The following is a 72,089-nucleotide window of genomic DNA, read 5'->3' as shown; positions in this document are numbered from 1 at the left end:
AGGTATTCCTGTTTGGACTTTTTGCTCACTTTGAATCCCGTGCTCCGGACGTCTGCTCCTTGCAAGGGATCTTTTTCTTTGTTGAGCGTAGGGCAAGTCCATACTTTGGTGCTCTCTCCTTGTCTATCCTTCAAGGTGTGGATCTTAGACATACCGAACTTTCCATCCACCTCTATCACCTCCGTGATCTTGTAGATTACCCCGATGGGTAAGTCCTCCCATTTCAGAGCTTCCTGACTCTGCTCTTCAACCTTTTCCTGGAAGAAATCTTCACTGATGAAGTCTTCTTCGATCGATACGAAAGCCATAATTCTTGTATTTACCCTATGCTCAATAGGGATGTCGTCCGTTTGCATTTGGCTGTCGGGGTTGGGGGTTTTATGCAGGATTTCTGCATGTGCGGTAGAATCGGCCTTTTCACACTACTTCTATAAAGGCATCATACATATACATCTAAACTTATTCAAGAGTCATCAAGGGAACCAAGGTTATAGCGGTAATCAAAAGTATGTAATCCAGGGACAAAGACCAGACATGGAAAACAGACATACACAACAAAGAACATAAAGGAACTAAAATCATACATACGAAGTAACAAAAGTAAATGAGCAACTCGGACTCCACTAAAAACTGGGAACATGGACCAGGTGCACCGGTGGGGTAAGCGTCCTCTGCTTTTCTAGAAACACCCGCCGAGTTGCTCATAAAAAGTCAAGTCCGGGGTAGACAAACAAGGAAAGGAAAACTATGACCCGTTGAATAAATCAGTTTTCATGGAGCTGATGGATACACCATAACGATCCACGAGTTCATGATGACGACCATAAAACTTCTGTAGTGATGATTTCAATCTTGTAGCAACATAACCCTATTCCAGAAGCCTATTTGTTAGAGTTCTAGCGCGATACAAAAAGTCTGCGTAGTTTCGGCAAGTTCTTGCATAACGTATGAGTTGTGATATGAACACTCCATACGCAGGAGCCGAAGGGATGTTGCCACAGATGAAAGGAAAGTTGACAATTCTGAATGAGAAGTCATCACGTTTGTCGTAAAGTTTTCCTTTACCATCGATTTCTAAGTGTTAGTCAAGATATGAGGCTGACTTCACAGTGTCTGTAGTATCCTTTATCTCAAGTTCTTTTGGGTAGATGCGATGTATCAAATCCCCGAAATTAGGATTGTTTAAAGATAATATGTCATCTATATAGCGGAAACTGAAATTAAAGGATCTAGCCAAACGATATTCTTTCTTTCTGATCAGATCAGCTATAAAGTCAGCCTCATAAGAGTGAAGGAAAAGTCAGCAAGTAAAGAAGCACAATTTGTTCCCATTGGAATGCCGACCGTTTGTTGAAAAACACGTCCACCACACTGGACAAATATGTTGCCGATTAAAAATTCCAGCATTTTGTAAACATCTTTCTCTGTATATTTGGAAGATGATTTGGAATTATTTCTTACAAAGTATGAGGAATCCCTACCAAGAACTATATATTTGTATCTAGGTACAAGAAGTACAAAGTACTGTAATAAAGAACTTCTGTTTTTTTTGCACATGTGCAAAGTTAAGTACTATAATGTGTGAATATGTTTATGATAAATGCGTACATGCTGTGACTTAGTCATAAATGTGTTGTTGTCTATAACCAAGTGCAAGTGTCTTCTTTAAAATTGCATCTTTAAGCTTCATTCCTCCTCATATTTTGTTCTATTATCAAAACATGAACATTTCACTTCCTGTTCATCAACAAACAACAGCATCTTTTGTTACATTGATATATATATATATATATATATATATATATATATATATGTATGTGTGTGTGTGTGTGTGTGTGTGTTCATTTACAGAAAGAATCCTAGGGGTATTATTGTTTGCATGATATGAAGAAATCGATATGTACGTTTATATTTTAGAGTGTCCATCAGGAATTCCAATTCATGATTGCATTATTGGACCCGGGAATCGACCGTGTCAAACTGGATATTATTGCGTTAGATCTCCTATTGGCGGTCCTGGTAGTTGTTGTCCAATTCGTAAGTCTATTTCTTATTGTATTACTTTAGTGTTTATCGGACAACTATCAGTTACTTCATAACAATATTGTATAAATATAAGTATTTGAAACGAATTCGTTTTTGATTTAAATCAAAGGGTCTGTTCAGTTCAATTATATCATCTTTGTCCCTTAGACGGCAATATTTTCACATTCTAACACGAATGTTTAATTTGCATATCCAAACTTATGAATTTTGTTAATGCATATATCACATAAAAGGCCGATAACATAGGAGACAAAAATAGTCTTAGCTTAAAGTATTTTGATATCCTGAACTAATTTTAATACACAAATCCGTCAGTGTTCATCTTAGTTCCCCAGTTACTATCATTCGAACACAATATTGAGCTACTTCTTTAATCCATACATTCACCTTCGAAACTCCAAAAATTGTCACGACATGGTTGCTTTAAATTTTACAATTTTAAAGTTTTATAAATGCATCGTCTAGAGATTAAAGCTGCATTAGCTGTCAAATTTCTTCAGTTTTGAATGTACTCAATTCTGCTGATTCAATGAAATAAGTTTGTAGTATTGCAATTGAGGCAATCAATGTCGATTATACCTACAGAGTATTGTGAAAATAACGTTTTTTTTTAATCAGAGAAGATTGATAGCTCTGATCTAATTATTTTTCGCCATTACTTACGAAAATGCCCACAGGACATACACGTGGGTTACAAATACTTTAACCTTGGTAAAACAATAAAGTAACGGATACACAGGTAAGCACGTGCTTTGTTTTCATTTCATTTCATCTATTTCTTGATTAGTTTTTTTTTCAAATGAATAATGACCATATTTGAGCCACATTATATCACAATACGTAAATTTCAAAAGGATCCTTGCGTTATTTTCGAACTTTTTTGTTATAAGTATTGCGTCCGCCGGTCTTCCTTGCTGTTGAATAAGCACTTTCGCTTTCAAATCAGATTTGTTACTAAAGAAGCGACCCTTACAGCACATGCGCGGATTAAGGTCACCAGAAGTCACATGCATACGAAGTTATCTAGGTCGAGTTTTTGTCTTGCAAGACAATAAATATATAGACATCTATCTCATGTATTTAATGCATTTTATGTGTAGATATCAAATGAAATTATACAGGAAAAGTACAAATTAGTAGAAATAATTCAAAGTTAAAGTATATTTCAACAGAAACAAATATTACGAATTTGACAGCTAATGCAGCTTTAATAATGAATAAATTGAAATCCTTTATCTTTGAGATTCTCTTCCAGCTTGTAAACACGGTTCCCCACATAAAACCTTGTCATGTGGAATGGTTGCAAGCTCTAATAAATGCCCGACAGGATATCATTGTTTGGGTGGACCGGCTGATGAATATTTTGGATGTTGCCCAAATGGTAGGCAAAACAATAAATATGCGTTCCATAATATGATACATATTTTGATAATCAAAATAAAAACGCTGTATAGAGGTACTTCCTGTGGTAAAACCAGGGTTTTGTCCACCTCTTCCTCAAATACAGTTGGTCATTGCCCTGAACTTTGTACTGGCGATGCTAGTTGTCCAGGAACACAGAAATGTTGCTCGAATGGGTGTGGTCATGTGTGTTCATTTCCAACTGGTGGAATTAAAACACCACGTAAGTTCTGATAACTAAAAAAGAAATTGTGTTTATTGCATTTAAAGATAAATGTCTGTTTTCCTTGTAACGTACTTACTTACCTTAAAACAATGTTTTATATGAATATGTTTTCATTTTATCAATATGTTTTCTCTTACATTCTCCTTAATTATTTATGAAGCATGATTTAATTGAATACATTTGTAGATTTAGTATAGTTGTACAACGTTCCAAGAATAATATAGAAATTTTAAGTGTTATTCATCATAAATGAACCTTTACAATTTCGTATCGATAGATATTTGCTAAAAGTTGTTTTTATTTCTTTGCTTTACAGCATGTCCCGTCGGGAACCCCCTTACAAAGACAGGAAGTTCAGGGTTGGTGTATTGCGGGAAAAGTCCAAATAATCAGAGTTGTCCTAAAGGATATTACTGTAATGGAGTTGTGTGTTGTCAGCGTAAGGATACCTGGCAAATAACGAGTCGTTTAAGCGCGTAGAATACACGTCTTACGTCTACTTAATAAAACAATTTCTCACTAATTGAAAATGAAGTGGCAAATGTGCATACGCACAGAAATCAAAGAAAATTAAAACAAACTAATATCAAAACATACAAAAGAGGAGTGTTTTGATCACGCCAAAGAACTTTAACCCCACCACATATTTTGCACCTGTCCCAAGTCATGAATTTCTGGTCTCTGTATGTCTTGTTTCGTTTTCCCTTTAATTTTATTCTTATGCTGCTGGACAACCCATGTTTAATGTTGTGTTGGGGCCAGCCTACCTTTTGTTGCGAAGGTTTCCTCATTGTTCATTGAAGACCTATTAATGGCTTTGAGATGACATTTGTCATTCTGTTGGGTTTCTTTTTTGTCTCTTTGACATATTTATTATATCCATTTTCGTTTTAACCAATAAGGATCAAACGTTATATATTAAAAAAAAAAACAAAGTCTAAAAATAAACTCTGGAAGGTGGGTAAGTTTCTACATCTTTCTTCCAGCCATCATCCGACTTTTATTGAAGGTCTACTCCGAAGAAGCGAAAGTATATAAGTGTTGGAGATCGCTTATAAGAGAAAAAAGACAATTTGTATTTATAGTGTTTACACATCAACTACGGACAGCAATAAATCCTTTAAAACAGCAGCTTTAAAGATTTTGCTTTCGTTTTATCAAACGTGATTTTACTATATGAACTTATTTATAGGATACCAAGGTTAACTAGTTAGTTAATTTGTAACGTCTGCATAGGAAACCAATCGTCATGATGGATGTCATCAATATAAGTAACAAAACTGACAGAAATTATTTGAGTACAAATTTGTACGTTTGCATAAAATCCATAAAATCATTTAGAATTGAGTCGTAAAAACAATAACATAATATACTAGATAGAACAAGAAACAAAATTTCCATAACCAAGGGACAAAGACTGCGAAAACAAACAAAAAACAACACAAATAATGTAAAACAGAGATTTTGAAGATTAAATGAGCAACCCGTACACCACTAAGGCACCGGATGAAGAACCTAATAAGCAATTTGCGCTTTTCCTGATATATATATATGCCAAGTTGTGGCTAAACCATCGCAATTTTTAATCAAAATGTATAGATTAATTTTGTTTTCAAATCAATGTAAATGATATTATATTTTATAGAGGTATGCAAGTTTGGTCCACCATTAAATGGAATATTTTGCGGTAGAGGTTCTGAACGTGAAGACTGCCCAAAAGGCTATTCGTGTAACATTGCACCTAATGATGCATATGCAATCTGCTGTCCATCTGGTAGGTATAGTTGACCTCCTCGATAATGACTTACCTAACATTTTGCAGTGAAACCCATCGAAAAATGTAATTTGAATCATTTTGTTCTTTTTTTAATATTCAGCCAAGAATGCAATCCTCATTGCTGAAACATTATCCTTAGTGTTTCGATTATTTCTAACTTTGAACATCGTTTTGAAGCCGTTTTTAATATTTTCATGGCATCAAAACAAGAATGGCTCGCTGAGTAGTAAAACACAAACAAAAACATACTCTTTTAGCTCAATCATGTTTTGTCTAGCTACTGTGTCAAAAATCAAGACATCTAAACATTCATAATTTTCCGTGATTCTGATTTTTTTTTAATCTCAAGGATACAGTATGGTGCTTATTTTGCCAAACAAGTGCACTTTATATTTCATGAGTGTAGGAAATCGTTCATCGCTAATTCAATACCCATATACTTTTTTTCTTTCTACTATTCGGTAGGGTTATAGTGACTTTGACACATTATCTCTCTCCTCTTGTGGTCATTATACCGACAAAACACTTATCACCATTTTGTGTCAATTGGTTTGCCAAAAAATGTAATTTATTTTTTCTTCTTTCAGGTTAAGTGGAATAGGTTGGTGCCAGTCTGAAAAAGGCTTAGTTATAGTAAAACACACTCAAATATTCAAGTGTTTTTTTTTAATTATTTGCAAAAAATGTAGATAGAAATGTACGCAATAACACAATTATGACACATGATTTCAATTAATGAATATGCATATAGAAAGGTCTGAAAAATTCCAATTTGCGATCATTAAAATTTCGACAAATTGAGGTATTCATTTTTCTACTGATATCGACATTCCAGTCGTTAGTAGAGAATCACCGCTCATCGAGAAAAAGTAATGAAGGGAACCCAGGTTATAGCGGTAATCAAAAGAATGTAATCCAGGGACAATGACCAGGCATGGAAAACAGACATACACAACAAAGAACATAAAGTAACTAAAATCATACCTACAAAGTGCAGAAAAACTCACCAAACAAACGATGCTTTTTCAGTCTGCATATGCTATACTTTCACATAAGAACAATCTTTTCTGCATTCAGATCTGCACTTTTTAGAAAATCATGCATTCATCTCCCACAAAAATAAACCAAAATCAAGCTAAGTCAAGAACAATAACTTTTCCAAAGTGCCAATTTCATGTACAATCTATATGATTTTTTTCTCAAAAGCGCAACAACGTAATGCAAAATTAAGACTGGTTATGTGACCAGTAAGTGTTTCTGAACAAGAAATAGGACTGAATTCAGTGGGTTTTTAACATGCATGAATCACCTTCTGTCAGATTTTAGAAAGACTGATACTTAATATGTAAGCATTTTTGCAGTAATTTTGAATCCCAACATTAATAGTAAAAACCAATACAGATTAATACAGAGTATGTGCCTCGGCGTTGCTTCGTAACTATACTGCTTAACTCGATCTAATACTCGTACCTAATACATTCAATGAATAGGCCTGCAGCAGCGCTAAGCTTGTCGTAAAAGGCGACTAAATAGTGCTCAGAAGCCTAGCCGGGGGCTAGGGTGCTCGGCCCACACAGCAACTGGGATGTGTGCCCCAGGTGTTGGAATGGGGTACCCCTGGCGTGTTACATGCTGGGGTTGTCAGGCTATAATACAGAAAACCTGACCGCAAACCATAGTGGCGTACCGTGTTGAGAAAGATGCCACGTTCCTCGCACGTTAAAGAACCCTACTGTGGTATTCTCTCGGAGTAGGAACCATAGGGCTCCGCCAAAGGAGGCTAAATTGCCCGACCCTACCCACCTCTCCATATTTCCAGTGGCAATCAAAATTTGTCGACCCCATTGTCCTTGTGTCCCATCCCTTCTTCATTTCATCATCATTCATGTTCATTTTATCTTCCATCTCATGTTCATCGTCTGAATATAGCTGAAATATTGCTGCTCGGACGTTAAACCCCAACAAACAAACAAACAAACAAAATCGTACCTAATACAGGCCTCTTTATAAAACAAATAACCATTTAATAACACTATAACATGAGTCACCATACAATGAAGAGAGATAGAATGCTTTGGTTAGAATTTTTTTTTATTTGTGAAACGGTACACGTTATTTCCGCGGCAGTAAGTTGATCCTTCTTAGATACAACTGTCATGATCAGTTTTGAGAATATCATAAAGTCTACATTCTCTATCTTTACAAAGAACAAAAGAAGTGTCTGTATCCTTAGAAACCATCATCTTTATATCTATTTTAGAATTGTTGCATCATTAGAATATCCATTCAATTTTACTTTAAAATATCGGTCTAAATTACAGCTTATAACGCAAACTAACACTATTATGTTCGAGTCCACACCTATTCATACATTTTCATGTAAAGAAACTACTTTTCCATGTTTTCTGTGTTTACCATTTTCCTATGACCAACCGCTTTTTTTATTCTACAGTGTCTTTTCTTTTCTTTTCTGATGAAATTGGTATAAATCAAATCACATCCGATAACAACAGATTGAATTTAATATTTAAAACATCGCTGTTAAAAGACTCTTTTAAATGCTGAATTGCTCTCAGAAATTACTTAAAGTTTTTATCATGAACACTTTTATATGAACATTTTTTCTTTAAAAAAAGCAAATAACATCGATTCGAATAAGCGCTAATGTATTTATAGCAAATTAATTTACTTATTTAAATGGTGTCATTAGAAATTTTTTTATAAGTTTATGAAGTAGACTGAAAAATAAATGAAACGTCTCATAATAATAAAAAAAAACAAAGTTACAAAACCTAGGGCGTATCTGCATTTATTACATATGGGTAGTAACAAAATTACCAAACTGATGAAAAGGAAAGTCCTTATAACATATGTCAATATCAAATCAAAAACCGAAAAGTTGGATAACAACCGCAAAGATCTTGATTTTGAATACATCACATCTACCCCCAAAATCTTATTATAAAGAAATTACAGATACTGTAAAGTCAGCATTATTTCTTGACATACACTTAGAGATCGATGGTAAAGGAAAACTATTGACCAAACTATTCGACAAACGTGATGACTTTTCATTCCATATTGTCAATTTTCTTTTCATTTGTGGTAACATTTCTTCAGCATCTGCGTATGAAGTTTTCATATCACAGCTCGTACGTTATGCCAGAGATGGCCGTTACTACGCAGAGTTTTTGTATCTCGCAAGAATTCATTAGAATTAGACTTCTGGAACAGGTTTATGTTGCAACAAGATTGAAGTCATCACTTCAGAAGTTTTATGGTTATAATTATAAGCTCGTGGATCCTTACGATGTATCCATCTACACCATGAAAACTGATTTTTTCAATGCGTCATAGTTTTCCTTTCCTCTTGTCTACTCCGAACTTGCGTTTTATGCCTGGTGTTCCTATAAAAACAAATGATGTTTACCCTACCGGTGCAGCTGGTCCATGTTTCAAGTTTTGGATGGAGAACGATCAGGTCATATACTTTTATTACTGTATATGTATTACTTTGATTATGTTATGTTTGTGTTGCGTGTGACTTTCATGTCACCACATGATAAATTGAAATATCGTTTGAAAGGAAACGAAAATCTTTTGCGGTTTCAAAAAATTATGTTGTAGTCATTTACAAATCCATATATTTTTTCTACCCCGGACATCCCTTTTTATGAGCAACTCGATGGGTGTTTCTAGAAAGGCCTGTATGATTTTAGTTACGTTATGTTCTTTGTTGTGTATGTCTGTTTTCCATGTCTGGTCTTTGTCCCTGGATTATATTCTTTTGATTACCGCTATGGCCTTGGTTCCCTTGATCACTCGTTCTAAGACATTGCAGAGGGCAAAGTGTGGTACACAGAAAAGCAGGTTTGCGATATGTTTGATTTCCTCATTGATTACATATTTGTCACAGTTTTTTTTCAAAAATGAGTTTGCATTCCAATGGCACTAACTGTGCTCCTCTCCTAGCCGATTTGTTTTTATGTTCATACAGGGCAGAATTTCTTCAGAACCTCGTAAAATGATATTTCAAAGATGCTAATTACAGATAGATATACAGATGATGTATTGTCAATCAACAACCCTTATTTTGATAAATGGTTATCCTCAATATATCCACTAGAGCTCGAGATAAAGAAGACTACAGAAACAGATTGTTCTGCATCTTTTTGGACCTACATCTCGAATTTTCCTTACTTTTGCAGCAATATCCTTTCATCTCTTCATATGGTGTTTGTATTTCACAATTGATTCGCTACGATAGAGCAAGTACTAATTACTTTGATTTCCTTGAACGCCATGAATATCTGCATAATAGACTCCTGAATCAGGCAATGAGGAAATCGTCTTAATAGGTGCATCTGGTCCATGCTCCTAGTTTTTAGTGGAGTTCGAGTTACTCATATTCTTTTGTATTAGTTTGATTATTTTATGATTTCTGTTATGTGTGTCTGTTTTCCATGTCTGGTCTTTGACTCTGGATTATATTCTTAGGATTTCCACTAGAATCTTTGTTCCCTTGATTACTCTTACAAAAAAAATTAATCAACCGACTTCAAATATTTGGTTTAGGTTGCAGTGTTAAAAAGCGGGTTGATATTTGGTATGCAGTTATATAATTTTTCATGAAAACTATGTTTCCAAGCTTTGTTCGACACACATTTCGATGAAAGTTCTTTATCGACGACTTTAGGCCTTTGCTTATTGCAAAACCTGATAACAAATTGTTTGACTTACAATTTATATTTTTAATTAGTGTGTTTAGTTAACCTTCCGTCTTAAATATTACAGATCATTTTACTTATTAATATAACAAAAATCTTTTCGAACAAAACGTTTACTTTTCTTATCTGTTACGTTGCTGACAGTTTATCATGAGCGGAAGGTATGCGCAACGTTACATAAACATTCTAAGTCTAATGAACTTAATTGAATTTTCATGTCTTACTTTCTAACAAATACTTATTATCAATCATCATTTTTATTTATTTCAGAATTAATGTCTTCTAACGCTTTGGATCTCGATAAAAACAGAAAAGTTTTGATCCATCCTCTAATGAACTGCAAATCGTCTTCCTCTAAAAACAATCTTTGGTATAAATCATCGTAAAGACTCACAATGTCTTGGTAATAATTTGATGATAACAATTCAACAAGTTTACCGCTTTGTTCGTAAAGAGGCGTTTCTGCGTGGAAATCTCCCATAATATTGTGCTTTGTTCTGTTATGAAATACATATGGTGGCGAAAACGCAACTTTTAAATTGATTTTACTGAAGAAATATTCGGCAATAAAGCTTCTCCAGATGTCGCTCACCCTTCCATTGACACTTATTGGCAAAGCCATGTATTTAAATGCTGTTGAAACCCATAATGTGGCTTGTGCATTGAACGGGGTATATGTATACTGTGGAAGTACAAATAGCTTGTCAATATCAGGCCTCGCTGAAAAGTTAAATTTATTATCAAATGTCAAACGGTAAATAGCATCAACGTCCGCCTCACCATTTGCTAATGATTGAATAACGGCTAAGTTCCAGTCAGACGTTTTATTGCATATACTTGGTAGAATGTTTCCATTTTTTAGATAATCTAAGGGAAACTCTCTAGGCCATGTTCGAAATTTTGTTGATCGAAAATATGGATATGGGTTTATCAGCAAATTTTCGCTGTTCTTGTCACATGTTGACAAGTATTTATTTGTGTTTCGTAGCCCTTGTTTGGTAATCATACCAACATTATCATCGTCAAAATCCCATATCAACTCTGCATTGTTATGAATTGCATACATGTACCCAAAATTTGTCCTTGAAAATGAACTGAACGGAATAGATTTCGCTAACAAAGGGTACAGATATAACTGCTCCTTCACCGAAAGATATTTTGTGTGAAAATTTGCTGTTTGTCCAATCATTGAGAGAAAATCTTTTTCCGACGGTGTTTGAACGTCAGCCACTATAAGAAGACACCATTCTGGTAAACTAGCAATGTGTCGTATGGCATTTGAAGATTTAAATATTGTCGTCACAACTGCCCAGAATGACCAATTATACTTTTTATCGATAGGGCGAGTTATTGTTATACTTATGAATTAAAGTAAGAATTACGTTATTGTTGAAAAAATCAAACCACCTATAATTATTAGATACACTACAAAAGAGACAAAGTTCACATTTTGCTGCTGTTAAGACTAGAGTGAGCCTGTCATCGTGCTTTAGAAGCTTGTACATATATAAGATAAGACATATACTTTAATCAGCAAATGCCTGTGTGCCTTATCTGAATAGATATATTGCTGCATATGCCCAGTCCTCTTTTTTATGATTTCAAAAATTCCCCTGCTGTCCACCTGAAAGTGTATATCAAAAATGGAGTTTCTGGCGTAAGGTACTTCTTATTTTCTTGCTTAATATCATATATATCAAAAAGTTTGATAGGCATCCAAAAACAGTGGCAACTTTCAGAATCTCAAGTTGAAATTTAAAATCATCGGTATTCGACTCGTCTGTGGATATTGCTACCATGAAATTCAAGTTTTCACTGTAAGGCGTGGTTCCTAGTATTAATTTATGGAATTCTTGAAAATATTTTTGAAATTCTAATACTAAGCAGCTACTTAACTTTACACTGTTTATATGTGTACAGCTATCGACCGATTTTAATGCTTCTACCGGTAGGATAAGCGTCCTCTGTTTTTTTCTAGAAACAGCCGCCGCATTGCTCATAAAAAGTCAAGTACGGGGTAGACAAACGAGGAAAGGAAAACCATGATCCGTTGAAAAAATCAGTTTTCATGGTGCAAATGGATACACCATAACGATCCACGAGTTCATGATGACGACCATAACACTTCTGTAGTGATGATTTTGTAGCAACATAACCCTGTTTCAGAAGCATATTTGTTAGAGTTCTAGCGTGATACAAAAAGTCTGCGTAGTTTCGGCAAGCTCTGGCATAAAGTATGAGTTGTGATATGAACACTTCATACGCAGGTGCTGAAGGAATGTTCCCACAGATGAAAGGAAAGTTGACAATTCTGAATGAAAAATCATCACGTTTGTCGTAAAGTTTGGTCAATAGTTTTCCTTTACAATCGATTTCTAAGTGTAGGTCAAGATATGAGGCTGATCTTATAGTACCTGTAGTATCCTTTATCTCAAGTTCTTTGGGATAGAGACGATGTATCAAATCCCCGAAATTAGGACTGTTTAAAGATAATACGTCATTTATATAGCGGAAACTGAGATTAAAGGATATAGCCAAACGATATTCTTTCTTTCGGATCAAATCAGCTACAAAGTCTGCCTCAAAAGAGTGAAGAAATAGGTAAGCAAGTAATGGAGCACAAATTGTTCCAATTGGAATGCCGACCGTTTGATGAAAAACACGTCCACCACACTGGACAAATATGTTGTCGATTAAAAATTCCAGCATTTTGTAAACATCTTCATCAGTATATTTGGAAGATGATTTGAAATTATTTCTTACAATGTATGAAAAATCTCTTCCAAGAACTATATATTTGTATCTAGGTGTACCATCTTCTTTGGAAAAACAACGATGTATAATGTTTTTAAGTCGGAATTGTAACTGTGTGTTGGGAATAGAAGTATACAGTGTTGTAAAATCATAGTTTTTAAAGCTATTGTATTCAGATAATAGTCTTGAACTGATTGTCTCCACAAGATCTTTCGAATTTTTTAGGCCTTACAAAACTAGTTTAACACCGACGCAGATTTCATGGTCATAATATGTTGGTCATTAATGTGTCTTTACATGTATATTTACTGCTTCGGTTGTCATCGTTCAGCTATTGCATGATGTTAGTGTCCTACATAGTTTATCTTAAGGTGTGTTTCCACTTAGTGAAAACATTTTTGTGATCTCTGTATGTACTATTTTTTTTATTTAGGTAATACAAATGTACGCAGGTGCATCTGTTACGTAACCCAATTTTTGCTCTTCTACTTGACAGTTGCACAAATTTGACCCTGTGTTATTTCGTGAAACTTACATTTAAAAATAAAATAAATCTGTATACATCAATCAGATTTAGAAAAGCATTTATACGTAGACAGATTTAATATAAGTGTTTATAAGCAATTTTTTTTAAGGAGTAAGGTATTTGAAATGTTTTAGTCCAATGCCGTGTCAGAATCTCTCCTCATCATCAGCTGGTTGATTTTCAAAATACCAAATTTCGTACAAACTAAAATTGTGAGAAAAGTAGAAAAAAGTGCTATTATTTTTACCTATTTCCTTACACCTTCATTGATGCTGTCTTTCTGGGGAAGTTTCTAAATGCCTGGTATTATATTGAACAATTATGTAGTACTTAGTATTAAGCTGTTTGTTTTGGAAGGGCATCCCAGATTTGCATATTAACTCATGTCATGTTCATTTCATTATGATACTTTGGCTACTGGCTTTTATGATGATATTAAATAATTCCCTTATAAATTACTGGAACATACAAACATCAAGGATTAGAAAAGTATGAATTTTGTACTAAAAAAAACCTTGAAGTATTTGTGTAACAAAACAGCATAACTCAAACAAAATTAGATTAAAATTCAAAATTTGACAGAAAGGTTAGTACTACTAAGCATCTTGAATAATGAATTTGACTCATGTTACTAATTACCTGTAACGTCGATATATAGAGGGAAAATAATCAAACGTTACATTGCCCCACAGGTATCCTATCGTGTCATTTCGTACTGTATTACCGCTATAACCTTGGTTCCCTTGATTACTTTTATTAGATACAGATACCGCATATAGTTTGTTTGAATGCATAACATTGGAATATGTTGTTGGAAGAATGTAATTCAGGGACAGGGCCAGACATTGAAAACAGACACACACAGCAAAGAACATTAAATAACCAAAATGATATATACAAAGTTACAAAGATAACTCGGATTCCACTAACACTGGGAGCATGGACCGGTGCACCTGTAGGGTAAGCGTCCTCTCCATAAAAAGCTATGTCCAGGGTAGACGAAAGAGGAAAGGAAAACTGACATATTGAACAAATCAGTTTTCATGATGCAGATGAATACATTGTAACGATGCACAATGATGACGACCATGAAACTTTTGTACAGCAATTGTATGTGGAAAGATTCCCATTCTATGGTATATGGGGGATTGGTACAAACACATAATTATCATAACAACCCATTAGATAGGAACAACATTAAATCTGATCAAGGGAATTCTCGGTACAAAATATTGATTTGGCGTTCCCTTTTCCACTATGAGTAGTTCTTGTAGAGTTTTGAGATTTTGATCTGAATCGTCTTTTGCATTTAGGTTTATGGTTGCTGCAGCAGGAAAATTCTTGAAAGATGTACACAACAGTACTTGAAAACTGATTTGTTCAACGTGTCATAGTTTTCCTGTCCTCTTTCGTCTACACCGGAGTTGACTTGTTACCCTACCGACGAACTTGGTCCATGATCCCAGTTTTTAGTGGAGTCCGAGTTCCTCATTTACCTTTGTTGTTCGAGTTACTCATTCACTTCGGGCAAATTCTTAAAAGATGTGACTAACATTTCTTTTTAGCATTAGCAGTGAAAACATTTCGTAATGTACATTGTTTTATATAAATGGATACTTTATGTTTTAATTTTTCGGTCCATCAAATACCATTACATGTTTATCTCATTCGTCAAACATTTAGATAGAAAATGTGTAAATGATAAAAACAAAAATGACGACAAACCTGTAAATTAATAAATACACAAACTACAAACAATCTGCATCTATTGATTATCGGGAGTGCACAAATTACAGAGTAATCAAGGGAACCAAGGTTATAGCAGTAATCAAAAGAATGTAATCCAGGGACAAAGACCAGACATGGAAAACTGACATACACAACAAAGAACATAAAGTAACTAAAATAATACATACAAAGTAACTAAAGCAAATGAGCAATTCGGACTCCACTAAAAACTGGAAGCATGGACCAGGTGCACCGGTAGGGTAAGCGTCCTCTGCTTTACTGGAAACACCTGCCGAGCTGCTCATAAAAAGTCAAGTCCGGGGTAGACAAACGAGGAAAGGAAAACTTTGACCTGTTGAATAAATCAGTGTTCATGGTGCAAATGGATACACCATAAAAATGGATTAAGTTTTTAAAAGATACAACTCTAAGCTAAAAGCATTATGTACTATAATAGATGTTTATTTTGAAAACGCTTTAAAATCCTAATAGAAAATATACACCACTTTAAGGGAAATTATGCTTGCAATAAAGGAATGGACTCCTTTTATTTGTAATACGTTTACGTTTTTAGAATAGTTACCGTAATCAGCAGCTTTAAAAACAAAACAAAATATGAACTCAGAGCATACAAAAGTACTTGAAACAAATAGCAAGCCGAATATAGTTCTACTAGAATATTTCCAAAGAGCTTAATTATTGAATCTCATTATTTAATACACGTATGAAGTGTCAGTGTTTCGGGAGTTTTAAATCGTGCTATGGCAAATCTTGGTAAATAATACATCTTATGTGATACGTGGTCGGACATCTCAGAATACTGTGTCGATTAATTCAATAGGTGATATTTGATCGCCTGGCAGTGACATGACCCAAGAGTTTATAAATATAAAAATACTAGTATATCCGAAAAAAAAAACGTTTATATGATCAATACAACAAATTGTTTGACCTTGATGTATGTAGCAAAGGTTTGAAACTTACCGATTTTTCAATATGAATGAGTAAAATTCAATTTACTAATTTACTAGAAGGATGAAAGCTGTTAGAGGTTATGGTTAATCATATCGTAAACAAAACCACTCTTGAAAGTGTTGATCTTCTAAAAAGTTTCTACTTTTCTGAATATTCTTTACGTTATGTATATACAATATGTGCACTATATTTTGGTATATCTCGAGGAGATGTTCGGTATATTGGATTTCTGAAAGAAATATTTTGGATATAAAATAAGATTTATCTATAAAACTAAATATTAATATTTTTGATGATGTCGGTTTATATGGTGAATTGTTAATACCAGAAATATAACCGATTTGTCATGGATTAAGTTTAAGAAAAAGACATTTTATGCACACCCTTTCTCTTTTGAGTTTATAAAGAATCCAGTGAGTTGCAAACCAGTAAACAAAATAAAAAGCAAAATATGCACAATTAGATAAATCAAAATTATGAGCAATGCGGCGGGTGTTTCTTACTCTACCGGTGCACCTGGTCCATGCTCCCAGTTTTTAGTGGAGTCCGGGTTGCTTATTTGATTTTGTTACTCTGTATGTATGATTTTAGTTACTTCATGTTCTTTGTTGTGTATGTGTGTTTTTCCATGTTTCTGGATTACATTTTTTTATTACCGCTTAAACCTTGGTTCCCTTGATTTTTCTTCCAAAAGGCCAGAAATGTTTCATACTCCAAATCACTCTGATGAAGTATCATTCATAATAGAATAGACCATGTTTTTGTTTACTTTTTTGTAAGTGATTGGTTTTCGCGTTACTATTGAGTTTATTCTTGGTTTGTCTTTCGGTCTTTGGCTTAAAAAAGTTTTTTTTTTTTAATTTCGATAAAATTGAAATGTGCAATGCATGTAATTCTATTCTTTGCATATTATTATTTAACGTGTTTGCATCTTCTTTTTGATTTATATTTATTTTAAGGACATTCATTAGGCATTATACTGCAATCGTTCGTTTTGAGCAATCAAAAGGCGTTAACAGTATATTTTTTGATGATATACGGTCAGTGACAGTATAAAACACCTTGGCTCCGCCTACTTTCCTAACCGTGCATGAACTTCTTGTTAATAGTAGCGTCACTGTAGTGGTCAACAAGTGGTAAATACATGTAATAAACACGTAATATAAACATGATTGCAGTATAAAGACTATAACAGTATATTTACTAGAAAAAATACATCAGTCACATATATGTAAATAATTAACACAATAGTATATCGCACTTCAATTTTTGTACAATTACAACATATTCATTATCGTGAAGTTTTGGTGTTCCTTCTATAGAATGTAACTTTTAGCGAAAGGATTTCGTAAGGAATTCTGTATTTTTATAAAAATTAATTAATGAAAAATAGTAACTTGATGCATCATTATAACAAACAAACAATAATTTGGAAGAACCATTTTGACATTTACTCAATAACACAAAATGTTATTCTGTGTCAAAATAGATTAGATTTAAATCATATTTATATTGTACTTTTCTTTTAACATGTATCTCAAAGTGGATGACATTTGTCATTATATATCAATACAAAATGACATGTGACAAATTACAATTTTAGCATTTTATTATATCGAATTGTATGTTAAATGGTTGTTCTGATAAGGTGATGAGCAATTTTGATAAGCCCTCTACGTTTTAGCATATTTTGTATTAGTAGACAAAAACATCTAAGACTAGGTCAGTCTATTATACCAATTAATAGTTTATCTTTCACAATTTTTTTCGTAAATATTCAGTTCTTGATTGATCGATTGTAATTTCGATGGCATGCGTTTCATGTATAACAGTACGATAATGATTAACTAATCGGACAGACCTATAAGATTTATTTTGTACAACGGTACCTTTATTAAAATAAAGATACCTTTCTTTCTTGATTTATTTAGTGTTTATTCTTCACAAAACATGGAAATTGGTACTATGAAAATAATTCATTGATCTTGGTTTTTATTACCCTTTACAAACATAACCATGGCCAATTAATAAATCGGTTATCATTGTTTTGCTGAGTATTGCAGGATTATTTTTACTTTCCTGTTGTATTGTTAACTTTTAACAAGTTTATTGTAATAGTAATCAAAATCACTAACTAGTGCCAAAACTACATTGCACATTGATGAAAGGGAAGCGCATCCGGAATTAAAATGTAATGCATTACCAATACATGTTTATATAAAACATTTAAAGTTTCAAGATATTTCAATATTTCATTATTATATAATTTGTACTGTATAATTTGATTGATATAAAAATTACCAGTTAAAAGTGTAATTTTAGTTAATTTTGTTCACGCTTCTAGAGAGAGAGAGGGAAATAGTGGAGGAAGTTAACGTTCAAAGATTTGATTAAATTCAAAAATTTCTTTCCGGATTAATTTAATGTTTATTCTCTACAAAACACGGAACATGGTACTAAGAAAATCATTCACTGACCTCGATTTTTCCACCCCTTAGAAACAGATCCATGGCCAAAAAAATATGGTTTTACTTTTTTAAACGAGGATTATTCATAAGAAATCAGTTATCATTGTTTTGCTGATTATTGCAGGATTTTTTTCACTTTCATCTTGTATTGTAAACTTTTAACAGATCTATTAAAACTTGTGCTATAACTACGTTGCACATTAATTAAAGAAAAGCGCATCCCGCATTAAAATACACTGCAGTTAATATATAAAGACAAAAGAAGTTTTAAGTCAGATATTTTGGCATTATATGATTTATAGATTGATATAACAATTACCAGATTAAAATGTAATTTAAGTTATTTTTATTTTACGCTACTAGAGAGAGAGAGAGCAAAAATTAAATGTGAATTAAAGGATCAAGTTTTATTATATCAAATAGCATATGTGTATAATCATGACCAATGTCTGAATGCACCTGTCCTTAACCTACTTTTACACATCGACGATTTCTCAAAACTAATTTTCTATATTTATAAATGGAGAGCATAAATTTACATCGACTCTTAACAACAAGCTCACTAGCTACACAAACCGCATTGATTGTTAAGTCGGGGACCAAAGGTCACGATAGAGCATGATTTGCCTCCGAGGATTGAACTTTAGAGAGCTCTGAGACAAGCCTGCAATAAACCTATTCGACTACGGAATAAATTATTAGATAATGTAATATTATGTTACCAAGTGTAGTTTGATGGTGCATGTTTGCCCCCCACCCCCCCCCCACCCCCAAAAAAAACAAAAACAAAAACAAAAACAAAACAAAAACAAACAAAAACAAACAAAAAACAGAATATATGAATGTGGACTTACATTTAGAAATCATCGTAATGATCTACAAAATAAGAACGAAACGAAGTATAAATACATATACAAGCATATACAAACCGATGAAATATATTGTAAATATTCAAACAAAATCTTTTTTATTTTGCTCTTGAAAGGTTAAGTAAAATGGTTATTCCATATCACAAATGTGGTAATGTATTGCAGTGAAAAAGATTAAACATACTTTTTTTTATCAAAAGCGCGGAACCTTTTCAAGAATATGGTAATTAAAAGAAGCATATGATATTATTAAAGTATAGGGACTTTCATCAGTTGTTTTATTTATTTTCAAGTTCTTTAGGGTAGATGCGATGTATAAAATACAGTTCATTACGTAGATTATGACTTTAGAAAATAATTGCTGAATTTATCTACCTGTAAAAATGACGTACGGTAATAGCTTTTCTACATGAGATGAATTAAGATTTCACATGTAACAACTGTAAGCTGAAAGCTTTATTTAATAAAATGGATGCTAATGGTGAAAAGGTTTTAAAGTCCTCATACAAACTGATCCTTGCAAAAAAGTGTTGAAACTACAGCATTTATCCTCGCAAATCAAACATATCAAAGAGATTGCATGACATAAGATATGCTTCCATTGATCATAACAATGAAAAAGAAAAAAAAATCTACATGTGATCATGAGAATATTTCAAGTTTCGTTAGGTTGTTTACACTTCAAGTTAAAGTTTATGCAAAAATATAGAAGTATTTAAATCCAAAATTATCGAAATGGGTGGCCAAATGCAGTACTACCATAGACTCTAAAAAGTGCTAAATTGTTGAATCTTAGTGTTGAGTACAACGTATGAAGCCTCAATTTGTACGGGGTCTCGGATTTCGTGTTACGGAACGTTTTGCTAAATATATACTATATAATACGTCAGACTACTAGCTAGGTAAGTACCATTGATGACATATAATCGCCCGACAAGGGGGGGCATACATCTCTGAGTTAATAAAACACGAAGACAGATTTATACAGTAAAAGCAGTTCTGTATGATTGATGCAACAAATAGATAAATATTTAAGTATGTAGTAAAGGTTTGACATTTTGCAATATTTCAATTTGAATGAGTAAAACTTTACCATTTACTTGAAGGATGAAAGCTCTGAGAAATTATACATGTAGTTATTAATAATGTAACAAAACAAAACAAAACATAATAATGTGATGTTCTCTGGTTGACCTTCTGACAAGTTCCCAGTGAGTTCCTGGACACTTTTGTTATGTAATTGGTATCCGAAAAATGGATTATCTATTTCTGTAAGAAATTATCAATGTAATGGCTTTCTGTAAGAATTATTCTGGATACAAAATAAGGTTTATTTATAAAACTAAATGCTAATATTTTTGACGGTTAATATGGTTTAAAGCGGTCATATTATTAATTTTCGTCATTGATTAAGTTAAAGGAGAAGACATCTAATACACAGCCTTCTGTTTTAGAATTTAATTAATTGCAAACCAGAGAACAAAGTAAAATTCAGAATAGAAACTAAAAAAAAACAAAAACAAAAAAACAAAAAAACAAAAAAAAACAAATTTGAGGAATTAAAGTAGTCAAAAAATTCTTTGCAAGTATTGGGACGTCCAGATCTTACCTATAATTACAGTGAAAACAGTGTTTTCCTTTCACTTCCGATACAAATTGCTCGTAAAATGTTACTAAAAAGCAATACATATGTTTTTCTACATAATATCTATTACGGCTTTACATCTTCTATTAATTTTCTCTTTTCGGTCGGTAATAGTTTCGGTATCAGCCTATGGCCTATGTATTATATAATTAAATTAAGAATAACTAACTTTTGAAAACATATCTCATCTCCAAGCATTAGATACACTATGTTTTAAAAATTTGTCCCTTTTCCTACTTTTTTAGAGTGGAGTGTGTCTGTCATCGTACTTCGTAGAAGCTTGTACATATATAACATCAGACTCATACTCTTATCAGCAAATACGTTTACGTTTTATCTGAATAAATGTAATGCTGCATTTGCTCAGTTCCCTTTTATCACAAAAATGTCGTATGGTTGTTCTTGTTTTCTTGCTTAATATCATATAGATCAAAAAGTTCGACAGGCATCCAAAAACAGTTGTCAATTTCAGAATCTCAAGTTGAAATTGAAAGTCTTTGATATTCAAACCATCTTCGGATATTGCAACCATAAAATTCAAGTTTTCACTGTAAGGCGTGGTTCCCAGTATTGATTTAGGGAATTCGTTAAAATATTTTTTAGCTTTCAATATCATGCAGCTCGGTTTGGAAAAGTTTACTCACATTGTTTGAAGACGTGACGTTATGTTTAAATCAGTTAATACCAATATCCTATGCTCTTCCATGTAATAAGAACATGTGTCTAAAGCAAACACAAACGATTGTACGAACCATGGATCCATGGATAACATAAATTCATTAAGTTGCGCTGGCATTTCTGTACGAAATTCATTAAATGCCTGCTCAATCATAAGTACTGGACAAGAACTTTGATTATTATGTAAAAACGTATTCACTGTCTCGTTTCTCAGCTGGAAACAGGTTGCTGCATACTTTTGCAGTTTCGATTTAGTTTTTCTTGTACTTTTAGCCCACAAACTGTCATTTGTCAAGCCACTCAATCGGTACGTTTCGAAGAGATATCCATTTAAATAGAGTCGTGGAGTTTCCGTTATTAGGAAAACAATCACCACGATTGCGATAAGTATACAAGATCGTCTTTGGTACATTGACAACCGCTGATTTGTCATAAGGCTCTTATTTGTGCATAAAGTAACCACAATTATTAAAGTGGAACCAATCATACAGACATATGCCAACATTATCAGTATTGATAGAAACAGTGGAAAGACTGTATGGGTGTATCTTTCCAAGAAACTTCCATGTTTCACTACATATCACACATTGTTATATCCAGCTCTTAAAGTTACAGTCAATGACCGCAGTATATGAAGAATAAGGGGTATACATAGACAGGCCAAGAAAACTACGATTGATTTCCTCTTCGACATAAACGTTTTACTTCATATTGGGAACAATATCACGAACACTTTTTGTAGCCCTAAAGATGTCGTTAACAGGATAGATACAAAATGACAGCAGTCAGCAATCTGTCTGGCGTAGTAATGCAATGCACAGATCGGAAAATCAAGGCTGATCAATTTGAAACCAAAATAATTTTCTTGTTGTTTTTTTTTTTTTAATTTCTTATCTTATGGACCTTTTAAGTTCGTATTAAAACTCCAACACAATGGTTCAAATCCCTACAAACATAACATTGTCAAACTGTCTGCAATTGCGAGACCTTGCATCAGCACTGTAGCGGGTGACGATACTTCTTTGAGAATAAAAAAATACAAAAATGTTCAGCAAAATTGCCAAATATGATAATGCAGGACCAACAACTACGTTAAGAGAGAACGGAATCCTATCAAACAGCACGAAATTCATACATGTGATTGAAAGGAGACTTCTTACTTTTTGAGTAACTTATGAGTAACTACCCAGTTTAAACCAATCATGAATGTCAAATCTTATGCCATAATCATATTCTAATTTATTAATTTAGGATCTAAATATATGTAGATCGATATCAGTATTTTTAAACCCAATGAGTCCATATGGTTTAAAAACATTGATCATAAGATAAATGCCCAAAAAGTATACGTTCTGAATATATGAAAATACTTGAGTAGAAGTATTTTAAAGATTCATGCAAATTCTGTAAAATGTGATACATCTCAAATGAAAGGTTACATATTTTTATTTTTGTTATGAAATTGCTTTACATGTCTATATGATGAAATGTTTAATTATTCATTCAAGGAGTAATCAACATGGAAATATCAATAGTTGCTATCGTGATTTAATGGCATTTACAGAGTTACCGCCCTTAGTTTTGAATTCTACAGCACATTCTATATATTTTTGTCTCCTATGAGCAAGGGTTATATGAAAAGACACGTGGTACTTTCTGTTAAATATGACATTTTAAACAAAATATCAAAAATAAAAACATGTAGGCTTTTCAACCATGTATCACATTTGCTTGATTCGTATGTGGAGTGCTGCTCAAATTCCAAGTGACAAGTACGGATCTCAAAACAGGAAATTCAAACACGTTCAAAACACACAAATAAGCAGGAGTTAACAAACAACAAGAAAATACACACACGTTGGAAACAAACAAATTAACAAACACTAACATTAAACAAGAAAATACAATTAAAACAAGCAGTACAGTCTCAATAATCCGAGGGTAAACTAAAGTGCCCAGGAGAAGGAGCTCCTAAGCTGTTTCAGGGGAAAAAAGACAAAGGTCAAGATCAAAAGAAATGAAATGAATAATATTTTATTTTAGTTATTTTATCGACTTTCATAACTCATATGAAATTAAAACTGTTAGCACCCTTTCAATTTGAAGAAATAAGTCATTTGTGAGAAGTTGGACTGAAAGAATGTGTCACAGCGACACATGCATGTATAATGCTTATTTTGTGAATTTTTTTTTCATTTTTCATTTCAAACAATGATATCAGACCATTAAGGAAATTTTAAGTGTTCGCACTCATTCAATTGGCCTTAATACCTCGTTTTAAAAAAAAGTTATCTCAAATATATGTATCATAGCCATTTACATAATACTTACATTGATAATTTAAACATTTTATACAATAGCTTTAAAACTGACAAGAAAATAAAAAAAGTTTTTGCACAAATATACTTTACAAAAATACGAAATGTTAAATTTTGAAAGTTTGGACTGAAATATGAGTGTCGCAACCACCAACAGGATACCAATACTGCCATTTCTAATATTTTAAACAATAATTTTGGACCAAAATTGAAATTAGAATTGTATGCACCATTACAATTTACAGAAATATGTTATTTTGTGTAATCAGGACTGAATACAACATAGAAATTTATAACCAACAATTATGGTAAATGTTTCTATCTGTACTGTACTGAAGTTTTACCTTCTATATAGGTTTGATTATGGGTCCACAGCTCTAGAGATGACTAGTAGGTGTGGTAATTTCGTTGGTGACATTGAAATAGTTTTTTTTTATCATTCAACCACAAGAACCTGGACAGTCAAATATCGTTTTCATCCGAAGTAAACAATATTATGCGGCATAACAAATAAAAAGAAAAACAACTCTGCCTCGATAAATGAACAGCTAAAATAAATTTGATTAAATCTAAGATGGGATTAAACTGACGTTGAGTATAGTAATGTCCCTCAATAACTCCATAGGAGTTGCTTACAAAAAAGAGAAAATGTAAGTTCTGTTAGTAAAAAGGTCATGTATTTATATTTATGTACTTGCTTTATATGTATGTATACATATGTATTCATATGTATATTGATCAAATTATTAATTAAATCATGTTATATGAAAGTCTGTGTAGTATCATTCAGATATTTTCCTCCTGTTAAAATGGCCTTGAACTGGCGTCGAGTATAGTAACATCCCTAAAAAAAACTCTGTAAGTGTTATCAACAAGAAAAAAGATTTATGTAAGTAGTTCTGTTAAGAAAAAAAACAATGTATTTGTATATATATGTACATGCTTTCTTTGTTATTATGTTATATGAAAGTCGGTACAGTATTATTCAGATATTTCTTGCTGTTAAAACCAAAGTAAGGATGATGAAAGTAGTTTGCTGCAAATTCATATACGTCTATCTTGCTACCAGTGATAGTATGGTGAGCATGGTTGTTATTTAATAAGCAGTTTTTGTACGACGAATTGTTCTGTTTTAATTCTATTATATTTCATTTTCGCCGATGATTTATAAATCAAGGTAAATTGAAGGCGAATATATTTTTATGTTGAGCTAAGAACAATGTTGAGCGATTTATCTTTAGCATAAAAATAGAGCTGAAACTTTAATTTGTCATGTTAATCGTAATATCACTAAAATACAATAAATGCACGAAATCATATACTGACTACTTATACTTAATCATTAAAGTAGCACTCCAGCTAAGAATCATACAAAATGTGATACATTGTTGGGAAGACTATATACCTTTATTTTTGATATTTTGTTTAAAATGCTTAAATAAACTGACAAAAAACATGTGGATTTAAAATTAAGTCAGATAAAGCAGTATATAACGCTAAACTATTATAAAAAAAAACTATGGGAGTTTACTCATAAGAGCAGACAGATGGAGATGAATAATTATACATGAAACGAAATAGATATATAAAGCAACTTAATTACAAATGTGTAGCCTTTTTGGGGTGTATCACATGATACACAAACCTGCATGATTGTTACAAAGACAGTTACTTCAGTATGATATTTTGATAGAAGATAACCAATTTCATTAAAACAAACCAAATTGCTATCTTGATTTACCAAAAGGTCTTTTATCAAGGCAGCTGTTCGACGAAGTTCGATTTGACTGATATTATAAATAACAGTTTTAAACTATTTATAAAAAGAGTTACCTAATTCTAATTCTGGAGTCTCACGTTATCGATTTTATCTCTACTTTTTGATAAAAATGATTATTAAATGAGATAAATATAGAGCTAAATACAGCAAGGATGATAACACGTCATATAAACAAATAAAAATCTACACTCATTTTACTACGCAAACATCAACAGTTCGTTGAACAAAACACCTCCGTTAACTTTCAGATATGTACTACTGTGTGATTATGATTAACAAAATTGCAAAAGAGTAATCAAGGGAACTAATATTATAGCGGAAATCAAAAGAATGTAATCCAGGGATAAAGTTCAGATATGAACAACAGACACGCACAACAGAGAACATAAAACAACCTAAACTATACATAAACATTAACAAAAGGTAAATGAGCAACTCGACCTCCTGAACGAGAAGCACCGGTAGAGCGATCTAGAAACACCTACCGAGTTGCTCATAAAAAGGCCAGGGTAGACGGAAGAGGAAAGGCAACTATGACACACTGAACAAATCAGTTTTCATAGGGCAGTTCGATACATGTTATGTTTACAAATGTTTTTACTCGGTCTATTGGGTAATTTCCCCATCCCATATCAGCTTTCTTTTCTATTTTGTTTGAAATGCAGAGAAGAGAAAATCACCATTCAATAGACTTATTGCGTTTTGAATAAACTTTCTTTTAACAAGTCAAAACTAAGACGAGTTATAAACATTATTTGATTTATTACCCAAATCGCTGAAAGCTTCCAAAACACAGAAACATTTATATGTATAATAATTAGACCGAATTTCATTGTATTGTAGATTTATTAACGATTGGTTTCATATCCATCGCTGCAGGAACTATTTATGAAAAATATGATAAAATACAAACCAATTACTGAAATAATGTCAGTTAACCATTGAATATGGTTTAATGAGTATAACGCCATATATATCAATTCGATCTTTTGTCCTTTCATAGAAGGTAATATAGTAACGCCCTATCGTTTTATTTAGTAAACCATTATTTGAGCATTCTTAAATATTTCTAACTTAGATAAAATATTTATTGGAACTGAGTGTACCACAATATCATTTACATATATAACATTTTAAACGTCTAGTCAAAATTGGAACTTATAGTATAATTATGTTTTTCATGAGTGCCAATGCTACATCACTTTTCAAAGACCCCGATGTAGAAAAACATTGTCTACTTCAAGTGACAAATATGTTGTCGTACCACTAGACAAAGCCCAAAACAACATTGTTTTTGTCTGCAAGACGTTTAACATCCAATGTTTATTATCAGAGGTAGACGTAGGAAATAATAGCAGTGACCTATACTGCTACCACACACTCCAAAGAAGAGATTGTGGAAAATCATAAATCTGTGTTATCCTTTTTTGGTCTTTCTATCAACGATATTGTGAATCACCGTTTATCTGCTGGATTCCTAAACTCCACAATAATCCATACCAACAACGCTACATAGCTAGATCTCCAAAATGTACCACCAAACCTCTTTCAAAACTCTTAACTTTTATACTCACAGTTGTCAAAGGTGGTCTGCAGTTCTTCCACAACGTTATGCCAGAGCTTGCCGAAACTACGCAGACTTTTTGTATCGCGCTAGAACTCTAACAAATTGGCTTCTGGAATAGGGTTATTGCTACAAGATTGAAGTCATCACTACAGAAGTGTTATGGTCGTTATCATGAACTCGTGGATCGTTATGGCGTATCCATCAGCACCATGAAAACTGATTTATTCAACGGGTCATATTTGCCTTTCCTCGTTTGTCTACCCCGGACTTGACTTTTTATGAGCAACTCGGCGGGTGTTTCTAGAAAAGCAGAGGACGCTTACCCTACCGGTGCACCTGGTCCATGCTCCCAGTTTTCAGTGGAGTCTGAGTTGCTCATTTACTTTTGTTACTTTGTATGTATGATTTTAGTTACTTTATGTTCTTTGTTGTGTATGTCTGTTTTCCATGTCTGGTCTTTGTCCCTGGATTACATTCTTTGGATTACCGCTATAACCTTGGTTCCCTTGATTTCTCTTTGTTACCCCCGTAGTGGTATTAATTCAATGTGGATCCTTAAAAATTCGAAAAATCTTTTGGAGACAATCAGTTTAAGACTATTTGCAGAGTATAATAGCATTAAAACCTATGATTTTTCAAAACTGTATACTTCTATTCCCCATACTCAGTTAAAATCCCGACTCAAAAACATTATGCATCGTTGTTTTTCCAAACAAATTGGTACACTTAGATACAAATATATAGTTCTTGGTAGAGATTCCTCATATTTTGTGAAAAAACATTCCAAATCATCTTCCAAATATACAGAAGAAGATAATTACAAACTGCTGGAATTTTTAATCGACAACATCTTTGTCCAGTGTGGTGGACGCGATTTTCAACAAAGATTCCAATGGGATCAAATTGTGCTCCTCAACTTGCTGACCTATTCCTTCACTCTTATGAGGCTGACTTATTTCGCATCTACCCCAAATAACTTGAGATACTGTGATGCCTCATATCTTTACCTACACTTAGAAATCGATGGTAAAGGAAAACTATTGACCAAACTTTATGACAAACGTGATGACGTTTCATTCAGAATTGTGAACTTTATTTTTACCTGTGGCAACATCCCTTCAGCACCTGCGTACGGAGTTTTCATATCACATCTCGTGTACGTTATCCCAGAGCTTGCCGAAACTACGCAGACTTATTGTATCGCGTTAGAATTTTAACAAATAGGTTTCTCGAACACGGAAATGTTGCTATAAGATTGAAGTCATCACTACAGACGTTTTATAGTCGTCACTATGAACTCGTGGATCGCTACGGTGTATCCATCTACGCCATGAAAATTGATTTATTCAACGGGTCATAGTTTTCTTTTCCTCGTTTGTCTACGCCGGACTTGGCTTTTTATGAGCAATTCGGTGGGTGTTTCTAGAAAAGCAGAGGACGCTTATCCTACCAGTGCACCTGGTCCATGCTCCCAGTTTTTAGTGGAGTCCGAGTTGCTCATTTGCTTTTGTTACTTTGTATGGTATGTATGATTTTAGTTACTTTATGTTCTTTGCTGTGTATGTCTGTTTTCCATGTCTGGTCTTTGTCCATGGATTACATTCTTGTGATTACCGCTATAACCTTGGTTCCTTTGGTACTCTTTCCATCTTCGTTTTGGTTGTTATCGATTCACTAAATACATATATTTTATTTTGTAAACGCCAACTTAAGAAGAAATGTGTGCAAGGCTATGCTTACTGCGACTGTGAAGAATGTGCAAATAATAAGATTTTACCAACGGCCTCGAAGTAGCGTATTCGCCTTCAATGTGGAAAGTCGTGGATTCCTGGAATGGTCATAACTATAAAATTGCTAGTCATCGTTGACCGCATGTGATATATGCTTTTAGTAGATAGAATGAAAACTTTGCACGAAGTTTAACGAATGCACCACATTTGCATGACTGAAACGCTTACCTGAGAGCTGTGACATTAAATATCAGGCGTAATTTCTCGAACAATCAAAAGTCCCAGTCCTGAAATGCATGCAGTGTATGCCATAGACCTTTTACTATAACCTCAATCAATTAATCAATCAATTATAATTGGACTTATGCCATAGATTCTTTACTGTAACCACATTCAATCAATTAAAAATTGTATTTTGATAACGTCGGTTATATTCAGTTTTACTAAGATTAAATAAAGGTAAAATTTCTTGTGACACATGTATATGAATCATAAAGGACACTATCATTTGTAATTTTCACGGTGTATCCCATATGTCATCTGTTTCCTTTGACGTGTTTTTCTTGTTCTAATAAAGGCTATGAACACCTGGCTTCAGATTATTGGTACCATATTTTACCAGCATACATGTAGTCGGGCAATCATTTTTTAATCTTTTGGTTCTCGGCATTTCTTTTCTTTAATGAACGCTTTTGTTTCGTGTGAGAAAAGTATCATTTTCTTAAAATCGTCATAATAGCAATGAATTATCGGTGCCTTGGAAAAGTGGACTTAAACACCAAGTACAGTTGGCTACTGCTCTGAAATAGATATCGATACTTAAAAATAACAATGATTGATTCGGTTTGCATGTAATAGTTGTGACTTTTATGTGTAGCTGTTAAAGTCACATACCCATGTATGATAAAACTATATTATCTGTGAATGCACATTTGATAATATGCAGATAAAAACCTTTATAAATATATGTATTTTGTGGTTATCAGGAGTATATCTTTAAGGATTGATGCAACGTAAAACATTGTATGGCGGAATAGTAAGTATTTAGTTTTAAATTTCCTCTTGGAAAAAAGCGCGTTATTTGTTAAATAAAAAATGGGTTTAAAACTAATTCGACTGTCGTTATCATAATTTTGTTTAAACTAATGACCTTCCTTACTTCGGTTTAAAAATTTAAAACGTAATCAAAAAACTAATCCAAGAAATCAGACAAGACACCCTATATAACACAAATAAAGTAAGAAAAAATACTCACGGAAACTTGAATAACAAATAAAAAAATATATAAACAATAAGGACTCAACTAAAAACTAGGAGTACATGTATTGACCAGGTGCATCGGTAAGTAAATCGTCCTTTTGTTTGTAGGAACATCCTCCTGTCATATTTAGGTTTCTACAATGAGGGACATTACGGTATTGTAATTATATCTAGAACTTAACCCTTTATGTGATGGTTGTTATCTCATTGAGTAGTGTTACGGTGCGGTTCGGTTTGTGTCCAAGAAATGAGTGGTCTGTTCGCATTATGTTGTATTTTATTTTGGATGTTTAGAGGATACATATATAGTTGTCAAAGAAGTATTTCGAAAGGTCATCCAAATATACATACATGCTCAATTTTATTATCACTGGTTTTACCGGGTACTCCTCGTAAGAACATCGCGCTACTTGTCTTCATTCAAGAACTCTGTTAACTAATTTGTACGTTTGTGTTGTTAACTTTGTTTGCCGGATGCGTCTGTTTTACTCAGTATGAACTGTCTTGATTGGAATTAAATTGCATACACTATAATCGAAAATAAACGTAGTAAATTGCATAGTTTTCGAACTAAGATGCAAAGGAAATAATTTGAAAGATACCTTGAACGGTCGTCTTTTATGAAAGACAATAATTCTATAGCTGAATCATTGTGTATCTATTAGATGCAAAACTCACTTATTTAAGGAGGTAGACCTAGGGTAAGAGATATTACTCTTGAAATCAGTGATATGTTTGTATCATATTCAATTTCACTAAAGCCTATCAAGCTTTCATTTGACACAAAATGAAATCAATCTAAGTTACTTTGATGCTTACAAGACATCGATGTAAAATGCTGAATACAAACGTTCCAATGATTTTGAAGTGTTGTATCCCTTACCCTAGGTCTACATCCTGAAGCGGGTTCTGTACTAGATTTGTAACTGGGATTAAGTACGCATTTTGTTTCAAATGGTGTAGATATAATGTTATATTTACTTATATTATGTTGCAGAATGCGAATTATATTCATGGTAAATGTGGCAACAAAGAATGTAAAGTAGATCACCTGTTCAATTTCAAAGAAAAATGGCAAGTAAATACGTGAGTAGAAAGTAAATCCTGACGTGTCTAATTATAATATTAATCAAAGACGGAAATGAATCTCTGCTCAGAATTTTAGCAGACGACTTTTTAAGTGTCCTTCCGTTTAACTGAAAATATTTAATGTTATCTTAAACAATGTCGTACCTTTGCAAAGCATTTTTTTTCAATTACATGAACGTATAGATCTAGTAAAAACCAATTATATGGTTTGCATTATTTTAAATGATTTATCATTTTTCCATATAAATGTGAAGATTGCAGAAAAATACGGTGCAGGGGTATATTCACAATTTCGAAACTTGAACACTTCTGAAGTGGTTGGAACTTCTCATCATGTAAAGAAATACCTTATCCCTTGTATGGTAAATGCCAATTTTCACATCGAGGATAACAAAGCTAATACCCAATCGGAGTGTTACGTAATAAACAGTTTTAGTTACTAGGTTTGCAAAGTGATATGCAGCGACCGCAAAGTGGTTACTAGGTCTGTGGATTGATACAAAGTGATCGAGAATATTGCCTATTGTGTATGCAGAGTGTTGATCGGTAGTGATTAGGAAGTGGTTAGTAGGTCTGCAGGGCGATGCGCTGTAAATTGCTATTGCGAAATGGTTACTAGCTCTGCAAAAGAGAGATTATATTAAACATGAGTCATATACTGGGCGTTCAGAAACTTGTACCACCACGACAAAATAAATACCAGACTCAAGAATATATATTTTAGACCTTATCAAATCTATTTTTTTGTCATTTAAAAATCAAGAAACATTTGTTTTTACTTTAGGATCTAAATAAAGCAAGTCAAGAATATGAAAACAAAATCTTTATATGGGATGCTCACGATGGAGGTCAACCTATAAACTGTGGTAATAGTAGAACGCTTAAAGGCTGCCAAAATAAGGGAAGTAATGTGCCATCGTAAGTATTTGGACAAATGTAAATAAATCTTGGCCCGCTATCATAAAAGTTTCAAGTTGAGATTTTCGTCAATATTTCATTCATTTCATCCGCAGTGGCATCAACCAACCGATTTTCCACGGACCGGCATTGACGGTCTTATGCCACGTCGGCCATCTTAACCTAATCGTTTGTGTAGTTTATTTTCGACAGATTAAAAATCTAGAGGCGTTCGAAAGCATGCTAATTTGCCTGCAAATACCCCGGAAATTTAAACACTAGGGAATTTGGTGGAAGACACCCTAGCCACTGACCAATCAAAATGCAGCATTTTTATATAAGATGAAATTATCTGTGAAATCTTGGGAGTCGAAATGGGTGATTTCATGAATGCTTTAAAATTTTGTGAAATAAATTCATTAAATTTTTAGCATGTTTATTCGGATTTTAATTTAGAAAAAAACGTATTTCTATACGATTCACAGATTGCGTTGAAAGAAATGAATAGTTTCTGTTGGCTTTATTGTAATAAAATCGCTTTTATCTACAATAATTGAATTCCTCGAAAAACAATGCCATTCAAAATAATCCTATGCCAATCCTTGAAGCAAAATATTATGATAATGATCATTGATTGACAGACGACTTCTGAGATTAAATTTGTTTGTTTGTTTGTTGGGGTTTAACGTCCGAGCAGCAATATTTCAGCTATATTCAGACGATGAACATGAAATTGATGATAAAATGAACATCAAATGATGATGAAATGAAAAAGGGATGGGACACAAGGACCATGGGGTCGACTGATTGCCACTGGAAATAGGGAGAGATGGGTAGGGTCGGGCAATTTAGCCTCCTGTGGCGGAGCCCTATGGTTCCTACTCCAGGAGAATACCACAGTAGGGTTCTTTAACGTGCGAGAAACGTGACATCTTTCCAAACACGGTGCACCACTACGGTTTGCGGTCAAGTTTTCCGTATTATAGCCTGACAACCCCAGCATGTAACACGCCAGGGATACCCCATTCAACCACCTGTGGCACACATCCCAGTTGCTCTGTGGGCAGAGCGCCCTAGCCCCCGGCTAAGGTTCTGGGCACTATTTAGTCGCCTTTTACGACAAGCTTAGCGCTGCTGCAGGCCTATTCTTTTAACACCCGAACCTGCACGGGGATCTGAGATTAAAATATAACACTCGAGTACTTAAGGAAAATTTAATAATAAATGTTGGACCAGGTGTATATTTCCCTAGTTATTTTGACAATAATCAATATCTACCTGGATATATCTCCAATGTTCTTTAAACCATGTCGTACAGTGCCTGAACATGTAAATTTAAGATCTGATCTCTCTAAAAGTCATATATTGCCGAGATCCATGTTTTTTTTAGTTTTTAGTTTTTTTTGGTTTTTTTTTTTTTTGTTTTTGTTTTTTTTTTCAAATTTTTTTTCAAATTTTTGTTGTTGTTTTGTTTATTTACAAATGTGAACATACGATTGATATAAGAATTTGACTAGCAATCAACTCATTCGGAGTTTCATCTGGGCGACGATTACTTGATATTATTATTAAGGTATAAAAAAGCCAATGGAAACGTTTGTTCTTTTGGATATACGTCGTAAAAACGTTTACATAATTGTAAGTGTTAGTGGAACTCCGTTTAACTTGACTGCAGTTTAGTATAAGGTTCATCAGGAATGATAGGGCTGCGCGCGTTGCGCCGATATTGGAATTCGTCGAGTTGTCCAGTTTGGTAATTTGACCACCGAGAGTTCTCTTGGTGGTCAAATGTCGTACATTTATTCATGTAAACGCAATAATGGTTTTCAGCGACGCATATTAGAAATTGCACTATATCTTGCCGGCCCTGCTGGCATATACAATATGATATAAGTTTTCGAGATATGAAAATTTGTGAAATATCCTCTGAACCGACATTATGATTTATAGTACCGTATATGAAAAAATCGAAAGCAGTAGATATGTGTATTCAGTAATATAAATGTTTCTAATTTTTAGTGATTGGGATATATTTCCGCAGCATTCACACCATTGGAACTGGAATGATAGTGATAATTTCTGGAAGACAACTACGAAGCTAATGACAATTTTATTCATCGTTTTCTTATTTACGACCGTTCTTGCTACAGGATTATTATCACGGATCACGTTACATATACTTATTTGGCATCTATATTCTCCGTCCTCTGTAAACGTCACCGGTACGAAAGTTATCAATACCACAGATGGTGAACTACACTATAACACTGCGACTACTAGTACCGCTCTGAAGGCAGTTGATAAGAAGTGGATTTTGTCAGTCTTTCTTGTGATAATTGCACCATACATATTATCCATTTTATCATGCCTGAAAACAATTTGCCTTCGAAGAACTCGATCTATACATTTTGGTTCTTTGCTTGTGGTAAGTCCTAAGTTATTTCATCTTGTACACCAATCATTTTCTTTTGTGTGGACAAATATACCCAAACGAAAGCAAGGGAGAATGAATTCGTATTTGCCGCATTTTATGCAATTTTAAGTTACATTATTGGCATAAAAACTAATTAAACAAAATGCATACCATATACTGTTTTTGGTTAAAAAATTACCGTTAAGAAAAGAAAAAAAACTGCTGCGTATGATATGCATATGGTGTGTATTTATGAAGACATGCACCAGAATTTCAATGATACTTGGAAAATAAAATATTTCAAAGGTTTCCAAATAATTTTATATTAACACCATTTATGTGTATAGTCTAGCAGGTGTCTTAGCTGTAGTCAAATTTTCAAGATTAGAATATAGGTATTAAAGTCTGAAGATTTTTCATAAAACTCTTATTAAAAGCTTTTTACAATTTCCCTGAAAAGTGGCATTTGGCAACAAAAAAATTGTACTATTAATCAGGTTTTTTTATAACTTAGAAAATAGAAAATTTTAAGGTTAAGTAAAAGGTTTTTGACAGAAGAAACTTGCATTATTGACGATTAACATCTTAGTTTTTATTTGATTCATTGGTATGCAATTACAATGTTATTCAAATTAATAAAAATGTTATACGTATGAGCACGTGCATAGAATAAAAATACTTAGAGTGTTATATCAGTGAAATAACAAAGCCATCCAAATCGGAAATGGTGATCAAACATTGTCATCTATAAATAAGGGACATAACAAAATTACAAAACACTAATCTTATTTACAATCAAGTCAAGTCCAAAACAAATCTGGCAAAATAGATATCACACTTCCGAAGCAGCTGGTACCGCAAGGGTTCTGACTTGGTACAGGCATTTCAAACGAAATGATTGGAACAAATATCGGTTTTAATGCGCGTATATCCTCCCACTTGTATAACGGAGTGATTATACCGTGGGTGATTAAATTGTATTTGCATGCTATTGCATTAAAATCGGTAAATCAATGATCACATTATCACAAGAGCAATTTACAAAATAAAATAAAAACAAACATTAAAAAAATCATTACCCATTGTCAAAAGAGACTGAGTATTTTTCAATAAAGGACTATATCTAAAATAGAATTTTGTAAATTCAGCTTGTTTATTTGTTTCTTTCTTCTGAGAAACAAACAACAAAATGAATGCTCAAGAAAAACTACCATCAACTTAGCGATGATTGCAAGTACATTATAGATCATTAGTAGTGAAACTAAATGTATAATTTTCATTACGTATTCTTTTAGATATTGTTCATAGAGAGTCTACATTCGATAGCACTAACCTGTCTGGTATTTATAGTCTTACCTGCTTTCATACCACCATCTGCATCAGTAATCTATCTTGCTGTAACATGTTTGCTTCCGATTCTTGATCTGTATCAAAATGACTGTAGCGAGTTGAATAAACGGGGAGTGTTCCGGAAAAGTATGATAGTTTTTGGAATGCTGCTTCAATGGGGAGCCATTGTCTTAACATGTTTTTACATTTTTCGAAATTCTGTTGATAAAAATAACACTATGTTATGTATCGTTTTCGTAGTATCCACTATTACACTTTCTGTGAAATACTGGGAGAACTTTTCCGGAGTCTCAGACACTTCTTGTAACATGAAGTACATAAAATGGATACATCAGACAAGAAGGACAAAAACTATGCTTCTTACCAATATTTTTAAAACAATAATCTCATTTGTTTCTATTATTGTCATATATGGCACACAAGGGAACTCATTTATCGAAGTAGTAAAAAGCATTTTCAGTTTCAACGACACAAAACAGATCCACGATTTTGGATCATTAGATTTCGATAGCGCAGACATATGTTATACATATGAACCCTATGTCATAGCGATCATAAATATTTGCAGTAGCTACGCATGTGCAAAGGCCGCCAAAACCGCATGCGTGATAGGATGTCAAATAGTGTGTTTCTCCATCCCGCTTTTGGTTGTACCGTTAGTCACACCATTCGCACTGACAATGCTCTTCTATGATACATCAGTACTGAGTTTCGCTAATTGTGGCTTAATATTTTCTGACCTTAACTTGAAGTCACTTCAGTTTTCTGGCGTTTGGCAAATTGTCACGTCTGGGATAATGTTTTACGTTTCTTTTCTTATCATTACTTGGTATATTTGGAGAACCAATGGCTATAAACTTGGAAAAATGCAAAGGTAAATATATACATCTAAACATACATAAGTAGATCTATAAATAGCTAAAGGTATTATTTTTTGCTTTTATAGTAACGTCTGTTAAGAGTTTTTATATCCGGATCACTCTGGTGAACAAAGTAGGTGTAAAGGACTACGTCTTAATCCAGGATGACTTTTTAACTGGTTGAAATGTAATATTATTATTGTTTGTGCTTTATTTTAATCGGGTGGCCATATCCATCTTTTATCTGGTAAAATGCAGCTATTGGCTTTATAAAATGTTACTTATTTAGAAATTTTGAAAACAAATAAATAAATAAATAAAACACAGACCACGGTATATTCATTTCACCACCCGATATGAGTTTTGCAGTTTCAAAAATGTGTTTTTGCTATCCCCTCGCCTGCAAACGGAAATTTAAAACAGAAATCGAACAGATCTCGTACGAGGTGTGTGTACGTGGACTCTTTTTCAATCGGCCTCCATGACTTAACAACGGTCATTTTGATCGAAGAAAACTTCAGCTATTGTGCATGTTTTCTTCATTATTTAATTAATTTTACAGAATGTTCATTACACCATCCTACTGCGGAATCCATACCGAGTTGTCGTTGTTACTGAACAGGAAACAGAGAGATGAAGAATGTGATGAAATTATCGAAATGATGAGGGCAAAAGTATGACCCATATTCTAAACATTCAGGGCAAAAGTATAACCCACACCTTTAGGCTACAGGGTAAATGTATGACCCACACGCTTAACCTACAGGCCTGCACCCTAAACTTACAAGGCAAAATTATGACCCACATCGTAAACTTACAGTGCAAAAGTCCATTGTATGACCCACAACCCAAACCTACAGTGCAAAAGTTTGACCCACACCCTAAACGTACAGAGCAGGAATATGGCCCACACCCTAACCATATAGTGTAAAAATGTGACCCACACCCTAAACCTACTGGGTAAAAGCATGACCAAAATGCTTAACCTACAGGGTCAAAGTATGAACCACACCCTAAACCTACAGGGGAAATGTATGACCTACACCTTAACCTACAGGGCAATTGTAAGGCCCAAACCCTAAACCGACAGAATAAAGTATAACCCCAACTCCTAAACCTACAGGGCAAAAGTATGACCAACACCCTTAGCTTACAAGGAAAAAATATGACCTACACCCTAAATCTACAGGGTGAAAAATGACACACACCCTTAACCTTAAGGGCAATAGTATGTCTTATAACCTTAAAGCTACAAAGGTAAAGTTTGACACACATCTAAACCTACAGGGCAAAAGAATGACCCACATCCTTAACATAGCGGCGAAAAATATGACCCAGATTCTTAATCTACGGGGTAGAGTATGACCCACACCCTAAACCTACAGTCAAAAGCATGACCCACACCCTTAACCTACATGCACTGGGTAAAAGTAAGACCCATCCTCTTAACATACAAGTACGTTGTTTTAAGACGGTACGAGGAAATTCTTTTTTATTCAATTGCCTAAAGGCATGCTGAACGCGTCAAAATTAATTATCAGTTGTTTAGTGTACAGCAATAAGAGTCTTCAATTTTGTGCTTTTTCCTATCCATTTGATGGATAGAAACATAGTCGTCATATTGTAAACATGAGCTTCATGCAAAGGAATATTTCAATGTTGAAAAATAACTCAATTTTTTTCTTTCAAAAGTCAAACATTCACAGAACAACAACAACAAAAACAAATAAATAATCAATTGCTTATCTATTGTGGCGTGATAAAAGGTACATCCGGAATGCATTAACAAAAACAGTTTACATAATACAAAAGAGTAATCAAGGGAACCAAGGTTATAGTTAAAGTATCAACCCAAAATAACATAATGTATTTCGGAAGTAGATTCCAACGTTAGTTTTCTCGAAAAGACAATTCTTACCGGCTTTTAAGGAATCCGTTAGATAATGTATCGGAAATGACATTGTTTTTTCATAACATTAAGGCATAATGTTCATAACATTAAGGCATAATTTTTCGAAAAAAGTTATGAAATCAAATGTTTTTGTAACTAAGAAAAAAAATCCAAAACACTGCTTGGTTATTTTTAGTACAAAGTGTCAATACCTCGGCTTTTATATTATTATATCTTAATTTTGTAAAGCTACAGTGTCATTAGACTCATATATGTAATCTTCCGAAATATTCGACACTGTTTTAAATATAAATTTCAGGCACAATATGAACCTGAACAAAGTAACAGCGGAGCTCTACCACATCAGACGATACCAATGATCTACGCATGTGCAACTATGTGGCACGAGACAGAAAAAGAAATGACGCAATTACTCAAATCAGTTTTCCGGTTGGTATCTGCAATGACTGTTGCCTTATTTCTTATACTGAGATTGTTTTCAACACAACATTTTCATTCCGAACATTCTGTATGTTAAGAATAAAAGATAAGCAAGAATAAAGAAACTACCTTGACTTGAAATGTTAGACAAAAGTTGTACAAATTCACTTCATTAATTTGTTAAAGTTCCTATTTCAAGGTATATGGAAGAGAGTAATCAAGGGAACAAAGGTAATAGCGGTAATCAAAAGAATGTAATCCAGGGACAAAGACCAGACATGGAAAACAAACGTACACAACAAATAACATAAAGTAACTAAAATCATACATACAAAGTAACAAAAGTAAATGAGCAACTCGGACTCCACTAATGACTTGGAGCATGGACCTCGTGCATCGTAGGGAAAACATTGAAAAAAATAAATCAAACGTCCGCTAGATATTCGGTGTTAGATGTGTAAACCTATTTTTACGCTTTGGGTTATTTTAACGTTAGATATGTGATATTTTCAGGAGGCTTCAAATAAAAACTGGGAGCATGGACCAGTTGCACTGGTAGGGTAAGCGTCCTCTGCTTTTCTAGAAGCAGCAGCCAAGTTGCTCATAAAAAGTCAAGTCCGGGGTAGACAAACGAGGAAAGGCAAACTATGACCCGTTGAATAAATCAGTTTTTATGGTGCTGATGGATACATCATAACAATCCACGAGTTCATGATGACGACCATAAAACTTCTGTAGTGATGACTTCAATCTTGTAACAACATAACCCTGTTCCAGAAGCCTATTTGTTAGACTTCTAGCGCGATACAAAAAGTCTGCGTAGTTTCGGCAAGCTCTGGCATATATATGTTTTCAGATTATTTAGGGTTCAGTTAAGGCAGGTTATACTATAATGATATTCACCTTTACTTTGAGAAGGAGGGGGAGATTATGCTATAATGATATTCACCTTTACTTTGAGGAGGAGGGGAAGATTACGCTATAATGATATTCACCTTTACTGTGAGAAGGAGAGGGAGATTACGCTATAATGATATTCACCTTTACTTTGAGAAGGAGGGGGAGATTACGCCATAATGATATTCACCTTTACTTTGAGAAGGAGGGGGAGATTACGCTATAATGATATTCACCTTAACTTTGAGGAGGTGGGTGAGATTACACTACAATGATATTCACGTATGAGTTGTGATATGAACACTCCATACGCAGGAGCCGAAGGGCTGTTGCCACAGATGAAAGGAATGTTGACAATTCTGAATGAAATTGGAAATCGATATTTCGAATTTGAAGATTAATGTTTTTATTTATTATAAAATCAAGGAATCCAAGGTTCTATCGGAAAGTATGTATTCCAGGGAAAACAGACAACAAGGAAAACAACCATAATAACCAAAATAATACGTATAAAGCAACAAAAGTAAATTAGAAAATCGAACTCCATCAAAAGATGACCTAGGTCTCGATTTCAAAAAAAGTCGTAAGTGTATAGTTGATCGTAAGTAATGACGTCATAAACTAAAATAGCATTGTGACGTCATGATTTACGATTAATTTCACACTTACGACTATTTGTGAAACCGCGACCAAGTGCACCGATAGGAGAAGCATTCTCTGCTTTTCTCGAAACACCATCAGAGTTGCTCATAAAAAGTCATGTCCTGGGTAAACGAAAGAGGACAGAAACAATATGCCAAATTGAACAAATCGATTCTCATGGTGCAAATGGATAAAGATTAACTATCCACGAGTGTTTATGATGACGATCATAATACTTTTGTAATGAAGAGGACTCAATCTTATAGCAACATAACCCTGCTACAGAGGCCTAATTGTAAGAAGTCTAGCGCGATCTCTTCCAAGCACTACATATCTGTATCTAGGTGAACTTAGGTTTTTGCAACAAAGTATAATGTTTTTGAGTGGTGATTTTTTTCTGAGTATTGGGAAAAGAAGACAAGAATTTCCAGCAGGTGAATTAAGGACGCAAAATATAATAATTCGATGTCATCAATACCCTTATATCTCATTTTTTATTCTATAGTATGGATAAACATCAACACGCTTTACAAACAGCCAGAAAATGCGTACAGCCAACAAAGAATACCGTTGACTACGACTTTGAAGGTATTAAATAAATTAGTAATAGACATAACGGTCATATTTATTTTTTGCGTGGAATCGGGTACCTGCGGAAATGTATCGTAATGACTTCATTACATTTTTATCATTCAATGATTGTGTTGCAACTTCGTCCAATGGTTTGTACTACAACAGACGTAATACACAATACATTTAAAGTTTCAATTTTGTACAATACAAAAAACCTATTTTTCTAATAAAATTTCCACTTTTCACTAATAACATGCACTTGACGTACTTTCTAGCACATGTTTTCTTCGATGATGCATTCGATTCCGGAAAAGGAGGGTCTAACTTTTCTGATATCAATGACTACGTTAAAACACTAATCGGCGTCATCGATAAAGCAGCAAGGTAAGAGAAATTTACAATCTTGGTCAATGGCGACAAACACATTATACAAGTGGAATTGAAGGAACAGAGGTTAACAGAAACGAATACAAAGTATACCAATTGTATCCTTGAGAAAAAATACATATTGAAAAGAAACAGTTTTCAAATTAAAACTAGGCCACAAAAATCAAAAGGAAACGATAGATTTCAACGTGAGATATTGCAAAAAATGGAGAGTGATATCGTTCAAAATTTAAAGATAAGGTTTGCATATGTATGTAAAAGTTGATAACAGCACATGTTTAAGGCACTTTTTCTTGTCTTCTAACATGTACACTAGTGTATGAGCCCAAAATTTTGAAACTCTCACCTTACGGAACTCAAGAAAATAGATATGGTTTTAATGTACCAAAGAAGATAAATACTATTAAAATACTTTAAGTGATATTCATCAAACACCTGTTGAGCTGGGCCAATATGAATCAATGAAAACGCCATATGGAGGTCGCCTCAAGTGGACGATGCTAGGAGGAAACGCATTGGTTGTTCATCTGAAGGACAAGTCAAAAATTAGACATAGAAAGCGTTGGAGTCAGGTAAAGTTATTAAATCAGGACTTGGCTAGTGGCAAAACATTTTTTTCGTGACTGTTTAATTGTCTGGTCCGGGAAGGTAATTTTTATAATTACGGGCCCTCCAGGTTGACAAAACATTTTGTTAATAGTAAATTCACGTTATGCTTTGACAACGAAATATGTGGGCATCAAAAGAGTCTATAAATATTGAAGCGATGGTGGAGTGCAATCCAATCAAAATAAGACCCATGAATTGTACCTTTAACTAGCATATAGGATCTTATAATACTCCATCGACTTCCTGTTCCGGTAACCTTTTTTTATCAGCCAATCAGATTTCATCTGTCGTGATTTTGAAAACATTAATCAAAGGGTAAAACCGGAGAATTTTGGAACGGTCATCTAAACCGAAAATAAAACGAAAGTTTTTAGACTCTACAGGCAGTGCATTGATAGAAAAATGTATCATATATTGCATACTGTTAAATTGAACAAAATTGATTTATATCAAACATGATCTTAATTGTCTAAAGTCATTTGGCAATTAAATACATGCTTGTAGAAGACTGATGTACATGTAGTATTATTTTAATGATTGTTCATGACAAATCGTATGTTTGCTTTTATAACCTGCCTAATATGAATTGGGATTTCTTTAAAGCAACAAAAATATTCTTTTGCCTTTATCACGGGTGATGTTTTTTCAAGGTTATGTACATGTACTATTTACTCGGCTATAACCTCAACGAGAATGAAAATGACATCAGCAAAGTAATCAACAAAGCTTGCAACACTTATCTTCTGACACTAGATGGCGATGTTGATTTTAAACCGGAAGCTGTAATGCATCTCGTCAGACGTATGACAAAAAATTCTAGTGTGGGAGCTGCTTGCGGAAGAATTCATCCTATTGGAAGTGGTAATTTATTGTATACACATGCACGATTTACTGACACTCAATATACATTTTCTTACGTTATATGGATAAAATACAGCATCTCATGACTGAATTATTAGTTAATCCTTATAAATTTATATTTAACTCTTTAGTTACAAGTCATGGACAAAATACTCATGATATGTTTTCAGTTGACCAAATTTATCCCTTTCAACGTTTAAAAAATAATAAGCTATAAATAGAAATCTTCTAACGTTTAAGGACCTATGGTATGGTACCAGAAGTTTGAATACGCCATCAGTCATTGGTTACAGAAGGCAACAGAACACGTGACCGGATGTGTTTTATGTAGCCCAGGATGTTTCAGTTTGTATCGAGGCTCAGCGTTGGTTGGAGTTCTCAAGACGTACTCAATGAAGGCAACCTCTGCAAAACAGTTCATACAATATGATCAAGGTTTGTTTGATACGTTCTGGGATACTTTGTTATTTTAAACCAGAGTGCTTAAAATTCCTGTTACTATATTACTAATGATGTCCAACTGTTGACAAGTGGTAAAGTGTCTAAAATGTTATCGAGTTTGTTGATATGTGTATTTCATATTCATAATCTCTATACATGGTTTGTTCGTCGAATTACTTGACAGTGGTGGTGAATTTACATGTAGAAAAATATGTTCACTGTTCCTTTCTAATAATGATAGAGGAAATGGCTGTATTCATTTTAAGCAAAAACAAAACAAAAAGACCTGAAGACACTTAGAACGTGAACAAAATATACTCATATACTCGCAAGCAAGAAATGTCGTCACTAATAAGTCCCATTGCTGTGGAATTTATGTTATACAAAGTTTATGTCGCAAAATGGAATAGAATAGTTAAATCCTGATCATCAAAAACAAGTTTGTTTACATATAATTTGTAGGCGCTTGGAGACCTGTAAACATTAACATTTGTTCTAATGTTTCAGGGGAAGATAGATGGCTCTGTACGTTGCTATTAAAATACGGCTACAGAGTAGAGTATTGCGCTGAGAGTGACTCGTACACTTTCGCCCCAGAGGGTTTTTATGAGTACTTTAATCAACGTCGTCGATGGTCACCGTCTACAATGTCAAATATCCTTGATCTTTTGATCAACTGGCGAGAAGTTGTGAAAGAAAATAACTGTATTTCTAGGTTTGAAGAGATTTTTTGAAAGTATAGCATAAAAGAACTTTTTTATTCGTGCAATAAATGCTTCATTTTGTCATCGCTTAACCTATTTTAGCATTATGAAATTGCAAAGCATTTTAATTGTATTGTGCATTGTACCCAAACTCCGTGCTAATTGTCTTGATGTCCTATGTGGATAACTAAACTTCTTCGCTAAATAATTGACCCTAATATAAAGTAAAGTTGTATAATTTTGTATCATTGAACGGAAGTACTATAATTTATTATGCACAAGGACGATAACTCTTTTCTTACATAAATACATAAACTTATTTCTTAAATATATCTCATCTTGTTCTAAGGCTCTTCAAGTAACAATATATATTGACCCGAAGTTTCCATTGGCATATACAGCTTTCATCCATTTCCAGTCCAGAGGAAATTCATTAATATTTCTTGCAATAACTATATTTTGTTCTTATTTTTTTTCTTTACAATTTATGTTTTCAATCATCATTTTGTTAAATATGAACACTGTTTTTAAAGACTGTCGAACCCACATTCACCTATTCAAAATTCCAAACCTTGTCCCTATAACCACCTATAAAAGCAAAGTTTAGTGTATTTGAAAACCATAAATAGCAGGTTTTACATGTATACACACTACATCTGAGTAAACAACAATGTAGACTGTTCTTATCCGAACATCTGTATTAAATATTCAATTTGATCAAGTTCAATTTAAGTTCCGATCTTCAATATAACCTTTCTAAAATATGAAATCTTACAAGTAGTGAAGATCAAATTTCAATTACAATATATAAACAGAGAACGCTTATCCTCCCGGTGCACCTGGTCCATGATCCCAATTTTTAGTGGAGTCCGAGTTGCCCATTTGCTTTTTTACTTGGTATGTATAATTTTAAATACTTTATGTTCTTTGTTGTGTATGTCTGTTTGCTATACCTGGTCTTTGTCACTGGATTACATTCTTTTGATTACCGCTATAACCTTGGTTCCCTTGATTACTTTTTAAAAACATTTTATCTTTGATTTATTGCAGATTATTTATGTTGTACCAGTTGTGTTTCTTCATTTCATTGATGTTGACCCCAGGAACAATATTTCTGATGATAGTCGGAGCGATCATCACAGCGTTTCCATCAATTCCTGTCTGGCTAATCCTTACTTTGAACATCTTGCCCGTAGGTCTTTTCACACTGTCTTGTTTCTGTGTGAAGACAGATAAACAGGTACATGTATGTGTGATATGCATTTAATCAGAGCACTTTGTGCTTGACTATTTAGTGTCGACACGACAGTTATTTCCAAAATCCATTATTTGAATGCTCTGAAATAATGAGGTTTATGATTAGTGAAGTTCCATTGTAAATGCAAATATATACTATTGAAATCATGTTCAGCAATTATTCTGTTGTGTTTCTAGTAAGATATAATCAGAATAACCACATTGTCACAAAGTTTTATCAGCCGTTTTCTCTACCATTGTACTAAGGGTTTACCAGAATAAAATATGTATTTATGATAGAGGGACACTACTGCAATTAATTATGTGTGCTCACAAACAATTTTGACTACTTCTTAATTTATGTAAAGTTTTAAATTTAGTTGTACATTTTTATTTTTGCTTGTCTAATGTTATCTGTTTGATGCATAAATCGATACAGTTTTAAATGAGCTGGGTATCTTCAACACATTTCAACTTATTGTTTTTTTTAAGTTGTTTTTCGCAGGTACTCTGTCGGCTATGTACTCAATAACCATGATATTGGTTTTAGTCGGGATACTAACCGTGGCAGCCAATGACGGATTTTGCTCCACAATTACTATTTTTCTTATGTTTCTTATTGGTATATTAGTGTTATCAGCTTTGCTCCATCCTCAGGTAGGAACTAACCACATGCTACACTGAATAATTATGCTGAAAGTAAAATGCATTCTAAGGAAGTGCTACCAATTATTAGACAATAAAAATTGGTGTTATTTCATATCGTTATATGTCGCAGATAATTGTTTATGTTTTTACAATTAATATTTTCTATGAAACACCATTATTCTAACAGCTTTTTTCTGTTCTTAAATAACTCGTTTAATTATTACCGCTTTATATAAGTGAAAGAATAATCAAGGGAACCAAGGTTATAGCGATAATCAAAAGAATGTAATCCAGGGACAAAGACCAGACATGAAAAACAGACGTACACAACAAAAAACATAAAGTAACTAAAATCATACACACAAAGTAACAAAAGCAAATGAGCAACCCGGACTCCACTAATGACTGGGAGCATGGACCGCGTGCATCGTAGGGAAAACATTGAAATAAATAAATCAAACGTCCGCTAGATATTCGGTGTTAGATGTGTAAACCTATTTTTACGCTTTGGGTTATTTTAACTTTAGATATGTGATATTTTCAGGAGGCTTCAAATATAATCCATTGTATTATATATTTGCTCTGTATCCCTTCTATGTCAATGCTGTTGATGCTGTACTCTATTGGAAATCTGCACGTCGTCTCCTGGGGAACCAGAGAGGATAACATGCTTAGTACGAACAATTACGAAAAGGAACAGACATCAATTACCGATGACGTCATAAGAATGTTCTTCAGGTAATATAGCATTTGTTAAAGCCTGCTCCAAATAACGTTCAATTCTTAAACACGTGACTCCTAAAGACGAAGTTTTTCAGAAAATGAAAAATATTAACTCTTATTTGTGAGTTTCCTGCAGATACTAAGTATTCTTTTTTTTAAACAAGACATTTTGTACTTTTCATTAACAGGTCAAAGGTGTTTAAGAAGAATATCCGAAATAAATTTCTTAATGACTTACATTTATTTTTTTCCATAGGTAAATAATCTATTGAAATTTCCTGTCCGGTGAAAAAACAAACATAAAAACAATCGCCAAAACGACAACCAATTCATTAGACAATCGATTATATATTTATTGGGTCGGTGCTGGTTCATCCAATGTCCACGAAAGTAGAACTGACCGGATCACTACTGCTTATGATAAGATGTTATGCATTGAAACGCATACCGGATTTATTTTTATTTTTTTTATTTTACCCCACGTCTATAAACAGACAACGGACGACAAATACAAACACACAACACCAATTGACTCAACTAACCTCATTTTCATATCACTACGCTTTTGTACAATTACTCACTTTAAATATAAACACATTTGTCTACCTGATAAGGAAATCAACGAAAATCACGTTTACATGTTAAACGAATTTCAATGATCATATACACGTGGTTTACCCTTTGAAATAGCTCGCCCCCGGAGTAATTTACTGTGATCACGTGATTTAGGTTATTTCTGAAACAATATAAAATTCATTCCTTAAAGAAACACCAGAGTATGCTAGTCTTAGAAAACAAAACATGCACGATAAAAAAAGGTCTCAAAGAGACAGACTGTTTATTCTACCACTTTGCCCTACCATGATCTTGACCCGTGTTTTTAGACAATCAAATAACCAAATTTCTATTTTTTAAGATAAACATATTGTGATTTTTTTAGGAACCAGTCAAAAGATAACTCATTGTTTCAACACGTATTGCAAAGATTGGATGAAATTGAAGATGCGACGCAACGGAAAACCATAGTCCAACGTCCACTTGAGGACATTTCCCATATTGAATGTGAGATTTATGAAAGTAGCATGAATATATTCCATTTTTGACATTTTGAATTATGGTCAGAATGTTTACACTATAACAAAATCATATAAAACACTGTGGCGAAAGTACATTTCAAAGTTACATGACCAATTTGTGGTCTAAAAAAGTTTATATTTTTCATTGTCAGTTCTCGTCTCTCATTTCGCTTTAGCTTATGGAATGTAAAGAAAAATCATTCTGTATTAGAATTTCAAATATATGTCAAATCCAAATTTTTTTTTAGGTTTATGTTTGCTCTTATTTAAGGTAATTGAAATGTTGTTTTTTAATTACAATATATCAACAAAAATCATTTTTTTCAAAATGTGTTGTCAATGTCAAAAGATGAAGCTGTTATGGATGTTCGCCTGTCATTTTAAGCCTTTTTTGTGAGATGTTTGGACTCCTCTGATTTTATGCATTTTGTAGCATTTTTTTCTTCTTACACATTGAACCCCCACTTTTCTTTTTCATAACACAAGTACACCTGAAACTGCTTATTTTTTAAGTATTTACGAAATCCTTGTCATTTTATTCAGTGTTTTTAATAGAAAAAACTTACGAAACCAAAACCAAAGGACAATCTAGTGAAATCTTTCAGCCGCCAAAATTTAAAATGCTCATATTTCTAAAACCAGCACACACACCCATCTATCTTTTCCTAATATTGTCCGAGCGTGAAAAATCTTAAAAATTTCGCAATTCTTTGAAATCCTTGTTATACCTAAATAGAGCAGCAAACATCCTTTAAAGTAAACACGTGAATTCTACGATTAACTGAACGTTTTATAACACTGTATAAACTAAGGGCAATAATCTTAAGCATCCACTGTGTTGCTTAAATTGTGTTTTACGTACACTTTAAAAAAACGTGTGATAATAGAAAGTCATCTGTTCTAAAGTTTTAGATGAATAAAGGGTAGCAAAAAAGTTACTGAACACTAATCCGATCCATAATCAAGTGAAGTCTGAATTAAACCTGACGAAATAAATATTACAGCACCGGAGTAGCTGGTACCGCAATGATCCGAATCCGATTTTTTTTTTATTTTTGTTCTTTTGAAAAGATAAACGGAATTTTGGAGTAATAACAATATATGTATAAAGGTAAATTTTTATTTACATTCTGTATTTTGGTTCACAGGTGAGCAAACTTATGAAGAAGACGTTATTACACCATCGGAAAATTATCTTGATATAACGGGAGATAAGCTATATCAAAACACATCATTTACAGTTGACTTGCAATCTGCGGATAGCTTGTCTAATGAAGAAGAGTCATTTTGGGAAAAATTAATTGAAAAACACTTGAAACCAATGGACAGAGATGAAGCAAAAGAAAAACAAATTCAATATGATCTTATCGCACTAAGAAATAAGTGCTGCCTTGTGTTCTTTTTACTGAACACGTTCCTGGTAACATTGGTATGCACTCTGACCCAAAACTCTGATTACGCAGGCGCACTGAATATCCACGTAAGTTGTTCTGGAAATGTATTTACAATTGAACCAATATCAATCACGTTCACGGTGGTATTTGGAATTTTACTTGTGGTGCAGTTTTTATGCCTATTATTGCATAGAACTTCAACTTTGATACATATAGTAGCTTCAACACAAATTAACAATAATCGAGAGGTATATTCAGATTTTATTACGTCACTTAAAATTCTACAAAGACAGGGTTCATCGTCAGTTTTAGAATCAAAACCTTTAGGCCACACTGATGATTTGGATTTCGCATTTAGCAATGGAAAGGGAAGGAAGATGAAAACAATAGTTGAAACGATGCGTGAAACACGTCCAAAATCACTTGATGACATTGTGAGAAAAAATCTGGACAGAATAAAGTTTGATATTGTCGAAGGTTCGAGTGGCTTCAGTGAAGATGTGTGGTGCCAAAGATTTAAAGACCTTAATATCAGAACAGATGAAGAGAAAACGGCCCTCCGAAATGCATATCCAAAATTACGAGCTCTTTACCCAAATAGCTCTCATTAGACGAATATCATCGAGGATACTTTATATACAAGAATAGTAGAACATTCATAAAAAAATTTAGTCAATGTACTTTAAAATTGGAGTTTGTCTTATATTTACAATTGCATCTTTACATGCAAATACACCACATTATTTGCTGTAAAATTGTATATATAAATTGCAATAATATAATGAATATAAGTAAATAATAATTCGTTCCAACAAAATGAATATATACTAGTATATATACATCAAGATATTGTCATGTTAAATTAGTGTTAAGTAACAATATGATTATTGAAACTGAAATTATTTCAGATATTAATTGAACAACATAATAGTATCATGCCACAAATGTTACACTGACACAAACAGCATAGAAACATGTTACAAATGTTACACTGACACTAACAGCATAGAATCATGCTGCAATGTTACACTGACACAAACATCATAGAATCATGTTACAAATGTTACACTGACACAAACAGCATAGAATCATGCTACAAATGTTACACTGACACAAACAGCATAGAATCATGCTACGAATGTTACACTGACACAAACAGCATAGAGTCATGTTACTAATGTTACACTGACACAAACAGCATATAATCATCCAACAAATGTTACACTGATACAAACCGCATACAATCATGTAACAAATGTTACACTGATACAATAGCATAGAATTATTGCTGCAAATAATACATTGACACAAACAGCATAGAATCATGCGACAAATGTTACACTGACACAAACAGCGTAGAATCATGTTACAAATGCTAAAATGACACAAACAGCATAGAATCATGCTACAAGCGTTACACTGGCATAAAGAACATAGAATTATGTTGCAAATGTTACACGGAAACAAACATCATAGAATCATCTTGCAAATGTTACACTAATACAAACAGAATAAAATCATATAACAAATCTTAAACTGAAACTAACAGCATAAAATCATGCAAAAAATGCTCCACTGGCACAAACAGCATAGAATCATGTTCCAAATGGTACACGGAAACAAACAGCATAAAATTATGCAACAAATGGTACACTGCCACAAACAGCAGAAAATCATGCTACAAATGTTACACGGAAACAGACAGCATAAAATCATGCTGCAAATGTTACACTGACACAAACAGCATAGAATCATGCTGCAAATGTTACACTGACATAAACAGCATAGAATCATGCAACAAATGCTACACTGACACAAACATCATAGAATCATGTTGCAAATATTGCACTGAAAAAAACAGAATAAAATCATGTTGCAAAATGTTACACTGACACAAACGGCATAGAATCATGCTACAAATGTTACACTGACACAAACAGCATAGAATCATGCTACAAATGTTACACTGACATTAACAGCAGAGAATCATGCTACAAATGTTACACTGACACAAACATCATAGAATCCTGCTACAAATGTTACACTGACATAAACGGCATAGAATCATGTTACAAATGTTACACTGACACAAACGGCATAGAATCATGCTGCAAATGTTACACTGACACAAACGGCATAGAATCATGCTACAAATGTTACACTGACACAAACGGCATAGAATCATGCTACAAATGTTACACTGACACAAACAGCATAGAATCATGCTACAAATGTTACACTGACACAAACAGCATAGAATCATGCAACAAATGTAAACACTATATACACTGAAGACAACTTTTATTTTGTTTAATTTGTATAGTTCTTGGAAGAGATTTCTCATACTTTGTAAGAAATAATTCCAAATCATCTTCCAAATATACAGAAGAAGATGTTAACAAAATGCTGGAATTTTTAATAGACAACATATTCGTCCAGTGTGGTGGACGTGTTTTTCAACAAACGGTCGGCATTCCAATGGGAACAAATTGTGCTCCTCGGCTGACCTATTCTTTCACTTTTTCGAGGCTGACTTTATAGCTGATCTGATCCGAAAGAAAGAATATCGTTTAGCTAGATCCTTTAATCTCAATTTCCGCTATATAGATGACGTTCCATCTTTAAACAATCATAATTTGGGGGATTTGATACATCGTATCTACCCCAAAGAACTTGAGATATAGGAAACTACAGACACTGTGAGGTCAGACTTATATTCTGACCTTCACTAAGAAATCGATGGTAATGGAAAACTATTGGCCAAACTCTACGACAAACGTGATGACTTTTCATTAAACATTGTCAACTTTCCTTTCACCTATGTTCATATCACAACTCATACGTTATGCCAGAGCTTGAGGAAACTACACAGATTTTTTTCAATCGCGCTAGAACTCTAACAAATAGGCTTCTGGAGCAGGGTTATGTTGCTACAAGATTGAAATCATCACTACAAAAGTTTTATGGTCGTCATCATGAATTCGTGGATCGTTACTTTGTATCCATCTGCGCCATGAAAACTGATTTGTTCAACGTATCATAAATTTACTTTCCTCTTTCGTCTACCCTGGACTTGACTTCTAATGAGCAACTGGTGTTTCTAGAAAAGTAAAAGACGCTTATCCTACCGGTGCACCTGGTCCATGCTCCCAGTTTTTAGTGGAGTCCGAGTTGCTCATTTGCTTTTGTTACTTTGTATGTATGATTTTAGTTACGTAATATTCTTTTAATTCTGACTACAAAAATCGCTAAAATTTATCAAAAGAATCCCCGAAGTATAAATTGTGATAATACTAAACAGAAAATACTGAATAAACCAATTTTTACTGAAGCATAAATACTCTAGGGGTTTTTGACATTGAACAATATGTCAAATTAAGCGATTTTTTTTGGCGTGGTAGTGGTACATTTTGTTGATTTTACAGCGATACCATTGAAAAGCTGAGACATTGGGCTATATGATGATACTTAAATTCGTTTAGTTTGTTCTCACATGTTATCCCAGAAACGCTACGACGCTCAAACAATAAAGTCACAAAAACCTTGGCTTTTGGACCTAGAGGGGTACAAATATAGGTTTATACTGAAAAAGAATCCGAGAATATTCTTTGGCGACAAATTGATTCGGTAATGGGAGGTATAAAGGTACCTAAAAATTACCATAAAGTTAATGAGTGGGGGTGCACGGTGGACCCTCCCAGCCCACGGACTATTATGTTGTGTTATATAAATTGAAATCTTGCCAATTTGTTGCTTTGTATTTTGAGTTTGTTGGTTATATATTTAAAGTTTTGGTGTATTTTTCCTTTTAATGTATTCTTTGTTTTTGTTTTGTTTTGTTTTTTTGTTTTTGTTTTTTTTGTGTGATTTTTTTTGTTTGTGTGTGTGTGTTAATGTATTCTTTGTTTTTGTTTTTGTTTTTTGTTTTTGTTTTTTTTTTTGTTTGTTTTTTGTTTGTTTTTTTTTTATAACAAATTCCTTAACTACTACATTTTGATTTCAATTTAATTTATCTTTTAACTGTCGGTCTTGAGCCTCATATCGGCATATATCAAAGCATCTAAATTGACGAGAAAGCTCAAAATCCAAGTACATGGTCAGAACTTGAAGGCAGGGAGCAGAAATGATCGTCATAAGCAGAGTTATCATCAGAAAATATATAATCACATATGAAATTCTGAAAATAAGTAAAATAAGAAACACACCACAAAAAAGCAGCAATATGGTCTCCCACAAAAAAGGAAATTACATCAGCCGCTCCAGAAGGGTAAGTTTGTCCTGCTCTGCTGATGAATTAATGTCTTGCTCTGTGCTGTAGGCTATGCTGAGTTATATCTTCTAATTTTCCTTGTTGCATTGATGGCTTTCCCCTCATTTGTAAACTTTAATGACTTCCATTGAATTTCCTTAATCTACATCAGTTTTAAAAATTCGGGGAGATAAATGACTTTGCGAACTTTTTTGTCTCCTTATCCATTTATAAATGATCTATTAACACTCCCAGCTCGTAAATTAATTAACCGTTTTAAAACGAGTAATGGAAGGTGCAATAAGCATCTCTATAGTCAGCGACAAGCACATTATTCCAAGTCGGAAGGATCTCGTTTTTTAATTATAGGTGTAATTTAAAAGCAAAGCTGCTTTCAAAAAAGAGTTGTCTTTCATGCCAATGGTCAATAATATATTGACTCCTCAACATGGTTATTTACAAGTTACGTGATCAATAAAAAATGAAAACTAATGATGATTAATTGGAAATCCTATGGTGACAATGGTTCCAATGCAACGCAACAATAGTATAATTGAAAACATTTTCTTCTGTCAATCATGATGTTTCCCTACAAAAAATCGGAAATAAACAAACAAACAAACAAACAAACAAACAAACGTTTTAATCAGGAAATAGTTTAGCAATAACAAAAACATATAACATATTTAAATACATTTGGGGTATAAGAAGACAAAATTACATTTTCCTCGAATAAAAACATCCCGACGCGTAATTGCAACTAACAAAAATGGCTTTTCCTAACTGAATTAAGTTTGATTTGAGGAAAAGAAATCATTTTTAAACTGATTTCTCTTCTTCTTGAAGTTAATATAAGCGTAAAGTATTTTTGAACTGAAACCTTTTAACGTTTCTTTCTTTTTTTCATTTGTATTTTTGCAATTGTTTTTAGTAAATGACCTGTTACTTGATTTTCAAAAATATATGATCAGAATGTTATACTAATTCTGAATGTAATATTCGTTATAAAAGTTTTCACGTTGATGTATAACTTGTAAAATATTGCAGAAGAAAAAAAAAACACTTCATCCGAAAACTAAGTGATCATTCACTTATGACTATATATACATATATCGGGATCAAACAATTAAAACAGTAACTGAAAATAAATGCATTTCTACTGAATCTTGACTACGGAAATTATAATCCTCAGGTACCTATTTTTTACATATATTTCATGAATAGTTTCGAAAAAATGTAATGCACAATAACATTTTTTTTTTGTTTTTTATTTTTTTTTCATTTAATAATTTCGAATATAAGAAATCATATTTTTACGTTTCTCAGTCTTTTATGTCATGCAAAGTTGTCTTTTTTGTTATAAATCCGATAATAAAATGCGTAAGTGCCAAATCACGGTGTTTGAATGAAGTTGTTCTACTTTGTAAACAGTGCAAATGTATGTGAACAGCTTTCATAAACTAAACAACTTTAATTATTATAGGGACATCCATCTAATAGACATTTATTGTAATTTATGTAATGTCGCGTTCCATGTCATGTATTTCGTGTATTCAAGTACGATAATAATTGATAAATCGAGCAGTCCGACACATTAATTGATATTTTTTTTGTACAAAAAAAAAACTAACTGTTGCTTTTTCTGGGAATTCATAATTACTTTTTACTATACTTTGATAACAACAGTCATATCTTGATGTGAAACTGTTCAAGCCTCTTTTTTAAAATTAAAAAGAAAAGCTTGAATTGTTCTTTACAATGAACATTGCTATAATTGACCATTATCTCAATAAAGCCAACAAAAACTATGTTTCGGAATAATATTGTATTTTGCGGTCATTTTTTAACGATTATTTTCCGTTGATTTAAATTAGAGATACATAGTTTTTCACTTAAATATATTGTTTTTTGTACATATATTTGACTAAAGAATCAATTATTTGACTATTTGATTATCACTACCTTCTACAAAGCAGGGAGGCTATATTGCCACATTTTGACCACCCCAAGACTCTCCGTACCGAATCGTCACAAAATTGCACACTAGCATCACAAACCCCGTGGGTGTTTTAGGTGGACGTCAAATGTGACGGAAGAACAATCATTTCCTAAAAAAAAAAATTCCGCCAACGAGAACTTAACCCTTGACTGTTCGGCGAAAAGCCATCGACAAACAAATTTGGTCTTGGGATTAGACCTAGGGATAACTTTATATTCTGAGACAAAGTTGGGTCTGATTGTTTATGTTGGCACTGGGAAACTGAATGTGGAATTACTTTTAATTGACATATAGAAGGCATTAAAAAATCTACAACATAAGAACAAAGCGGCATATAAATTCTCAAACAAATATATCAATTATTAAATAAATACAAATATAGAAAATTATTGTAAATATTCAAACAATTTCTTGTAGGGCCTGCTCTCTCAGTCGGTTTATGAACAAGCTCAACAAAAACCGACTCTACTAAACCTGCCAGAAGAGCTGGTTGAAGACCTGTTATAGAACAACATTTGACTAGGTGATCATGATCTTAGAATGATTATATAAAAGGCACACTTAAATACACTAAGATTTGCCTTACATTAAATGAAAATATTTGAATCCTAATTATAAGTTTGTAAGTTATCAGTATCCAAAGCCATTCAATTTTTGGGCCTGTAGTATATTCTTAAAACAAAACAAATTGAATAAAAACTTATTAATAATATATTCAATAATAAACTATTTAAAAGAACAAGTTTTACAAATGTCTTTCCTTTTTCATTTTGTTTGTGTTTATTTAATTTCACATTGAATGTAAACCAATATTCCTTAAAGTACTAGATATTTTGAAGACTGCTTATAACGTACTGACTTTATTGATCGATAAAAGTATATAACATAATACCTGAATTATTACTTAAGAAAACCATTGAGGAATTTGTGTAGCAGTAAAAATGTCTAACACTTATAACCGTTCAACATGATTTAACTAGTTACAACTATCAGCTGAAGGCTTTATGTATAAAAATGGATGTTTATAGTGAAAAAGGTTTTTTAAATCCTCATTGACCAACTTTTTTATATGTTTTTGAAGGTCATTAACCTTTTTTCAATAATTCATTCGTTGGATTTTGATACTAAAAATGTACTATAATGAATGTCTGTTTTATTTTGTCGGTCTATTTGAAAAAAACCTCAATGACCGTTGTGCGTAATTGAAAATAGCCTGCTGATACCCAGTTTATTTAATGTGAAATAACCTATTAAGTGTGCACCACTTGATTGAATTTTTTTCTTCATAGACCGAAAAAAATAAAACAATCATTCCTTTATTATCTTTTTTAAAAAGTTCTTAGCAGTTTTCTGAATATTCTTTTACAAAGGTTTTAGTATCCGGAGAGAGTACATTCTATTTGTTGATCTCTTATTGATGTTCATAAGCCTATGCTTCTCTTGTCACTTGCCGTTTCATTAGTTTTATATTCCACAGTTTCTATACCTTAAGGCACCTTAAAGTGTGGTTTATGAACCGTCTAATATAATTTCCATTAGGTAAAATGAATTTCTTAAATAAGAAAAAAATCACCTGTATTGGAAAAAATTTTGTATTTTTTTATTTTGCAAAATTAAGGCAAAATGTACCATTAATAGCCTGAAACGCCTTTTCAAAATATCCCGAATGACTTTTTTTTTTAAATTTTGAGCAAAGGGAAGTAACTCTCCACTCCGACTAACGGGTTTATTGTCCGATTGTAGCATTGGACAAAAGTAGACTTCAAATTTAAATATTTGACTTATTGTAGCCGCGATAAGTGTTTTCAACGATACCTTTAAACAATTTATTCAAAAAACTTCTTACCGATGTTTAACCATAAATAACAGTATTTGCCCTAATTACAGGTTATTTTAATATGATATTGAAATGCTTTTCTTATATCCTTTTTTCACTTGTACCACTTCCGTTCGCCAGCATTATCTGTTTATCTGTTACCCCTGCTCACCACAGGGAAGTGCAAATAGGAATATTAAATGGTTAAAACACTAAAATTACATTTATAGCATTTTTGTATTCAAATCATTATATACTTTAAATCATCGTACATATTAAATCATCATATAATATTTGTTATCGTTTATACGTTGGAAATTTTATTTGTAGCTTTACATACATATTTGGTTGTATATAGTTTCACCCAATCCTATGCCGCTTTGGTTGGTATTAATCAAGGAATTACTTGATATTTGCGTGTAGAGGGTATTTGGCAAAGAGTTTTTTTTATATGTTTGGAGGTGTGCGAAATCTACAACTGAAAATAATTCAAATAACCACATAAAGTAATGTTTAAATTACACAATTAAAATTGAAAATAAATTTTAGACTGTAGTTATGAGAGAGTGACAAATCTGGAATATAACTTAATTAAGCCAACAATAAAATCAAATGTATATTTATATTTATACAACTAACAAAACAGAATTTAAATTCGTATGCTTTGGCAGATTCAGAATTCACTACCAATAATAACATGATCCGTACTTTTTTTGGTTTTTTTTTTTAAATAAATATTTTTTTTAAATATTCGTTGAAAGTGTTTACCTCATCATATTGGTTTGTGTGCTTTGGTTGAATTTAGTATTGATTACTTTTCGGTTTTGAATTTGAAATGTCTTGTCATCGCCTGTAATTATTATAGTGAAAGAAAAAGCGCTTCAATCTCCTTTGGAAAAATATTGAGTAAAACATGCCATTGATAAAAGCAAAGCATATGTTTCTATACTTTGCAAACTCTCATTTAATATGGTTGAATCTTCTTATGGATTTGCGCGTTTCGGTATCGGCCTATGGTCTATGTATTTTAGAATTAATGTAAGAATAACTTGACCGATAAAATGATAAAACCACTTCCAAACATAAAATACCCAATAAACCGAGGTAGAGTTCACAGTTTGCTGCTGTTTAGAGTGGACTCTGGCTGCCATTATGCTTTGTAGAAACTTGTACGTATATAACATCAGACTCATATTCTAATCTGCAAATACTTGTACTCCTAATCTGAATTCTATTAGTAGCTGTAATGTTGCATATGCACAGTCCTCATTTGATGATTTCAAAAATTATCCTGCTGAAAACCTATGTGAAAGTGTGTATCAAAAATGTAATATTTGACGTATGGAAGTTCTTATTTTCTTGCTTAATATCATATAGATTACAAAGTTTCAGAATCTCAAATTGGAGTTTAAAGTGTTCGATTTTTGATCCGTCTGCGGATATAGCTTTCATGAAATTCAAGTTTCCACTGTAAGGCGTGGTTCCTAGTATTACTTTAGGGAATTCCGTAAAGTCTTTTTGAGTTTCCAATATCATGCAGCTACTTAACTCGGTTTGGAAAAGTTTACTTACATTGTTTATCTGCGTGCAGCCACCGAATGACGTTATGTTTAAATCAGTTAATACCGATTTCCTATGTTCTTCCATGTAATAAGTATATGTGTCTATAGAAAACACAAACGATTGTAGGAACCATGGATCCATGGATAACATAACTTCATTAAGCTGCACTGGCATTTCTGTACGAAATTCATTAAATGCCTGTTCAATCATAAGTACCGTACAAGAACTTTGATTGCTCTGTAAAAACGTATTTACTGTCTCGTTTCTCAACTGGAAACAGGTTGCTGCATAATTTTGCGGTTCCGATTTAGTTTTTCCTTTAATTTTAGCCCGCAAGTCATCATTCGTCAAGCCATTTAATCGGAACGTATCGAAGACACGTCCATTTAAATAGAGTCGTGGAGTTTCTGTTATTAAAAAACCGTCATCACGATAGCAATAAGTACACAAGATCGTCTTTGGTACATTGACCACCGACGATTTGTCCTTAGTCTCTTTCTTTTGCATAAGGTTACTACAATTATTAAAGTGGAACCAATCATACAAACAGATGAAAACATTATCATTATTGATAGACACAGTGGATAGAATGTAAGGGTGTATCTTTCCAAATAACCCCCTGTTCTTCTACATAACACACGTTGTTATATCCAGCTCTGAAACGTACAGTCAATATTCGTGGCATATGAAGAACAAACGAGAAACCTAGACAAACCTCGCACGCTATGATTGATTTCCTTTTCGACATAATCGTTTTACTCCACATCGGAAAAAATACCACGAACACTTTTTGTAGCCCTAACGATGTCGTTAACAAAATGGATACAAAATGACAGCAGTCAGCAATCTGGCTGGGGTAGTAATGCAATGCACAGATCGGAAAGTTTAGGCTGATCAATTTAAAGGCAAAATAATGTTCTTGATTTTGTTTTCCTGCTTTCTCATTTGGTGGACTGTACACATTAGTATAAAACATTATAAAGAATGTTTGGTTCGAATCCGTACAAACATAAAGCTGTGAGACTGTCTGCAATGGCGAGACCTTGCATCAACACTGTAGCTGGTGATGATATTTTCTTTGAGAATAAAATAAAAAACGCAAAAATGTTCATCACAATCGCCAAATAAGATAACGCAGGACAAGCAACTACGTTAAGAGAGAATGGAATCCTATCAAACAGGACGAAATTCATGCTGGTGGTTGAAATATACTTCTTACTTTGTGAATACAACTTGCCATTTTATACCAGATATGAATGTCATATCTAATGCCATAATCATATTCTAATTCATTAACTGGGGATCTAATAACATTTAAAACTAAATGTATACCAATATTTTAAACCAAATAGTCAAATTGTCAATAAGGTAAATGCCAAAAAAGTATACGTTTGAGTATGTGGAAAGCGAAAACACTTGCTCAGTAAATTTTTTGCATGGTATGGACGATCTGTGGATTGCCTATCATAATTGTTTACGAATCTTTTTTTTTTTTTTTTTTTCAAAGCGATAACAATATCTCTTACACGATGCGTCTACCTGCGCCATTTTGTATAGCTTACAAATAAAGGCATAAATCACATTTACAGACGTGGAGGCGAATAATTTTCTACTTTCAAATAATTGGCATGCCCAACAACCTCGTCGATTTCCAAAGATTACCGACATTTCGACCATAGGTATCGCTTACAAGGTTTTGTGTCTTTATTGCTGGAATATATCTATTGTTACCATTGTAAAAGCTTGTAACAAAGTATTTACAAGACGTCAGCACATAAAAGAAATAATAAAAAAAAATTATTACATGATAAAAAATTTAATCAAATAAAGTCATTTATCAACTATGAACATTTAAAAATAACTTGGTTTGTTAGTTACCTTTTTTTCAAATATATCATATTTTGTTTCTTGTATATTGTCTACAAGTGCTTATAACAGTACGCAATGAGTAAATTCTGTCAAACAGGGGTCGGGAAAATAGTTACAGAGCAAAATATTGCAAACCAAGACGAAGCAAATTAAAAATGAGTGTCTGCTTAAAGACGGGAGTCCAGGCCACCACCGACAACAATTGTTTCACCAGTAATATACGATGCATCGTCTGAACAGAGAAAGGAAACAATTCCACTACACTCCTCTGCAGAACCGTACCTGCTTAGAGGGATATTATGTAGTAAGGATTTTAACAATTCCGGATCACTCCATGCAAATCTAGTTAGTTCCGTTTTTATGAACCCTGGCGCTATACAATTTACTCGAATGTTTTTTGTTGCCACACTTGATAGTAGAGCTTTTACAAGGCCAATTAGTGCTAATTTGGTTACGCTGTACATGGGAAAGTACTTATTAGGAGAGTAAGCTGCAAGTGAGGATACAAACACAATCGAACCACCACCCCGGTTCTCCAAATGCGGAACTACTTCCTTGCAAAGCATAAAAGCAGCCTTTACATTTGTCTCAAAAAGTTCGTCCCATTCTTGCTCTGTATTCTCGAGAAGTGTATTATGGCTGTCCAATTTTGCAGAAGCGTTAGAAACTAAAATATCAATTCCACCATACATTGCAAGTGCTAATTGCATTAGCTGGGCCCTATCTTCTTTCTTAGCAACGTGACAAACTATTCCACAGACGTAAAATGTTTCAGCTTTTAGCAAGCGCACAGCTTTATCTACCTTGTTTTGGTTTCTGCTACTAATAACGATTTTAGCGCCATCATGAGCTAGGCGTTTGGCTATGGCTAATCCGATTCCATCTGTTGAAGCGGTTATAACTGCCACTTTTCCATTTAGTGTCCCGCGTCTGTCGGCCATTGTCGTTATCTAGTATTGTGAATTATGTATCCTGTTTTTCAACTATTTACGTTACTTTACATCCGGAATTAAGTGCTAAATGAAATGCATGTGATGTGTTGATTTTTCTTAAGGTATTGATAAAGCATTATTTATAAATGGAGCGTTAATAAATCATCTTTAAAAACGGTCCAACAGAAACTTAGTTTCTATTATATACTTGATTCGTTGTTTCATATGTCGACACTATGCTAAAATCCTTTTAAATTGATAGTCATTAAAATTAGATAATATAATATTACATAAAACTATACGTTGCGGAAAAATTATCCAAGTGTAAGATAATAAATTTATCTGTTATTTTATTTCTATACAGGTAGAATATGAATATGTAAGATTAACATAAATTTGCTATTTATTACATGTAAACATCTTTCTGCAGGTGTGAGCTTTAAAACCTCTAAGGTCTATGAAATTTATAACCTTCATCGAGCAGCATGGAAAAGTCTTATAAGACAAGATCAATATCATAAAGCCGCATGGAGGAAGATTTATTAAAAATACGTATATGCATCAGGCAGCATGGTGGAAGTCTTGTTAAACAGAACTTAATTCTACTCAGATATTTGTTGATGTATTAGAATATATTTATCTTACCTTTTTTTTCTTCTTTTTTGTGATTTGTTTGTTTTGTTTAGACATTTTAATAGCATGGTTCATTATGCATGTATCTCGAAATTTAGCGTATCATATTTGAAAATGAGAATCAAATGTATGTTATTCACTAGCTGTAAATTGAAATTACATACATTCTAATCTCTGCGTAATATCCTTTCTAAAGGTCCCAAGTACCGTGAACCATGCTCCATAAATTAGAATTATAAACTTAAAGTTCTTATGGATGCCGTCGAGAACTATGCAAGAAAATGCATAAAACGAGAACAAGAAGACATTGATTCTCTGTCGGAGTGGTTAAAGGCCGTGAGGTCCTTAATTTTGAAACGAATGAAACTTTTAAGTGGGTCAATGAGTGCCAAGGCTACATCAGTTTTCAACGACCCCGATGTAGCAAAAACATTGTCTACTATACATGACAAATATGTTGTCGTACCAGCAGATTAAGCCCAAAACAACATTGTTTTTGTCTGCAAAACGTTTAACATCCAATGTTTATTATCAGAGGTTGACGTAGAAAATAATAGCAGTGATAAGACCTATACTGCTACCACTCTCTCCAAGGAAGAGATTGTGGAAAACCATAAATCTGTGCTATCCTCTTTTGGTCTCTGTACCAAGACGATGATTGTGATTTACCGTCTCTGTACTGGATTCCTAAACTCCACAAGTATCTATACAAACAACGTTTCATAGCTGCATCTGCAAAATGTTCCACCAAACGTCTTTCAAACCTTTAAACTTCTATACTCACAACTGTCAAAGAGGGTCTGCAGTCCTACCACAACACTTGTTACTTCCGTAGTGGTATTAATTCAATGTGGATCCTGAAAAATTCGAAAGATCTTTTGGAGACAATCAGTTTGTTTCTTTGTTTGTTGGGGTTTAACGTCCGTCCGAGCAGCAATATTTCAGCTATATTCAGACGATGACAATGAAATTGATGATACAATGAACATGAAATGATTATGAAATGAAAAAGGGATGGGACACAAGGATAATGGGGTCGACACATTGCCACTGAAAATAGGGAGAGGTGGGTAGGGTCGGGCAATTTAGCCCCCTGTGGCGGAGCCCAATGGTTCCTACTCCGGGAGAATACCACAGCAGGGTTTTTTAACGTGCGAGGAACGTGGCATCTTTCCCAACAAGGTGCACTACTATGGTTTGCGGTCAGGTTTTCCGTATTATAGCCTGACAACCCCAGCATATAACACGCCAAGGTTACCCCATTCCACCACCTGGGGCACACATCCCAGTTGCTATATGGGCAGAGCGCCCTAGCCCCCGGCTAGGGTTCTGAGCACTATTTAGTCGCCTTTTACGACAAGCTAAGCGCTGCTGTAGGCCTATTCTTTTAACACCCGGACCTGCACGGGGCGAAGACAATCAGTTCAAGACTATTATCTGAATATAGTAGCATTAAAACCTATGATTTTTCAACACTGTATACTTCTATTCCCCATACTCAGTTAAAATCCCGACTTAAAAACATTATACATCGTTGTTTTTTTCCAAAAAATATGCTACACCTAGATACAAATATATAGTTCTTGGTAGAGATTCCTCATACTTAGTAAGAAATAATTCCAAATCATCTTCCAAATATACAGAGAAATTTACAAAATGCTGGAATTTTTAATCGACAACATATTTATCCAGTGTGGTGGACGTGTTTTTTCAACAAACGGTCGGCATTCCAATGGGAACAAATTGTGCTCCTTTACTTGCTGACCTATTCCCTCACCCTTATGGGGCTGACTTTATAGCTGATCTGATCCGAAAGAAAGAATATCGTTTGGCTGGATCCTTCAATCTCATTTTCCGCAATATATATGACGTATTATCGTTAAACAATCCTAATTTCGGGGATTTGATACATCGCTTCTACCAAAAATAACTTGAGATAAAGAATACTACAGACACTGTGAAGGCAGCCTCATATCTTGACCTACATCGATGGTAAAGGAAAACTATTGACCAAACTTTACGACAAACGTGATGTCAACTTTCCTTTCATCTGTGGCAACATCCCTTCAGCACCTGCGTATGGAGTGTTCACAACCCATACGTTATGCCAGAGCTTGAGGAAACTACACAGATTTTTTTCAATCGCGCTAGAACTCTAACAAATAGGCTTCTGGAACAGGGTTATGTTGCTACAAGATTGAAGTCAACACTACAGAAGTTTTATGGTCGTCATCGTCAACTCGTGGATAGTTATGGTCAACGGATCATAGTTTTCCTTTCCTCGTTTGTATACCCCGGACTTGACTTTTTATGAAAAACTCGGCGAGTGTTTCTAGAAAAACAGAGGACGCTTACCCTACTGGTGCACCTGGTCCATGCTCCAAGTTTTTAGTGGAGTCCAAGTTGCTCATTTGCTTTTGTTACTTTGTATGTATAATTTTATTCACTTTATGTTCTTTGTTGTGTATGTCTGTTTTCCATGTCTGGTCTTTGTCCCTGGATTACATTCTTTTGATTATCATCGCTATAACATTGGTTCCCTTGATTACACTGACTCGCAACGAAAAAACAGTTGGTTAACAATATGTGCTTATTAACGTTTTGTTTTCACCGAGATAATTTTTTAACCAATCCCCAATCGATCAATGATTTTACTTAACAATATTATAATGCCCGTTCCATTCCTATAATATAATGTTTTGAAGTGTGAAAGCAAAGTAATTACAATATAAACCGATCCGAACATCTAGATTTGCGTTCAAACATGTCCGTATGCGTGCAAATTTTGACTTCAGGAACAAATGTGCCAGATTACACAAAACACACTTTAACATAAAACGTTAATCGCTAATTAATGATTTGCCCTGTAATTTAATTTAGCTCATTTATCGATTCAATTTTGTTGTTGAGACAATTTCTGTGTTTAAACATTCGAAATCTTACATATTTCTTATTCGATTTTAACAAAACTAACAATCAAATATATTGCAAAGTTCGAAATGATGTAAGGTGTTTTAAGAAGAAACCTCCCTTCACCAGCATTAGAATCAATTATATAGGAAGATCTTACATTCAACAATACATTGTATACAAGAAGTACTCAGAACCACACCTATCGCATTAAGGGCTAAATCCATCACAAAGAGTCTATACTTATTTTGTCTCGTCCGTTGAATTATTTTCATATACCCCCGTTTTTCTACAGTTAGGTACAAAGAAGTTTTTCAAATGAGATGAAAATTTTTTTCACAGCACTATGAGGAACAGGGGTAATTTCTGCGTAGGACTGTTTTTGCGTACGTTCCAAATGCTCATTGGTTGAATTGGTGGTCTGCAACCTAAATACAGTCAATATCCATGACGTCACAATGGCCGCATCGTTTTTGTTTTGGGGAGCAATTTATCACAAAGACGTATGACCATGGGATAGAATAATATTTTATCCATTTGAAAGATATTTCATTTTTTTGTGCAAAATATGCCATTTTTTTTTATTTTGTACTTCAGGTTGTTCTACCACAAGACAAAAATAGATGTAGGGCCAAGGGTTAAAATGTTTTAGAACATTTTCATATTTTATTTAAACAAGTCATTGAAATAATCAAAAATGTTGAATTATCCTTTGTTTTCTAATTTTGAAAGGATATCTTGGCTTATAAACTTTATGCATAATATGTAAACCTTCTTCATTGTCCAAGGTTTATTCAATGGGAGTTTTTAACTGAATTATACAGTTTTGTCAATTGTTTTGTTATCAAAACCTTCTGAATCCCGTGTCTTTGTTGCCAAATATTTGTTCTATGTTATCTTAACATTTGTTACTTTCCAAATGAATTCTTAGAACGTTTTAGTTATTACTTCAGATTATAATCCAACAATAAATTGATCGGTAATAAAAATCTCGTCTATAAGGACGGACTGACAAGTTTATATTATACCTTTACATGTTTAAGGATTTCTGAATGATTTGATTGAAATTTCTGCCATGCAAAATAAAAAGTTAGAAAATCAAAATATGAGTTTGAATTGTTTTAAAATACAGACCTCATCTTCAGTTCTACTTTGTATTGTATATACCTACGCTTCTCGTATGTTTTTACATATTCACATGGACCTTATTTATTGTAACCATTTTTTGGCTATGTCTCCTTTATCTAAAACCGGTATGTTTGATGCCTTTTCTGTGCACAATCTTCAAAGACTTAGCCTTCAATAAGACAGAAACATTTGTATAGTCATCTTAATACATCGTTCAGCTAGTTTCCTTTAAAAAAATTAAAACGAAATATGGAAACTCCCCCGTGTTTCCATTAGTGGTATGATTAGCATTAATAATATATGTACTTAGTTTTCCCTGTATAACATTAAAACATATGTTCTGAACTTTCGAAATATGTAAATTGCCTTGAATAACATTGTATAGCATTTAGCAAATATTGATTCGTTATATTTAAGTTTGGAACGTGAAACAATCAAAGGTTGGTAATTTGAAAATTAAGAAAACAAGAATGTCAATCTTTTCGTACAAAGCTATAAATTTATTTAAAAAGTTGTTTTTAAAAAACTACTTTAAAACGATCGAATGACAAATCGATTTTTCATTTAGGAAAAAGGCTCTAAATACTTAAAAAGGACCAAAAAATAAATATAGTTCAAAAATACTAAAAATGGAACAAAAATTTCTACTTTTTTTGGTAAGTGCAAAACAAAATGTTTTATAATTCGTGCATTCCAATAAGATTGCTAATCACAATATTAAACTGACTTTGGCGTTAAGTTAAGTACATGTGCACGTTTGGGGTAAATTGTATGGGGTGATTTGGAATGGGAATATGGATATTGTAGATAGTGGGATTTTGAATGGAGATAGAGACTTTCGTTTAAAGGATATTCATTTATAGAAATTTCATATTTAATTTACTTGAAATCAACAGTTTGAAATTTGAATGATTGAGAAGTATAAAACTTAAGTTGATAGTGTGATAATATAATAAAAGAAAAAATGCTATTGGCATTCTATATATAAGATATTATATGATTTATTAATGATTATTTAAATCGAGGACTGCAAAGTACAAAGTTACATAATGCAAAACAAAGATGTGAGAAAAGCAACCAGTAGGTTTACCAATTCTAAATTTGAAACATTTTAAATAACTAATATGTGAAACAAAACCCTCAATACATGAAATAGGCTCGGAACATTTCGCATTAATATATTAAATTCGTACAGTATAACTGTATATTGCTATTGCATATATATATAATTTATAACGCCGACGAAAGAAAGGAAACCTCGAGCTAATGATCGAATCTGAAGCCTTTTTATTGTCGTTTGCGCGACAAAAAATAATGACATTGTTGACAAGATTGGGAAACACAAACAGAGTTGACTAATGTTGATAAACGATGATAAGATTGATAGAAGAACAAACGATAGTATGGAAGACTGCAGAATTGTTAGGTAAAAGCGATAAATTCTTGGTTTCTCTCTCTCAATCTCTCTGGTAAAATTGACATTTTAACATAATTGTATCACCTCGAGTGGCGAAATAAATTTAACCACTAATTACTGATGGAAAATATATATATATATTATATGGACATCAATTCGTTATAAATGGAAAACAAGAAAACATCTATGCCCAGTATAAAAGATTTTCAATACATTAATTCAGGTTTACGTCATATTTATTGAAAATTTTGAAACATTTATGTAACAATTTTTTTACTACATAAATACATAAATAATTTGACTATCTATTTATCGGCTGTAAACATCATACAGAGCATTTTTACCGGAAAGGTCGCTAATTTTCAGAACTATTTGCATTATCCTTCGAAATAACATATATTTTCGTCTGCGAAATTACTATAAACATTCGGCATAGTAATTACATCTTTCCGTTTACATTTGTAATCAATCAAATCTAAATTTAGCTCATGTGTAAAGATTATTGTTGCATGGCATCTCTTACTTTCATTCAGTATGTTTTATGCAATTATTAAATTGTTTGTCTTATTCATCATTATTTATAATGAAGATAGATATGACTTCGTCAATTATTTCTCTTTACTACTGTAAGCCCTATATTGATTTTTTGTAAAATTTAATTCTACGTTTACTTCATTACAAAATGTGGGTTCTCATGTTTGGATACTACTCAAATCACTTGTTCAAGTTATTTGTTTCGATGTCAAATGTACAGTTACGATCAGTTCTAACCCCTCTTAAAGCTGCATAAGCTGTCATTTTCGTACTTTTTTGTTTTGAATTATCTCTATTTAATTGTACTTTTCCTGTATATAATTTCATTTTTTGACATCCACAAATAAAATACATTAAATACATGAAATAGGTGTCTATATATTTATTGTCTTGCAAGACAAAAAATCGACCTAGATGAATTCGTATGCATGTGACTTCTGGTGACATTAATCCGCGCATGTGCTGTAAGGGTCGCTTCTTTAATAACAAATCTGATTCCAAGGCGAAAGTGATTATTCAGCGCTTAGGAAGACCGACGGATTCAAGCCGTAAAGGAAAAAACTTAGAATATAGCGCAAGGATCCTATTTGAAATTTACGTATTATATAATGTGGCTTAAATATGGTCATTATTTATTTGAAAACTAATCAAGAAATAGATGAAATGAAATGAAAACAAGACACGTGCTTACCTGTGTAGCCGTTATTGTTATTCCGGCGCAGCTTCGTTTTTTACATTTTAACCTAAAGGACGATCTATGGAAACACAAGTCACTTGATCGCGGTTCTTTTTCCCGATTGGCCAAATACTGATAACTTAGTGGCGTTCGAAATATCTGTATCAAAAATTTGAAATTGCGTTCGAAAAAAAAACAACATCGAAAATTTTATAAATTTCGTGCAATGTGTTATTTTCTGGAAGGAAATGTAGAAACTTAGGAGTAAAAAAAGCACAGAATTTTACTGCGTCGCCTATCTTTTTTTAAGATAGTACTTGTTTTTATACTAACGTTGAAGTTTTTTTAACCCAGGTGAATGTCCTGTCGGCAATCTTCGTAAGTAATAGCGAAAAATAATTAGATCAGAGCTATCGATCTTCTCTAATTAAAAAAACGTTGTTTTGACAATATTCTGTACGTATTATCGACATTTATTGCTTCACTTGCATTACTACAAACTTATTCATTGAATCAGCAAAATTCAATAGAATCAAAACAGAACAAACTTTGTCAAAATCTTTCCGGAAAACTGTTCTATGACAGCAGATAATACAGAAATCCTGAAAGACCTCCTGGTTTGTGTAGCGTCTTCCTTTGTTGTATGCGCCCGTTTAAATAGATAAGATGTACATGTATCAAAGTGTACCACTGTCCGTCTGTCATTCAATCGTCGTGCCCAACGCATAATAAATCGATTTTTTCCAAATACAAAAATACCAACTTTATTTATAAAAACAGGGCCTCTTATTTGGACTATAACTCGAACGGTGAATGACTCAGAATATATGTTCGAAGTTCCTGAACAAATCAACACTAACTTATAAATAGTTCTACGAGTTTCTTTTATTATGAATTTTGGTATTGCTTTCTGTGTACATTAGACAAAATGTTTACTTTGAAACTTCCGCTAGTTATCGGCATTTCGTTTATATTTCTTGAATATTTCAGAATGTGTACTATTAGACTATTTATCTATTGTATGTTTCTAGTATTGGTTTAAGACTGACCACTTAAAAGGTATGTATTAAAAGGGGCATTTCATTGATATATTGTTATTAATTTGAAAGATAATCAAGAATAATAATAAATTTATTCATTAGAGTGTCACGCATTGATCTTACAATAGATATATACACAGACAATTACATAAAATTAAAAATCAATACCCAGCCTTATTAGACTTATGAGACACTATTATATATATATGAACATATATAAATTATTGTAATAATACACTAAAAGTTTGAGCAAAAAAACCACCCTTGAATGATTAAACAAAATATATAAAAATTTATCATTTCATAAAAAATTCAATAATACTAATTAAAAAGCCAATTAATACTTTATTAAAACTAAGGATAAGATACTTTCAATACTTATAATCAAACTTATATAATTATTAAAACTAAATATAAAAAGTACTCAAACTTATACTTTGTAAAATAAATGTAAAAAAAATGGATAGATTTAAAATATGGCATATAAATTTATCATTCTTGTGTATGAATATATCTTGAATAAGCCAAATGAAATCAATAAAGAAAACGTTAATACAATGTAATACGCCAATGTATAATTACAGTTTTTGAAAAGCATAAAGTTACTATGGTTAGAATAAGATAATATACATGCCAATATAAAGAAAGTACTCATAACATATAAATGCATTTGTTAGTAAATACTGAGTTTTAAGCCAATATTTTATGAGTCGTTATAATACCATATGATCACCGAAATTAATATGTACCTCCACTCAACTCACAACTGAATACAATAACATTCACAAATATGACACTCAAACACGGGCAGTCTCACCACCAACACAATCACTTTCTCATCATCTTCGTAACAAAAATAATTGACCATAATCGTAACATCCCTCACACCATCACATTTAGACACCCCCTCCCACCCCCGCATATATACCAGACATTATAGTAACAGTAGGGGGAATATTGACCCATAAAACAGATTTTTATAAATTATTAATGCAAAAACAGTTTTCTACGAACATACCATCTGTTTAGAAGATTGCAAAGTACCCTCTGAAATATCATTACACTTCATTATACTTTTTTTTTCATATTTCATCATTGTCTAAAATGTTAAACTTTTCGATATGATTAGAGCATACCAAAAACAATTCATATCGTGTCACTATATAGAGGACATTCAATAAGAAAATGTTTCTCTGTTTCAACTGAACTATTGTCATATAGGAGACAAAGTCTATCATCAATCGGAACTGGAGGCCTGGAATATCTACCAGTTTCATAGGCAAGAGGTAGACAGCCAGAATCATTTATATTGATGTCTTATCAAAAAAATGTATTTACAAACATTATAAACATGTTTGTCGTTTACCGCTGGAACACCAAAACGACATTTTTGTCGTTTTCACATTTTTTTTATTAAAACTATAAAGCTCAAACAACCATGTTTTAAGCTAAATATTTCGTACAAAGTTAAGGAAATAACGGATATGTGTTCGAAAATGTATGACGACGTAGCATTGTGACTTCGTTGCGTATTCCCGACTTGCGGACCAACATTTTATTCACATTTATCTCCCTTTTGAGCAGGTGTCTATTCGGAACACGTAAGGTTTTCCATCCGATATCAACGATACTTTAGAAAATCTCGAAAGTCCAAAGGGAATTTCTCGTCCTACTGACCCAGCCATAAATTTTCTTTACCCGGGATACAAATGAAAA

The 72,089-nt window shown here is 33.1% G+C and overlaps 2 protein-coding genes, 1 long non-coding RNA gene and 1 pseudogene across 6 annotated transcripts in view; 3 read left to right on the top strand and 1 right to left on the bottom strand.

Moving 5' to 3' along the window:
- Positions 1-3,428, top strand: part of LOC148601169 (uncharacterized) — a 5,625-nt gene extending 2,197 nt beyond the window's left edge. The window contains exons 2-3 of the long non-coding RNA XR_015916994.1: positions 1,918-2,037; positions 3,302-3,428. This is a non-coding gene — a long non-coding RNA (uncharacterized LOC148601169). The remainder of the gene's footprint in view (positions 1-1,917; positions 2,038-3,301) is intronic.
- Positions 3,429-3,459: 31 nt separating this feature from the next.
- Positions 3,460-6,101, top strand: LOC148601168 (uncharacterized). Its single transcript, XM_088556370.1, has 4 exons — positions 3,460-3,670; positions 3,990-4,112; positions 5,319-5,447; positions 6,038-6,101. Exons 1-4 carry the CDS (start codon positions 3,460-3,462, stop codon positions 6,040-6,042), a joined length of 468 nt encoding a protein of 155 aa, XP_088412496.1. The 3' UTR covers positions 6,043-6,101.
- A 24,030-nt stretch (positions 6,102-30,131) lies between these two features.
- LOC148601167 (chitin synthase chs-2-like) lies at positions 30,132-50,409 on the top strand. Of its 4 annotated transcripts, XM_088555051.1 has the most exons (18): positions 30,180-30,251; positions 31,473-31,561; positions 32,349-32,482; positions 34,481-34,886; positions 36,170-37,098; positions 37,647-37,758; positions 39,295-39,425; positions 41,461-41,543; positions 41,804-41,912; positions 42,334-42,487; positions 43,175-43,385; positions 43,626-43,820; positions 44,334-44,541; positions 45,581-45,770; positions 46,259-46,423; positions 46,959-47,152; positions 48,078-48,199; positions 49,362-50,409. In XM_088555051.1, the coding sequence occupies exons 2-18, from the start codon at positions 31,547-31,549 to the stop codon at positions 50,216-50,218; spliced, it is 4,215 nt and encodes a 1,404-aa protein (XP_088411177.1). In that variant the 5' UTR covers positions 30,180-30,251; positions 31,473-31,546; the 3' UTR covers positions 50,219-50,409. The 4 variants fall into 4 exon arrangements, with proteins under 4 accessions (XP_088411179.1, XP_088411177.1, XP_088411180.1 ...); XM_088555053.1 differs by lacking the exon at positions 32,349-32,482 and having other exon boundaries at positions 30,132-30,251; XM_088555054.1 differs by lacking the exons at positions 30,180-30,251; positions 32,349-32,482 and adding an exon at positions 30,584-30,630.
- A 10,294-nt stretch (positions 50,410-60,703) lies between these two features.
- LOC148601166 (dehydrogenase/reductase SDR family member 4 pseudogene) lies at positions 60,704-62,241 on the bottom strand (annotated as a pseudogene).
- Between the last annotated feature and the right edge of the window lie 9,848 nt (positions 62,242-72,089).

This window comes from Perna viridis, chromosome 12 (assembly GCF_037379345.1).
Source record: "Perna viridis isolate PV_CMFRI_1.1 ecotype Kerala chromosome 12, ASM3737934v1, whole genome shotgun sequence".
Taxonomy (NCBI): domain Eukaryota; kingdom Metazoa; phylum Mollusca; class Bivalvia; order Mytilida; family Mytilidae; genus Perna; species Perna viridis.
The sequence above is the reverse complement of the archived record's forward strand: the minus strand, read 5'-3'. Positions and strand labels throughout refer to the sequence as shown.

Excerpts from the sequence above, each read along its gene's own strand:
- LOC148601167 (XM_088555051.1), top strand. Across the intron at positions 41,544-41,803 it reads CGTTGACTACGACTTTGAAG|CACATGTTTTCTTCGATGAT; the intron begins GTATTAAATAAA and ends CGTACTTTCTAG. Across the intron at positions 43,386-43,625 it reads AATTCATCCTATTGGAAGTG|GACCTATGGTATGGTACCAG; the intron begins GTAATTTATTGT and ends CTAACGTTTAAG.
- LOC148601168 (XM_088556370.1), top strand. The coding sequence starts at position 3,460 with ATGATACATATTTTGATAATCAAAATAAAAACGCTGTATAGAGGTACT. Across the intron at positions 3,671-3,989 it reads TGGTGGAATTAAAACACCAC|CATGTCCCGTCGGGAACCCC; the intron begins GTAAGTTCTGAT and ends TTTGCTTTACAG. Across the intron at positions 4,113-5,318 it reads TGGAGTTGTGTGTTGTCAGC|AGGTATGCAAGTTTGGTCCA; the intron begins GTAAGGATACCT and ends TATATTTTATAG.